The sequence below is a fragment of the Cibotium barometz genome, chromosome 46 (assembly GCF_041138505.1).
Source record: "Cibotium barometz isolate CiBa-2024 chromosome 46, ASM4113850v1, whole genome shotgun sequence".
NCBI classification, from domain to species: Eukaryota; Viridiplantae; Streptophyta; class Polypodiopsida; order Cyatheales; family Cibotiaceae; genus Cibotium; species Cibotium barometz.
The window spans coordinates 10,849,966-10,910,913 of NC_141091.1; the positions used below are offsets into that span (position 1 = coordinate 10,849,966).

Consider the following 60,948-nt stretch of genomic DNA (forward strand, 5'->3'; position numbering starts at 1 on the left):
TATGACAAGAATACAAATAGGGGGACCATCACATCCTTAAAGAGACAAAGGAGCTTGTACAAGAGCTTTCTAGGAATGGTAAGAAGTTAACGAAACCTAAAAAGATGAGGGGTAACCTCCAAACAACAGGTGGAAGTAGAAACAAAGCCCCTAGAGGAAGGGGTCGCTAAGGACATTGCATCATATCACTAGGTTCTGGAGGAACAACAAACAATGGGTGTCGAAAGGAGCAGCTTAACAGAAACCGCAGCTCTAGAGTCGATACTACAAAACAACACCTTCTAGCCCTGCTACCCTTGTATTCAAAAACCTCTCACCACTACATGATTCAGTCATCTCGGATCTTATCTGAGTAGGACCACACGGACTTGTGCTACGGAAGTTGCTCTATGTCCACATCACTCTATGCATGCATTTGGAGATCGCAATCACTTCTCCCAGCGCGTCAAAGTTGGGTCTCGGCGAAGATAGTGCAAAATCGCTATAACAGAGTTTCGGATCCGAAAAGAGTCCGAATCGCATCTGAACACAACAAGAAAGATCCGGGTTGCTTGCCACACATTTGTCCATGCATGATTCGATTTTCATGCCTCTTCGGCGCCGTTTGGGCCCCTGTTGGAAATTTCCGCCATTTGGCACGCTCGTGCATCTTTTTCGAGACTAAAGGATGCTCATGAGAGGAACATAAAGCTCACAAGCACAAGAGGATCGAAGACAGCCCCAATCGTCGGCAAACAAAGAAGAATGGAATCCAAAGGCACTCCAAGCAGAGGTTCCTTCCTAGATCATATGGATGCAGATACCTTTTTGAAAGAAACCATGGAAGGTCTTGAGACAGATTGCTCCAAGTTTAATTTCATGAAGCAGATGGCACAACCCCTTCTAGATCCTCTATGTGGTCACAAGAACAAAGAGTGTGGCATTGTCACCTCCTCGCCACTCATCTACTACATGAACAGACATACAAAATTGTGGAAGCAGCTCAAAGAACAAATAGAACAAGTACAATCTCTTAAAGATCAATTAGCTACTGCTAATGCCACACATAAGGAGGTAATCATTAAAACTTTAAGGGCTATCGAAGAGCAAGAGGCAAGAATAACTATGATGGAAGGGCATAATAGGCTGATAAGCAAGATAATAGTTTGAATCACCAAGGAAAATGAGGAGCTCAAGGCCCAAATAGAATAAGAAAAAGAACAACTTCAGCAAGAAGTGGCGAACACCAAAGCAAAAGAGCTGATCTCTTAAAGATCAATTAGCTACTGCTAACGCCACACATAAGGAGGTAATCATTAAAAGTTTAAGGGGGAGCTCAAGGCCCAAATAGAATAAGCAAAAGAACAACTTCAGCAAGAAGTGGCGAACAAAACAAAAGAGCTGTAGTACACACAACAGCTGAGAGAAGCATACTCCACCTCTTAAGCCAAGGAAGATGGGTTCACACGACACATCAACGAGCTAAAGGAAACAATTATTATCTTAGAACAAAAAGTGGCAACCCTCCAGGGAGAGCAAGAACAACTAAACAAGGCACATGCAAAAAAGATCAGGGACCTCAATGAGGTCATCAATGCTGCCAAATCAATAAAAATGGAGTACATGCTAGTGAGCCACCAACACGTCCTTGAGCATGTCCATAAACAACTTAACACAAGCCAAACATTAGCACAAGAATGACTCATGAAATTAGAAGAGGCTCAAGCCCAAGCCAGTGCCAAACAACATTGCAAAAGAAAAGGCCGAGAGAAGATACACAGAGTTGGCAACTACTTGGGATGCACGAGAAGCAGCAATCTCCCCCCTCCTCAACAAAAAGCATCAAAGAATCTAGAATTTAGAACAAACGCTCGCCCTATAGGAACGTCCTTAGCGACAAGAGCAACTTGATGAGTTATGGCAACTTATTGAGCACGCTTCGGAGAGAGGATCCCTGCCCGCAGCGACCCCTCGGGACCCTGCCGCGGCGACCCCTCGGGACCCTCCTCAAAAACTAACTCTGTTTTTGTCTACACTGACCCTCTCTTTACTTCAATATGAAATTAACTTAGCAAAAGACCTTAGTTTAGGAGACCTTACACTAATACATCAAAACACGGAGAGGGATGCGGACCCCACAATCGTCATGGGAATCCTAAGAGGAGATATAGTTCTTACTAACCCATCTGATATCTTCTTTTTTCAGTTACATCCTATCGTGCTAAACCTATGTAGTTGGTGCTAAACCTATGTAGTTGGTGTCGAGTGTTACAACAACAATCGGCTAAACCTATGTAGTTAGTGTCGAGTGTTACAACAACAATCGGCTATCTTGGATGATAGTGTTGATAAACTTGACCTGTTCATGCTAGATGCAATACCATCCACACCAGCCAACTCTAGAGGTTATAGCCCGTAGCAATCAATGGATAATATGCCAAGGGTGGGTGGAAGTTTATGATACACATCAGCACAAACCTGTTTGAATCCATAATGTATCATCCTTTAGGTATCATAAAACTTTATAGAAACATCCATAGACATCTGGAGGCCATCTTAATGAGTGTTCTTTATGATTTTGATCTCACTCACATTGAATATCCAAATATAGCCACAAATAAAATCAAAGAAATCCATGAATTTATGAATGGAATCAAAGAAATCCATGAATTTATGAAAACAATTAAACTTCCACACCCACCACCCAGTTCAGGGCAACCACCAGAAGAAGCCCCAGGATCATCCCAATCTGTCATTTGTCCTATTTTTCCATCCCTCTCCAGTAAGCTCTTAGATCCTTATCCAAGTGTCACCTCTTCTAAAAAAACTGAGGCTGATTGCATATTTTCACGCTTCTCTTTACCCTTTGTGGATCTTCCCACTAACCCTCTAGAACCTGAGGAGTTTCCAACAACAACCTTATCTCCCCAATAGCCACCTGATGAGGTACGTGCACCCATTCCCATTGATGATGTCTTGGCTTTCACTAATCAGAATGTTTGCATGCAATTCCAATTGTGGAATATGAGAGCATTATCAAAGATGGGAATCCTCTACTAAAGCCCAAGTTGATTTTCCAAGTGCTGATATAGATCACTCCCTTTGATCCGACACACAAAGAATTATGCCCAAGGCTTACTCCAACACATACTTGAGGAGGTAGCACAATGTCCCCAATGCCAGATCTGGAAGGTACATTGTGGGACAATGTGGCAAAGCATACAAAGCTGGAAAACCCGCATCTTGCAGATCTGTTGGAGATCAGGATAGTTACTTTTATGATCACTTACTATTTTTGTAAATGGCGACACTAGCATCTAATGCACACACGTGGTGGTTATTATGCAATCGAAATAGATGGAGACAACCCTCGCCTGGAGGATTTTGGCATCCAATCGGAATGGTGTAAGGAATACCTAATCATTCTAGAGTACCTATTGGGAATATAAAGGCTTAGTCCCCCTAACAAATGAGTCGATAAGGTCTTCCTACCTATCAAATGAAGACTCATGCCACTACAGTTCAAGGCAGAAAAGGAACAGGAATCCCATGTTTTCTATAATTTTTTGAAGTTCTTGCCATCAAAGTTTTTGAATATAGCAAGTCAAAAGAACCAAATGCTAACCTGGATCTACTCGTTGGCAGAGAGAATACCAAATCCAGACATAGTAGCTATGATTAGGTTCTTGAAATTGATTGTCGTACTCATCGAGACCGGCCAACAAAAACACATGATGGATACTTCGACATGAAAAGGGGACCAGATGAGTAAGGAATGATGCTTTATTACCATCACCTTCCAGGATATAAGCACATTACATTCGAAGACATGATCGACACCAGGTTCTGGACATCACACTTTGGATTCCGAAGAACCCTAAAAAATCTTCAATCATGCCGCAATTTCACAGACATGAATGTGACTAGGTCTTTTGGCCTAGGTAAAAGGTTATGAGAGGACAAAACCTACATTAGGTAGGGCGGGATCTTAATCCCATTTTGGATTAACAAAGATGCTCCTCCATTTGAGGACATTAATAAGTGTATTGTAATGGCACTATAAACATTGTACATTATGAGATATTGGCCAAAAACTGGCATTTGAGTGGGTTCAATGAATTGTGATACAGCCTGCATAACACCTTACGTAAATAATCAAAGTGTTCCTTCCATGAGAGGACTTGACACAGAGTTCATCCATAAAGACCTCAAGGAATTTTTGAAGATATTCCTTATAGGTCATGCACATTAGTCGGTGGAAGGTGTTGGGGGCATTAGTCAGCCCACATGGCATGACATATACGTAAGTTTCCCATTCTGTGGCAAAGGCTATTTTGTGCTGATCCTTGGGGTCAATTAACACCTGGTTGTAGTTGGAGAATCCATAAAGGAAGCTATAGGCTTCCTTTCTTACCTCTCATTAAAGCACAAGTTTGGTGAAGGGTAAGGGATAATGATCTCATATGGTGGCGGCATTGACCTTTTTGAGGTCCACACACACTCTTACCTTCCCATTCTTCTTGGGCATTATCACTATGGGTGATACCCACTCTGTATGCTCTATTTCATAGATGAATCCAGCATCAATGAGTCTATCAATTTCTTCTCGGACCATCTTGGAATACTTTGGGTTCATAGGATAAGCCCTTTGTTTGACCAGTCTCGCTAAGCTTTTTGGGTTCAGGTTTGGGATCAATAGGCTCCATTAACTTTGGGGTGGTCGTGTGGACCAGAAGGGATCTATTTATGAACTCCTTTTGCCATACTTGGTCAAAGCGGTCATATTCTTCAACCGCCCCAACATATTTTAGCTAGTGGGTGTTTGAATCATCAGGGAACACATAGTGTTCTAGCCCAGGGAATCCAATAGGCTTGTCAGTTCTGTGTGTTTCCCTTTTGATGGTTTCACTTTATTGGCTTGTTCAAGCTCTTGTGTGGAAACATTAGGCAGGTATGCACAGCTAAGCATGTAGAGAGATGTGATCTCATGCCCGTTTGCCATAGAAAATCTGGTTCTCGTGCATCTAGGAAGTATGTCCAAGGTGGAAAGGATATGCATCCAATTCTCAGAGTCTTCTGGCTCTGGAAGAGGTGCACATTCCTCACTATCCTTTTCATCATCTAGTGTTTTATGGCACGTTTGACACATATGGACTACAGTGGATCTAGTAGTTGTTATTGAGTCCTCTGCAATGGGTCTTCCACTCATGGGATGTCTGATCTTTCCTCCGAATGTAGATGTGGTCGGTATCCCAATCGTGGATCATTTTGGTTTCCCTCATGAAAGGTCGCCCAAGGATGCAGCCATATGAAGCTGGCAGACGCTTGAAGTTCATCACACCACAAAGGTATGGCGGAAGGTAGTTCCAAGGATCTTTATTTTCAAATCCTTCCATAGACCAATGGGTCTAGGGGTGGCTTTGTCACAGCGAGTTTTACCAGTAATGTTGTGTCATCCATGGTGGGTGCTCCCCATTTTTTCCAGCATTTTTTTGTAACAATACTCACTCGTGCTCCCCCATCTAGGATTGATGTGGCCTGGAGGCCATCAAAGGTTGCCGGTAATGTAGCATTGAGTTCATCGTCTTCAAAGTATTGTTCAAGCTTATTTACTCGAACTGCAGGGGTGCCAGTGATCTCATGGGATTCAACAAGCTCATCTTCCTCTGACTCATTAGAGCTGTCTAGCTCTATGGATTCTTGCATACCTTCCCCGAGGTGTCCCTCCATCCAATCTTTTAGATTTTTCCATAAGCGCCAATGGGGATCTAGATCTGAGAAGAGAGGAAGGAAGAGAGACTAGCAATGTCTCTAGGAGCGGATGTTGTTCCATGAGGAAGGTTGTCTTGGCTTGTTCTTAAGCTCTTATGTATATACGGTATTTAGATGAGGGGAGTACACACTTCTCTTCCTTTGGATCTGATTTCCTTATCTTCTCATCATGCACATATACATAAGCCACACAACTAAACACTCTCGAGGGCCCAATGTTAGGTCTATAGTTCGCTATCCTCATCTCTAATATACTCTCATGAATTCCTGATGTAGGTGTCTTGTTCAACAACTATACTGCTGTTGCACATGCTTCTACCTAATAGTAATTTGGCATACTCTTCTCATTAAGCATGGCTTATGCTATCTCACTAATGACTCTTTTATTTCTCTCAGTAACTCCATTTGTTGAGGTGTGTACCTGTATATAAGTTGCCTTTATATCCCATGATCTCTCAAAAAATCATCAAATGCATGTGAGGTGAACTCACCTCCACCATGTGTTCTCAAACAATTGATCCACTATCTATATTGCTTATCAACATATGCTTTGACTTCTCTAAACTTCTCAAATGCTTCACCTTTTTCTTTCAATAAGTAGATCCATGTCATTGTACTATAGTCACTAATGAAAGTGACATAATACTTGAAACCAATGAATGATTTCCAAAGGCCTTCGTCTCATTTGACCATCATTCGGAAATGGAAGTCTTGCTTACTTTCCATATTAACATGCATAACATACATGATTGCTTCCATCATACTTGAACCTTGGCAGGCCACCAACAATCTCTTTGGTTTGCATAGACTTTAGCTTTTGGATATTCACGTGTCCAATTCTCTTATGCCACATATCAATGTCCTATTCTCTTATGCCACATATCAATGTCCTACATAATACCATGGCTATGTGAAAACATGGCTAATTTTAACTCCAAAATACTTGCATCTTTCTTCCTTTTTCTCCTTTGCAATTAGCTTGCATCCATTCTCGAAGTCCTCAATGAAACAACCATACTCATTGAACCTTACTTACAATCCCTGCTGCTTAACCATTTGACCCACAGATGCAAGATTCTTTGTGATTGATGGCACATATAATACATCTGACATTGTCTTCACTCTCCCATCATACATCTTTAATGGCACACTACTAACATGAGTAATGAGATCCTATGTGTATCATCTCTAGTGGCTACATATCCTTGTGTTTGTATGGGCAACTTCCTATCAAACCATTCACCATTACATGTCATATGATTTGATGCACCAAAATCGTATCATCTCCTTCACTACATGAAGTTATAGTGCCCATCGCATGCTTCATTGCAAATAAATGATCTTCATTCCCATGACCTGCATTGCTAGAATATGCATAGTTACCATGCTGAATTTTTCCACCTCCTAAATCATTTTTCTTCTTGTAGCATTCCCTAGCCATATGTCCAATCTTACCACAATAGTGACACTCAATTCCACTCCCATACTAATGTAGAGGTTTCCATCTACATATTCCTCTAGAATTTAATCTCCCTCTGCCTGGTGAGTATGACTATCTACCTCCTCGTGCATCATATAAGGGCTAAAAACTCTATTGTTATTGTGGTAGTCTATCCTACCAATGACATCTCCCCTTGCTTCTTACACCTCTTTGTGTGAAAAATGCTTGGTCCCTTGCATGCCCACTGTTGCTACTTGATGATGTACCTAATCCAAGATTTAACTCTTCAATAATAAGAATTAAAATCAACTCTTCAAAATCTAGGAGATCACTTCTCACAGTGATAGATGCCAATGTATCTGCACATGCTTTGATCTCCTGCACATAATCATGTATACTCCTATTGTTTCGTGTTATGTTGTGTATCTTTTATTTCAATTGGATCTTCTTTGCCTTTGTGTTTGTGTCATACATCTTCACTAATGTATCCCATGCATCTTTGGGATTGTTGGCAACCTAGATATGATGTAACATCCCATCTATCACACAAATTGAGAAGTAATGCAACACCTTAAATGCTCTTTCCAACTAATTCCTATTGTGTTGTAACTTGTGATGGAGTTGCATTAGTCTCTTTACCTGTCACCAAATTCCAAGGCCCTTTTATCATGCGGTACTTCCAAATCTAGAAGTTGTTCTTGTCAAGGATTTCACCAAGAATTTTATCTGGACCATCGCTCATCTTAGCCAAACACAATGCTTCTCAGCAACACACCAACAAATCAATGTGATGCAGTACAATGCACATTGCTCAACACATACACATGTAACTCTTGCTACCCAATGTCAATGCTAGCTCAACTTCACAACCATTCTGGAATACATCTTCACATCAAATACATGTCCATTTTTGGCATGCACAAGCTCATTATCTTTACCACATATATCTACAAGTAACCAAGCCCACATACAAGTCACATACACTTCTTTTGATAATCGATAACCATAGCTAGGCTTCAATTCTTCCAAGTCCAACTTATTGTTTTGTACATTCTTCACAATAGTCCTTGCTTAATGCTTTAATCCCATCAATGATAATGCTTAAATCATCTATACATATCCTCATACATGCTATATTGCTCTCCCATAATAGCAATGCCATTCATACATAAGCTTATCCATGGATGCCATAGCTCAAACAAGCTCAAGATCTATTCTTTGTTTATCATTTTTAGGTCTATAGAGCTAAATTGTGTTTGTTACAGCTTAAGGGCACTTCAAATACTTCAGTTTATTAATTTTTGAGCAATGTAGACATTAATTAGTTGATGTTTAAGCTAGTAATTAGCTTACTTAAGTAGTTGTTTGCACACAGATCCTTCAAAACAAAGTTGCACTAATTTTGAATGTGATGGCTAGCTTGTTTTCTACTACTTCTTGATGCTAAGGCTCACCCCCTCTTATTTGTAGATGTAGACACACACTATGTTGTGTATACCAGCTTATAAACACAGCACATAAGCCGTATTTTCTTTAACTATCCTCTGATGAATTTTGCAATAACTTAGATCCTTCAAAACAGAGTTGCACTAATTTTGAATATAATGTCTAGGAGCTTGTTTTCTAGTACTTCTTGATTCTGGGGCTCACCCCCTCTTATTTGTAGATATAGACATGCTCTACATTGTGTATACTAACTTATAAACATAGCACACAAGTTGTATTTGAATGTGATGTCGAGCTTGTTTTCTACTACTTCTTGATGTTGGGGCTCACCCCCTCTTATTTGTAGATGTAGACACGCTCTTCATTGTGTATACTAGCTTATAAACATAGCACATAAGTTGTATTTGCTTCAACCAAACTACACTATCCCCCCTGATGAATTTTGCACTGACTTAGATCTTTCATAATAGAGTTGCACTAATTTTGAATGTGTTCTACTACTTCTTGATGCTGGGGCTCACCCCTTCTTATTTGTAGATGTAGACACACTCTATGTTGTGTATAGTAGCTTATAAACATAGCACATAAGTTATAGTAGCTTATAAACACAGCACATAAGTTGTATTTGAATGTGATTTTGAGCTTGTTTTCTACTCCTTCTTGATTCTAGGGCTCACCCCCTCTTATTTGTAGATGTAGACACACTCTACATTGTGTATACTACCTCATAAACATAGAACATAAGTTGTATTTGCTTCAACCAAACTACACTATCCTCTGATGAATTTTGTGCTGAATTTCTCTCTTATCGTCTACTACCTATTGTGAGCTCATGGAGCTCAATAGCCTTTAAGTGTAGTGTTAAAAGTACACTCTATTGAGACTGTGTTCTTGCTCTTTGACTCCAAGTTTGACCTATGGTTGGGACTCAGATAGCCCATAGTTTTCTCTGTAGCAATTGCCACCCAACACTTCTTAGCTAATGCTTCTATTTTTTGCCTTCCAATAGCTCTACATAGGTTTAGCCACTCTTTAATTTAAGTGGATGAATCTCCAATGTACCTCTAGTGCCTTCCTCTCACAATGTACCTCCAATGCCTTCCTCTCACACTAATTTTCTTTCCATATAATGCAACCTACAAATTTAGATTTAAAGAAATTTCTCACTCCAAGTGTTTGCTGCTCCTTACCATTTTATGCCCAAGTCAATATACATGAGGTATTCAAGTTAGATGCAATAGTGCATCTACCAACACGCTCCCCAAGCTTCGATGAAAAACTTAAAAAAAACTACTTTTTTGCTTTGCTTTAGGCAACCACCACTTTGCTCAAATCTCCTTCAATCACCTGCAATCCACTAGTTTAGGGCCAGGGCAACTCGGCACTCAGCCTTAGCTTTTAGATCTATAATATATGTGTGCTCCATAGTGTCAGAGTAGGTGCTTCATAACTTCTTCCTTACTCCAAACTGCAGATATTTTTGGATATAAAAATCCTCCTAGTGTCTAAAATGGTTTCCCCTGAAACAATATTCAAAAAGAAATTTTCAATGTGCAATTGGAATAAATTGAAATCAGGTAAAAATGACCTTAGCCTAAGGGTCCAGATTTTTTAAAATTTTTGAATTAAGATTCCTATGGACCAATTAGATTAATCCAAATGTAGGGAGGAGATAAATGGAAGAATAAAAGAAAATCCCCCAAAAATGAGTAAATGCTCACATAAGATGAAGAGTTGACTAAGGACAAGGTTATTAGTTAAAAAAGAAGAGATATTTAGAAGAAATGATGCATTTTTGACACCTCAATGTGGGGAATTCCCCTCATGAAGGAGGCGCCTATTTCATATGTGTGGTTGAGTTTTAAACTCACAAATAATGAGTTGTTTTTATCTCTCCTCTCTCCTGCTTCAACTAGGTCCAAAAAGTAAGCTAAACTGACCTAAAAATGGTCAAAAATTGACCAAACTGATCTGGAAAATTCTAGAATCAGTTTGCTTGGTTAGAGGCCACTTTTTCCTATAAATGAAGCCTCCCCATTTTTAAATGGTTAATAGTGTTTTATGCACTGTTACTCTACTCCTTCCTAGAGCCAAAAACAGTGAATTCATTGATAATTCATTTGTTTTTGACCATTTTCTCTTCAAAAGAATTGGTGACCACTCTTGTTGCAAATAAGAGTAGATCCCTCAAACCATCAAGCCAAAGGAAAGCTCACAAAACTCCTAGTAAGTTAGAAATTCTACTTTTTCTTATTCTATTTTATGGTTTTTTAATTTTTGCTTTCTTTAAAATGAAAATGGATGTTATGCCTTGCTGGAAAGGCTTGCCCCCTTCTCTTCACTATTGAATTCAGCCTTTCTTTATCCTAGATGTGTAATCAAATTGATGGAATTAAACTTTTCATATTGTTTACTCTTAATAAAGTGGAAATTGATTAGATTAGAATGATTTAAATCATCTTGGATAATTTTTAGTAAATTTTAGAGTGAAAATTTTGAAAATGGTCAGCCATACAAAGGAGGTTATGGCAAAATTTTCTTAAATTTGAAGTAAGTTTTATCTTTTTATTATTCAAAAAGAGTAATCCCCACCGCTTGTGTATTCTAAAAGTGTTATTTTTATTCTATGCATAGAAAAATGCATATTAGAAATATTTTTATTATAAAAGTGTTATTTTCATTAAAATTAATTTCTACGCATAGAAAGATGCATATTGGGAATATTTTGATTATAAAAGTATTACTTTCATCAAAATTGATTTTTATGCATAAATAGATGCATAAATTGATTTTTATGCATAAATAGATGCATAAAAGAATTTTTTATTATAAAAGTGTTACTTTCATTAAAATTGAATTTATGCATAAATAGATGCATAAAAGAAATTTTTTAATTATAAAAGCATTAATTTCATCAAATTTTGATTTTATGCATAGAAAGATGCATAAAGAAATTTATTTTTATTTCAAAAGAGTTATTCTCATTAATTTTGATTTTATGCATAGAAGGATGCATAAAGAAATTTATTTTTATTTCAAAAGAGTTACTCTCATCAATTTTGATTTTATGCATAGAAAGATGCATAAAGAAATTTATTTTTATTTCAAAAGAGTTACTCTCATCAATTTTGATTTTATGCATAGAAAGATGCATCAAGAAATTTATTTTTATTTCAAAAGAGTTATTCTCATCAATTTTGATTTTATGCATAGAAAGATGCATAAAGAAATTTATTTTTATTTCAAAAGAGTTATTCTCATCAATTTTGATTTTATGCATAAAAAGATGCATAACGAAATTTATTTTTATTTCAAATGTGTTATTCTCCTTAAAATTGAATTTATGCATAAATAGATGCATAAACGGATTTTTATAAAAGTGTTATTTCCCACTGAAGTTCTTCTTATGCATAAATAGATGCGTAAAGAATCTTTATATCAAAAATAAGAATTCTCTTACATTCTATAAATAGATGTGATAAGATGTGATATGAATCAGATAGATGAGAATGAATAGAGAATGGATGTGATGAGAATAGAAGTGATGAGAATGAGAGGTAAATTGATGTGATGAGATGTGATGTGAATCAGATAAATGTGAATGAATGGATGAGATGTGATGTCATGTGAATCAGGATGTAAATGAATGATATAGGATGTGAATGAATGTGTAAGCATGTGAATCGGGATGTGAATGAATGTCATAGCATGTGAATCGGGATGTGAATGAATGATAAGGGATATGAATGGATGTGATGTCATGTGAATCAGGATGTAAATGAATGATATAGGATGTGAATGAATGTGTTAGCATGTGAATCGGGATGTGAATGAATGATATAGGATGTGAATGAATGTGTTAGCATGTGAATCAGGATATGAATGAATGATATAGGATGTGAATAAATGTGATAGCATGTGAATGAATGTGATAGCATGTGAATCGGGATGTGAATGAATGATAAGGGATGTGAATGGATGATAAGGGATGTGAATGGATGTGATGTGAATCGGGATGTGAATGAACGATAAGGGACGTGAATGAATGTGTTAGCATGTGAATCGGGATGTGAATGAATGAGATGTGATGTGAAATGGATGTGATAAGATGCGATGTAAACTGAATAGATGTTAATGTATGTGAAGTGATGAGATCTATGGGTAGATGTAAGTGGATGAGATCTGATGAGGATAAATAAAGAAATAAGTGATGAGATAGAAAAAGATGTGATTAGATGAGAATAGGAATACTTATGAAATGAATGTGGATTGATGTGGGTTGATGTGTGGATAATGTAGATTGATGTGGATGGATGTATGGATGATGTGGATTGATGTGTGGGTAATGTGGATTGATGTGAATGGATGTATGGATGATGTGGATTGATGTGTGGGTAATGTGGATTGACGTGAATGGATGTATGGGTGATGTGGGTTGATGTGTGGATAATGTGGATTGACGTGAATGGATGTATGGATGATGTGGGTTGATGTGTGGATAATGTGGATTGACGTGAATGGATGTATGGATGATGTGGATTGATGTGTGGATAATGTGGATTGATGTGGATGGATGTATGGATGATGTGGATTGACATGTAGATTGATGTGGATGGATGTATGGAAGATGTGGATGGATGTGTGGATAATGTGGATTGATGTGGATGGATGTATGGATGATGTGGATGATGTGGATGATGTATGGAGGATGATGTGGATGATGTGGGTTGATGTGTGGATAATGTGGATTGACGTGAATGGATGTATGGATGATGTGGATTGATGTGTGGATAATGTGGATTGATGTGGATGAATGTATGGATGATGTGGATTGACGTGTGGATTGATGTGGATGGATGTATGGATGATGTGGATGGATGTATGGATGATGTGGATTGATATGTGGATTGATGTGGATGGATGTATGGAAGATGTGGATAATGCGGATTGATGTGGATGGATATATGGATGATGTGGATTGATGTGGATGGATGTATGGATGATGTGGATTGATGTATGGATGATGCGATTGGATGTGATTAAGATGAGAAAAGATGGAGACTAATGTGAAAGGATGTGGAGTGATGAGAAAAGATAGAAATATTGTTGGAACTGTATTTGTATGTGAAATCTGTTTTTAAATGACTGTTTTATGTCAAGAATGCTGGGGAAGCATTTTGACCGTCTTGTGAATGAGGTCATGGAGACCAATTTATTAAAGTTGCAACTGCTGGGACGGAGAGTCAACGGAGGACGTCTCGCGTAGCAAGGTCTTGGTCGAGGTCTTGACCAGCCTCGGTTTGATTTAAATGGTGAGCTTCCGGTTTAGTGGATGAGGGACCAAGGAAGCGGCCTATGAGTGAAGCGCTAGGTGACCTGCGAAGGATCCTAGAGAGTGCTGACCATACGGTGCTTGGGCTCTGGGTCACCGAAGATACCCACACGTACGTCGGGGAAGATATTGGAACAAGGAGTAAGAGTTGTTTTCTGAATTCGGGCATGGATCTGGTTGATCGACCTTGCTGGTCCTCAAAACGGATGAGTCCATGGCTCTTTTATATGGATTTGTTGGTTGATCTTGCTGATCTTCAACGGAGACTCCATTTTTGTTAAAGTGAATACTTGCCGGTTACTATGAGCTAGGAACTATCGAAAAGGCCCCTGAGTGGACAGGGGGTGAGCGTTCTGGTTGCCAATGATGCCATAGGTACACCGATGAAGGAATGTTTGGAAATAAGGATTCAACTGGATAATTAGAGGATTATGATCAGTGACACTATGGTTTCATTAAATGATTGTTTTAAAGACTATTGAATCTATGAAAAATGCAATTTCATATTGTAAGTGGTGTGACTAGTTTTAAGTTTGCATGAATATCCGGCTAAGGGACCTGGGAACTCTTTTCCCTAGTACCTGGGACAACCTAACCAAATTCTTAATTGGATCCCATCACTACAGTGGTTGGACGGTTGGCTAACCCATGGGACTACTGGATGGGGTTAGGCTGGACTGATGGATCCCTAAATTGAGACTTAATTCTGTTCTGGTTCGATAGATGAAGTAAATCCCGGACAAAAATTGTTCTATGGAAAAGAATCAATGGCTGTGCCTCTCAATGAGGAAAAAAGCATTGGTCTCTATGATCCAAGTACAATCTTTTCCCTGATCTGACTATGGGACTTACGGGTTCGGTCAAATCAGTTCAGTTAGTTAAGGCTTTTGACTACGTTAGAGAAAAGTTATCCTCGAGGAATCGCCCGTGCTTTCCAGACAAGGGAAGTTTTTTCAGGTTCGGTTTTGGAAGAACCGATGGATTAGTCTCTTGTCCAGATATCCGTGAGCGAGGCCCCGAGTGTGGGACCCTGCCCCACGTAAGAAGTGCTACTTCCGCTGCTAGCACCCCTGAATTCATTGCGCGGTGGGGATAGGGACCTCACATTGACTTGAAGGTTTTCTTTGATAAGGCTAGTGCAGTCATCATAGATGCTAGTGGTAATGTTGTTAGGAAAGGAATCCAGTGTAACAACTTATATGAGCTATCAGCTTTTATAGCCCAAGTTGATGTCAAGAAAAGCAAGCTATGGCATGAGATATTTGGGCACCTGAGCTTTGTAGTCTTAAAAGAGATGAAAAAGTATGGGATTATACTTACCAACATTTTCAAAGATATCATGTGTGTGATGCTTGTATGATGGACAAGCAGCATCGGTATCCATTTCTATAAGAAAGAATTATGCAAAGGCTCCTCTAGGAGTCCTCTAGAGATCGTACATGTAGATCTTTGTGGTAAAAGGCTAACCACTATATTGGGTGGTTCTTCCTACTTCTTATTCCTAATCGATAACTTTAGTAGGAAGATATGGGTGTGTTTTCTTTGGGATAAGGCTGAAGCTTTTGGAAAATTCAAAATATGGCATAGCTTGGTAGACAATGAGATAGGAAAGAGGTTAAGAGAGTTTCAAACAGATTGTCCACTGCTGTGCAAGGAGCATGAGATCAAGAGAGATTTGATAGTTGGTCATACTGCACAATAATCACACATTTATGGAGATGTACAGAGTATGCTCAAAGGTAAAGGATTACAGATTCTTTTTGGGCCAAGGCAGTTAACACTACAGTGCATATCCTTATCAAGAGTTACACAAAGGCAATGAAGGGCATGACATCTCAAAAAGCTTATTCATGTAAGAAATCCTCAGTTGCATATTTCATGACATTTGGTTGTGATTATTTTATACATGTTCTAGAATCATCCAGAATCAAGTGGGATTTCAAGAGTAGAAAGTGTATTTTCTTGGGGTACAATATGGATTCAAAGTGTTACTAACTATACAATCGAGAGGTAAACACAGTCATTAATGACCCAGAGGCAAAGAAGATAACTATTAGTCATGTGATGTACTGTTCAAGGAACAAAATCATCAGGGTAGAGGAGAAGGCTCCATCCACATTATCGTTCATCAATGAAGAAGTAGCCGAGCAGACACAACCACCAGTGAGAAGAACAACAAGCTTTGTGATGATTTCTGATTAGCTAAAACTACCCAAGGCTTGCAAAGCCATAACTTTCCATTGACTGCCTACTGCTGTGCTAGAGTAGGTTAGCACTGAATGCCACCAAGTATGGAAGCCCCCCAGCTGTGGAAAGACCTACAAGCTTCATAATTTGGAAAGGCGATGAAGCCCACTATTGTTCTGTGGCACAAAAAAATGCCTTGTGTGCCCTACACGGGCTATGAAAGTTTAGCAAGCGACTGAAAGCTTAGCAAAAGTGACTCTTGTGTGTGCATCAAAAGCTTTCCGCCATGGTTGAGATCGATACTTCTCTGCATGAGTGCTTTGAGATGATGAAAGCTCTATTTGATGGACACGGAATCACATAAAGATTCTAGGGTTTCTGCAAGGCGCTCCAGTCTAGTGCAAAACACGATCCATCCCTTCTATGCTCTTAACAATATCACTAAAGGCACCGTGCTCCTAAGCAAGAAGACAATAGATGATAGGAAGAATGCAAAACCTCCCCTTCAAGCCAAGGGTGTTGTTCCTATTGTCTGGAAGAAGAAGGGTGTTGTTCCTATTGTCTGTCGAAGGGAGATCTACCTTTTGGTCTAATTCCAAATGCACCAAGGTGCTCACAATCTTGGGGATTTCCTTGATCATGAGAAACTTGCCAAGAGGGAAGTCCCTTGATCATCAGAAGCTTGCCAAGAGAGACAGGGAATCTAACCCTCTAGGGCTACTCAATGCTTCCAACAATGTCTCTTTGGCGGCCTTCAGTGCACCTTCTTCTTCTTCCCATGCTATTTCCTCTACTCTATGGCCCAAGGGCTTTTGTTTTTATTCAAAGAGAAGTTACATGTGATTGAGGGGATTGTGCTGCACTTCCTGCTAAAGCTGTCTTCAGCAGTAAATTGTTTGTTTGTCTTTTGCACGTTGATGCTCTGCATAACTGAGAGCTTAAAGCTCTATGATGCCACACCTTCTTTGTTGAGCTATAGCTCTATGAGCTAGATGCATAAGCTTCAATAGTAGCCAACACTTGGTCTACTTGAGCAGCTAGACTAATTGGTCCGACAAATTCAATACCCCATTTCTCAAACTACAAGGTGCAGGGCTATATTGTCGGTGTTATGAACCCCAACAAATCACTAACATCATCGCATCCTTTTACAAATTCTATTGTATCTCCAAACAAGGTAGGCCACCACAAGCCTGCTAATAGGACCTTTTTTACGGTGGTATCTATACACATGCTAATAGCCCTTCTCTAGCAAAGCTAATAGGTAAATCCATGTTATTCTCTCCTAGTTGTGCCAATACATAGCCAATTATAAATGTTGAAGTGTTAATGAAATCATTCAATTGGTGGTTGGCAAAGCCAATAGATAAATCCATGTTATTCTCTCGTTGTTTTGCCAATACACAACCAATTACAAACGCAAAGGCATCAAGGTGCACATGTGGAAGATAATATCCTAGTTGAGAGATCTTTAGATTGGTGTCTCCATTAAATCTTCCTCATTCATATGCTCATGACTCTAATCGCTTTGCATAAGTAGGCCACTTCTATCTCGTTACGCACCTAGTAAAGTGGAGCAAGCTTATCCCAAGCATGCTTAGCAGTTTTTCACTAGTGCCGCTAATACATGTGCCTATGCATCCTTACCATCCTACCTAGCTTGTTCTGTTGTGGGAAGTATGAAGTAGAGATGCCACAGTAACATCAAAACTTGTATTACCATCCTTACCATCCTACCTAGCTTGTTCTGTTGTGGGAAGTATGCAGTAGATGCCACAGTTACATCAAAACTTGTATTACCATCCAAAGCACTTGTACTACACTATTGTGCTGGCAAGACACGGCATGCCTCAATGCCAATAACAACATTTCAAAGCCCTTTGGCAACTAATACATGGTGCATCATATAGGACCACCACAACAGCGGGTCAACAGCGCAGCGGGTAGATGGTCTTGTCAAGCTTATCCTCAACAGAAAGCATCCCAAATACATCAATGCATGTGCCACTCTGCCTATAACTAATCTCTAACACAGAATGCAAATATCCCAACTACTTTCAGGTATTGTCAGTGCCCACTAAGTGTACCGGTAGATCATTAATAATGATGGAAACATGCACAAAGTTCATTAAGGCTCGTCAGTGTGCTTGTGGCTTACCTTATTTGTCATTCGAGGACTTGCCACCAGCCAAAATCATAGGTCGCTACTTTTGTTGAAGGGAAGCTTGGCTCCTTCTCCTCTCCTCATCGTCAGCGCAGCAATAGGCAAGGGTAGTCTTGCGGTAATCATTCTCCGTCACCTCTCACGCTCACTAAATAGATAGTCACAAGCTTACTAATTAGCTAATCACAAGAGGCTCTTCAACACAAGTAATACAATAAAATGGTGAGAGTCCTCAATTATGATAGAAATTTGATATATATACAAGGCAATAGTGTTCACACTCACTTAAAGTGTGTCCACTCAAGATGCCCAATGCAATACGCAATGTAATTTGGCCTTATACAATATGCAAATACACTTCTCATAATACATTCTTTATTCTTTATCCTTGGGAAGCTCTTACCTCTTGCAAACATGTCACTTATTACGGCCATAGATAGACATCGGTGCCATCGGATTGGGCGATCAAACTTCATGTAGATGAGCATAATGCATGTTTGTCATTATCGAGTGGTGCCCGAAACCATGTTAAAACCAAGGTGGTTAACATACCTCCCTTCTTGTTTGTAAATTCTGTCCTCAAAATATGTTGTGGTGAAGATAAGTTGATGTCATATGGAGGAAGTTGTGTGTTGACCAGCCTTCATCATTAGATCTGCAAGACGAGAAGACCAACAGTGAAATGTTATTGAAGTAGACACATAAACATGAACATTATCATAGCAATTATAAATACACATGCACATATCGCAAATACAACTGGTCTTCGTCTCTTAAGTTTGCTACTAAAATGAATCATTGTTGCTCGGGCTAGGTTATGGAATAGGGCTAATCTATCAAAACTTAAACAAGATTTGTGCACCTATGGTTATGACCTTAGTCTATATTATTTTCTAGTTAAACCAACCCAATCATATTTAGCCTATATGTGAAGTTGTTATGTGGTAGGGAAATGTTTTAATGTCAATGCTCTTTTGCTTCTTATTTCTTTTCTCTTTTTTTTTTTTTTTGTTTTTTTTGGCTTTTCTAGCCCTTTTAGCATTGTTTAGACAAAGGTCCCACCCCATGAAGACCTAGGCTTCGGTTCCCAAGGCATCGTTATGGATATCCAAAGGGCCTATACTAAGCATCTGTATGGCAATGGTTATCTTCTTGGTCTTTTGGTTTTTGCTTTTGTAGTAATAGAGTAAAATGGGGAGAGTCCTCAATTATGATAGAAATTTGATATATATACAAGGCAATAGTGTTCACACTCACTCAAGTATGTCCACTCAAGATGCCCAATTGCAATATGTAATGCTTGGCTCATAATTTTTCCTTATACAATATGAAAGTACACTTCTCATAATACATTCTTCATTCTTTATCCTCGAGAAGCTCTTGCCTCTTGTGAACACATCACTTACAGCCATAGATATAAATCAAGTTCCATTGGCAGATTGGGGGTCAAACTTCATGTAGATGACCATAATGCTGGTGTCTAAAACCATGTTAACCAAGGTGGCTAACATGCCCCCTTCCTATTGTAGATGACCATAATGCTGGTGTTCGAAACCATGTTAACCAAGGTGGCTAACATGCCCCCCTTCCTATTGTAGATTCCATCCTCGGAATCTATTGGTGAAGATAAGTTGATTCTGTATGGAGGAAGTTGTGTGTTGACCAGCCTTCATTAGATCTACAAGACAAGAAGACCAACAGTGAAATGTTATTGAAATTGACAAATAAACATGAACATTAACATAGCAATTATAATTGCACATGCACATATTGCAAATATAACTAGTCTTCATCTCTTAAGTTTGCTACTAAAATGAATCATTGTTGCTTGGGCTAGGTTATGGAATAGAACTAATCTATATAAACTTAAACAAGATTTAAGAGCACACCTACCGTTATGACCTTAGTCTCTATATTATTTTCTAATTAAACCAACCCAATCATACCACCTAGCCTATATGTGAAGCTGTTATGTGGTAGGGAAATGTTTTACTATTACCCACTTTTTTTCACTTTTTTATTTTTCCTTTTTTTCTTTTTGTTTGTGTTTCTTTGGCTTTTCTAGCCCTTTAGCATTGTTTAGACACAAGGTCCCACACCATGAAGACCTAGGCTTTGGTCCCAAGGCACCGTCGTGGGTGTCCAAAGGGCCTACCAAGTATCTACATTGCAATGGTTATTTTCTTGGTCTTTTGTTTTTTGTTTTTGTTTTTTTTTACATTTGTAATATCATAAGAATGTTTAAGTAAACTACTACCCTCCCACTTTACAACCCACCTATAAAGCTAGAATATAAATTAGAGTGGTTGTACTAGAAGTAAGTCAAAGAGCTCGACATCTCTTAATTGTGTCAAGGATTGATAGAAAAGTACTATTCAAGTGAAGCATCCTAGAAAATAATCATAAAGTAGCAAAAATTTAGACCAATTTATTATTGCTAACTAATTTACACACTCCTCAAGAAATAATTGTGAAAGAAATAGCACAAAGTGAGTGAGTACAAATACACCTCTTTAACTAATTTATTATTGCTAACTAATTTACACACTCCTCAAGAGATAATTGTGAAAGAAATAGCACAAAGTGAGTGAGTACAAATACACCTATTTAAGTAGCAGAAGATTCTGTTTTTGTTTGCAGTCATTTGTTTTCTAAAGCTTAAAGTGATAAAACCTAGTAAATTCTACATATAAAACCAAAATGTTAGATAATTTATGGGAATGAAAACTGCTTAAAGTTTCCTAGACAGGTGTTTAGCATAAGAGCTCATCATAAAATAGCCATACCTAGTAAGCATGTGGTTAATCATCTTGCTTCAATTTTATCCATTTTGTGGATATTGTGGAGGACCATTAAGGTAGTGAGAGATGTCTTCGCTCCATTTAGGGACAAGGTCCAATTTGAACAAAGGAGCATCTAGAAGATCATCATCTATGCCGAGCAAGGGTTCTTCATTAGGTATTCTAGGAAAATGATCGGCATGTAGATGCTTGGATCCTTTTCTTAACGATGATAAAGAAATCAAATTCCAAGAGAATAAGCAACCAACATGTGATGTGTCTTGTCATACATGGTTTGTTGACAAGGTAAAGCAAGTCTTGACGGTCAAGAAAGAAGACAAAGGTGTTTTCTAGGAGGTAGTGTCTATACTTTTTTATAGCATAGATCATGGCAAGACCTTCTCTTTCTGTTGTGCTATAATTGCACTGAACTTTGTTAAGTTTCCAACAAGTACAGGAAAATCCATGTTGTGTTCCCCTCATTGCGCTAGCACGCATCCAATTGCAAATGCTGAGGCATCAATGTGGACATGAAACACAATGTCCCATTGTAGTGCTCATAGAATTGGAGCACTAGCTAAAGCCTTCTTTAGCTTTTTGTATACCCATTGGCATTCCTCTATCCACACAAAAATAATCAATAATCTACATACATGAACACGAATCTTTTGTAGTAACCAACATCTCCCATGAAACATTATACTTCCTTGAAGTTGTTTGGTGGTGGAAATTCCAAAATGAGCTTTATTTTTCCTTCATATCTGGATATTCCATTTTTTGAGACGATGTGTCCCAAGATCAATTGGCATTTGAATGGGTTTAAGGATATGCGATATAACTTGCATATTTCAAATGCTTTTCCTTAGACAAGCCATATGCTCATGCCACATGGAGTTGACACACAAATCATCAAGGAATACCTTTAGAAATTTTCAAAGGTACTTTTTGAATGCGATGCACATCAATCTTTGAAATGTGGCTAGGGCATTTGTCAGCCCGAATGGCATAACTCTTTAAGCATAGATTCCTTGCTCAGTAGGCAAAGGATGTCTTATGTTGATCTTTGATAAGTTTTACAAATTTTTCCTTGACCAATTGAGCATATTTTAGATTCATCGAGTAGGGACGTTTGTTGACGAATTGATCTTATGTTCTGAACAATAGGAATTGTATGTTTAACAACTTCCATGGGAATATCTTTCATGTCAATGTATTTCCATGCAAATATACCCTCAAACTCTCGTATAAGAGTAAGTAATTCCTTTTCTTCTTGAGGGGTGAGATCTTTGGTTATGAATATTGGTCTTGGTTCTTCACTTAGCCAGCCATGTTTATTTCCTTAACCTCGATAGGGCCATCATATGATGCATTTAGTCTTTAAGAGTATGTTGGGCTTTCTCAGAATGGATCGTGCGATCTCCTATGTTGTAGAATTTGAAGTATTCAAGAATAGGTTGAAGATATTCGTCTTCTTTGGTGTTTTTAAGCTCTTTTATTTTAGCACGTATTTCAGCATCAGCTTCCGCTTTTGCTTTGTTTTTACGTCGCCTTGCATATCTTAAGAGCTTTGTTTTGGTGGAGTTATTTGATACGTTATCTTTTTTGCAGTGCCACTAAATTGGTTGGAATGGATACTTGGCTTAGGTCAGTTTCCCATTGTTTAGCAAATGAGTTATGGTTTTCAATTGGCGTGAAGGTAACTCAACCAATGAGAATATGTTTCCATTGGAATTACTTTGGGAACTTTATTTCTTTTTTGTTTATCTTACGTCGGCATCTTTGGTATGTAGTTGATGATCTCGCAGAATAATCACTATCTAATGATGATTCCAAGGAGACATATTCACTTAATGAAGCTATTCCTCCTAAGCCATATAATGAGGCAATCCAATTTTCTATGTCATCGGGAATTGAAGCAAATTCTGACTTCTCTGGTTTGTTATCCTTGATCATTTGATTACAATCTTGGCATGCATTGATTGTTGTAGTCCTAGCTATTGTGTCAGATTCATCGGAAGGATATTTTTGGCCATTGGTTGGGTTTTCCAAGTTTGGAGATTAACTTTGATTATTTGATCGCCCTTCCGAAAATAGATTTGATTGATGTCCCAATCATGCACTAAATGTGTTTGATGCATGTAGGGTTGACCAAGGATCATTTCATAGGAACAGGGCCTCTCAAAATTCATAGCCATAAAGGTGTGCATAAAGCTCACGCCTATGGTTTTGATTTTTACATCTCGAAGGGTGCCAACTGGTTTAGCTCTGTTTCCATCTGCTAACTTCATAATCACTTCTATAGTATCAAGAGGTGGTTTTCCCCAGGATTCCTAGCATTGTTTAGTGATGATGCTAACACCACCTCCACCATCCAAGATTGCGATATGTATATATATATATATACATATATATATATATATACATATATATATACATATATATATATATATACATATACATATACATACATACATACATATATATATATATATATATATATATATATATATATATATATATATATATATATACATATATATACATATATACATACATACATACACACATATATATATATATATATATATATATATATATATATATATATATATATATGTATGTATGTATGTATGTATATGTATATATACATACATATATATATATATATATACATATATACATACATATATACATACATATATATACATACATACATACATATATATATATATATATATATATATATATATATATATATATACATACATATATATACATACATACATACATACATATATATATATATATGTATATATATACATACATACATACATATATATATATATATATATATATATATATATATACACATATACATACATATATATACATACATACATACATACATACATATATATATATATATACATACATATATATACATACATACATACATACATATATATATATATATATGTATATATATATGGATTGTCCTAAAAGATCATGAGTAGAATGGCATTAGATTCATCTCCCTCGAAGTAATGCCCAACCTTATTCATTGGCACCTTAGCAATCTCAGGCTTTGCTTTAGGTGATGTAGATGCTTGTGAACTTGAGTCATCATCCAAATCCTCCTTCTTGGCTACACGGGTTCCAATCTTCCTTCCATCCAGTCTCTAAGATCCTCCCACAAGTGGGTGTTTCCTTGTAATAAGGTTCCAATCGGGACCTAGATATGGTTGGGTAGGCATGTTATGTCCCTGGTTCTACAATTATGCTCACTCGACAGGGGACTAGGGCTAGCAATGGTGTATGGAATCTAAATAGGCTCTTTCCTTAGGGAAAATTTTGCAATTTCTTGCTACAGATAGCATGCAAAGTTTACAAGCATGGCATGGTGCAATGCGATGGAATTGCAAACAAAACACGTTAACAAATGCACTCTCGCAGCATCTCTCCTAATGTCGCATAGAAATAATGTGAGTGGTTCTAGAAAGGTGGAATACTTAACTCCCCTTGATAGTACCATTCCATGTAGTTTGCATCTACCAAGGGTACACTTGTGTCAATCCAAGTGAAGTTCATGACCTACATTCAAGTTTCTCTTTGAAGGTAATTGACTATTCTTTTGGCAGTTATATTGATGCGCACGCATTGTATATTTATATTTTTTTAATGATTTTTTAAATTATTATATTTTTCCCCCCTTTTTTGTAATCTTTTTTTTATTTTTAATAAATTAATGTATATGTACAATTTAAGTTGATGGTATGTACAAGGGAAAAAGTTTGGAAAAACAAAATTTTGCTACCAAACCAGTGCGTGGTAGTGTTGAGTTAACCATTGAGAAAATTGTGAGGAGAGGGTCAGTGATGCACGTGTATTAGGTGAACAAGATTTTGTCCACCTCCAATCATGTGCAACTTTTGTAGCACATGCAACAGACTGTTGAACTTACCAATTTGTATCTTGTTTGCCTGGAATGATGATTGGCTTCATATTTGTAACATAATGTCAGTACTCTTTTTTGGAGTTTTCCTCTCTTGATACAATGGAATTAGTACATTATCCAGTTTGGGAGGAAAAGAGGGTGGAATCTCCTCACAAATTTCATTTATTAGGGGCTTGTTTGATGCTTGTTCATGATAATCAATGTTTTGTGTGATTACTTGAAGCACTTAATTATCTTGGTTACTTTTTGATCTCCAAACCCATTGCTTGGTTTCCCTTGAAATATGGGGTTTAGATCGTGTAGTTGTTTTTGCCTTGAGTCTGTGCTTTGGAATCCATATGCGTTCGTTTCCCTCATAATATCTCTGGGATTCAAAGAGTTTCTTTGGAACCCATATTTTGCAAATTGTACTTGAAGTTGGTGCCTTGTATTGATAGGTTTCCTTTTGGCTTGTCTTTTGCTTTTCTACCCCAAGAATATGTTGAGAAATGTGGTGCCAAAGAGCACAAGGAAGAGGTTGGAAGTGAGTAAGATACAAGATCATTTGGCACAAAGCTAATTTATCCCACATGAGCTGACAAGCAACTTAGTAGACACCTCATATAAAAGGGGCACCTTCAAGCCTTGTAAACATAATCAACTCATCTCAAGCAATATCAAGTAAGTCCATTTGGTTGCATACTTTGTTCATCTCCTAATACACGTGCATCATAGTCTTGGTAGCAATTTGTGAGGAGAGGGTCAGTGATGCACGTGCATCATAGTCTTCGGCGAGACTGAGCCTCCTAACTCCAACAAGTTTGTTACGTCGCCCTCCATGATGACTCCAACTCTAGCTATAGAGCATTTGGGTCTGGCACGGCCATACCATCATGTACAACGACGAGGAGGGCAACGTGGCGAGTGCACGCAGAGTGGCATCAGTAGAGCAGGCCACCACTGTGTGTGCAAAGAGAACCCCAAAGCCATCGTCTCCAGTTCATAGATAAGGTTAGATAACATTTTTGTGGTTCACATACAATCGCAAAGGCTTGAAATCCGTATTGTGAAACAAAATAAAAAAATTTAATTCATTTTTTCCTCTAGAGGCTGTTCCTATGGAGGAAATTAGAAACTCGTGGGTGTTGATAAATCATGAGGCTTGCACATCAATGCATTTTACAACATGTGCTATAATAATTTTGTCATATTGGATGCTTCAAGCCAAGGTTGCATGGAAAAGAGGAAGGAAAGAGGATGGCTCACTTTGGTGCCTATACACTTAATTTGTAATCACACATTTTTTGCATTAAAAATAAGTGTGATACGCATACATATTTCATGTCCTAGTGATGCATATTTTATTTATATGTTTTGCATTGGGATGATTAGACATTGGCCATATAGGCTATTCCCGTAAAAATATTGCATTTGTGTTCGCATTTTTGGGGTCTTAGACACCACCATAGAGACTCAAGAAGCTCATGGTAAGACCACCCGCTGCATGACATAATGTCGCATCAGTGTGTAAGAAAAAGAACCAAAGGAATAATGAAGAGGGGAATGTCAAAATGAAAAAGAACAAAAGAATTCAAGGAGAAAAAGCAAAGAGATGTAGAAAAGCATGAAGTCCTAACAAAGAGGAAAACTCTATCAACTCACTACCCAAGCTAACATTTTAAAGGCCACCAAATGAGTAGGCCAAAAATCATTTGTTATGTGTATCTACCCGACCACCTGAGAGTAGCCAATTGAGCACCCAAGGGGGGAATGATTGTTGTAACCCTACTCTTAGAAGAGACCTCTAGACCTCAAAGATAGGCCAAGTCTTTATCAAGGGGGGGACCTCATTCTTAGAGATGACCTCTAGGCCTCAAAGATAGGTCAAGTCACCATCAAGGGGGGGGGGGTGAAAACATGTTGTAAGCCTTGCATCCAACCACCTTGAATAGCCCAAAGATTTGGCACCAAGGGGGGATGTTGAGAAATGTGGTGCCAAAGAGCACAAGGAAGAGGTTAGGAGTGAGTAAGGTACAAGGTCATTTAGCAAGTTGCCACATCATCAAAGCTAATTTATCCCACATGAGCTCTCAAGCAACTTAGTAGCCACCTCATATAAAAGGGGCACCTTCAAGCAACGTAAACACAATCAACTCATCTCAAGCAATATCGAGTCCATTTGTTTGCATACTTTGTTCATCTCCTTTTAGTTATTCTTACTCTTGCTCATGTTCTTTTAATCATGTTTAGCATTTGCTTTAATCCACCTTAGCATAAGCCTAGCCTTGATCCATGTTTCTCAATAGAATATCCCCTTTCTTAGTGGTAATTGTATAGCTTTGTTGGTTGTTTAATAACTCCTCGTTTGGGAACCCACCACATTGTTCCTTGTGTAGGAATTTTGTCTGTTGTTCGGGACCCTACATTGATATTAGGGGAGATATTTGCAGTAATCTCATTGATCTTCACTGTTGGCATTTCACTAGAGTTAAAACTGAGTGATGGAGGCTTGATTTTTTATGAGGAGGGCAAATTAGGATCTGTTAGCTGTGATGGGGTGTTTCCACCAAAAGAGGTAGGGTGACTTTTCCCATGGGTAACTCTAAGGTCTTTTGGTTCAGACACTAGTTGATTTGGCATTCATGATGAGTAGCCATCCATCCCCTTTCGAGGATCAGAGACTCTTGCATAGTGCTTGTTCATAGTGTGATGAAAAATTTAGATACCGAAGGTTTAGAACCAGAAATTATGTTTTCTTTTAGACTCCCAATGGTTATCATTTTCTTGTTATTCACTCCTTTAATGTAGGCATTTTCTTGTGTCAATTGTGGATGACCAAGGGATACCCATGTTTCCCATGACATCAAGTTGTGACTAGCCCTTGTATCAATAAGAGCGGTCCACATAGCAAGGTGATCCTTCTGTGGAAATTCCAACTCAATTCAATCTAGTTTGATAACAAGTTCGGTTTCCATCTCACTTGTAAGATTGACCATGTGAACAGAGGGGTTTGGATTTTTTATGTTTCTTTTGTCATGCTAAGGTTGGATTTTTGTTTCTCAAGTTCTTCTTTTTTTAGCTTTTTGTTGTTTGTGCAATTGCATTAATGCATTGTGCGTTAGGGGTCCATATAGCAGCATTTGACTTTGTTACCATTCACATGCTCTTGCATTTTAACTCTGTCAAGGGTGGCAAGCCTTACCAATCCTTGTGTTATGATATCAATAACTCTAAATGGTCCCATTCCTTTGTATTTCAATTTTCTTTCACTATTTTTTACACTATAAAAGATTACCAACAAACATCCTACGGATATGTCTTTATCTCGAAGATTATTATCAAACCACTGCTTAAGCTCTTTCAATTTAACACGTATTTTAGTATCATCTTCTGCTTTTGCTTTGTTTTTATGCTGCCTTATGAATCTCAAGAGATTTGTTTTAGTGGATTTATTTGATACGTTATCTTCTTTACGATGCCACTAAATTGGCTAGAACAACGGATACCTGGCTTAGGTCAATTGCCCACTATTTAGCAAATGAGGTATGGGTTTCAATTACGTGAAGGTAACTCAACCAATGAGAATTTTTTGCATTGGAATTACTTGGGGAACTTTATTTCTTTTATGGTTTATCTTCTTACGTCGACGTCTTTGGTATATAGTTGATGATCTCGCAAAATAATCACTATCTATACCGATGATTCCAAGGAGACATGTTCAAATAATGTTGAGAATCCTGGGAAAACCACCTCTTGATACTACAGAAAAGATTGTGAAGTTAGTAGATGGAAACACAACTAAACCAATTGGCACTCTCCGAGATGTAAAATTCAAAACCTTAGGCATGAGCTTTATGCACACCTTTGTGGTTATGAATTTTGAGAGGCCAGGTTTCTATGAAATGATCCTCATCGGTTGACCCTACATGCGTCAAGTGCTTTTAGTTCTTGATTGGGACACTAATTAAATCTATTTGTAGAAGGGCGATTGAACAATCAAAGTTGATCTTCAAACTTGGAAAACCCACTCAATGGCCCAAAACATTCTTTCTGATGAATCTGATACTATGGCCATGATTACAACACTCAATGTGTGCCAAGCTTATAATCGAATGGTGAAGGATAACAAGCCAGAGAAGTCAGAATTTGCTTCAATTCTTGATGACATAGAAAATTAGATTCATATTCTTGCTATAATGGATACCTCACCTCAAAAATAAGGCACACAATTTAATCAACTTGATGGGATAGAAATCACCTCATTATATGTGACTAACACCAGCTCCACCATCCAAGATTACGGTGACTTGATTGTCCTTAAATATAACGGGTAGAATGGCATTATTTAGTGATGTGACTGACACCAACTCCACCATCCAAGATTACGGTGACTTGATTGTCCTTAAATATAACGGGTAGAATGGCATTAGATTCATCTCCCTCAAAGTAATGCCCAATCTTATTCATTGGTACCCTAGCAATCTCAGGCTTTGCTTTAGGGCTTGTGAACTTGAGTCATCATCAAACTCCTCCTGCTCAGTTACACAGGCTCGCAATCTTCCTTCCATCTAGTCTCTAAGATCCTCCCACAAGTGGGTGTTTCCTTGTAGTAAGGTTCCGGTCGGGACCTAGTATAAAGTTAGATAGAAAAGTTGTTATGCATGTTATGTCCTTGGTTCTATGATTGTGTTCACTCGATGGGGGACTAGAGCCAGCAATAGTGTACAGAATCTAAATAGGCTCTTTCCTTGGGGGAAATTTTTTGATTTCTTACATTTTTATATCGTCTAGAAACTCATCCCCGATTACTTGTAAAAATAGGGTGTGTTGGTCCATTGATAACTCATCATTCTCTTTTTCCTTTTCCTCAGCTTCTACGCTGGCAACATTTGGTGGTGGTTCTAATGGTTCTTGAAATAAATCTAGGAGAAGAGCTTCCTCTCACTAGAAGACTCTAGAGGAGTGGTAATGTTTGGCTCGTGAGTCGGGGTTTGATTTTAGGTGGGGTTGGTGAGGGTATGAAAGTAGGGTAATCTTGAACTTGCTCAAGCACTAGTTCCATCTCTTATTGGAGTTGATGGTAGATAAGTTCTTGGTCAATATGCTGTTTTTCCACAATGGGACTAGGATAATCAAGTTTTCCTTTGAGCATGTTCAGGGCTATTCTCTGATTAGGCAAGGCTTTGGCTTTTTCTTAAGAAGCTAGAGATGTAGCACATCAAAGTCTTCTCAGCCACTTTGAATTGAGACATCTTCTTGGCCTCTCACCTAAGGTTATACCCATTATACGCTTTTGAGCATACGTGTTTCTTGTGGTGGGTAGAGGTTTCTTTGTGTTAACCAAATCAACATGCTACCTTGCATAAGAGAGAGAGAGAAGAAGAAGAGAAAGAAGACCATGCAAGGGTCAATTCGGAGACTAGCACTTAGCCAACCCTAATGAGAGTTAACTTCATGATATGAGGCCACTAGGGGCTCACTCCACCTCCACTTTTGTCACTCAAATGAAGCTTCCACAAGCTAGGTAGAGAACAAAGAGGAAGGGAGCTATGAAAGCTCAACCTCTACTCAATGTCTATGTGTATGCAAGAGTGATCTCAAGAGGAAGACAAGAAGAGGGAGAAGAGAAGGCAAGACAAGAATCATCACCCACATGAACACACCACAATCAAGCAAGCATGCATCAACCAATACAAGCCTACCACCATAGCACAAGAGAGAGTGTGAGAGAGAGAGGGAGAAGGCAAAACTCAACTGTGATAATGGGATTGCTCCTTTTCATATTTCATAAATCACTTATATACATAAGCTCACTTTTTACAATGGTCGACCGCCCATTTACAATTGGGGGCCCAAAACTGACTTCCTAGCTCTATGTACACCTAGGCTCATTTGACTAACTTACACAAGTCATAAGCTCGGTCATTCCATATATCTTTTTCATGAAGCGCTTAGCATGGTTACATAATAATGAGTTACAAAAAGCATAACCAAGCTTGAAAATTATGTTAATTAGTGTGGTTAACATAGACCCTCCCTAATTTAGATCCGTCCTCGGAGCTGGCAAGGGTACTTATTAGGGGTAATAGATGGATCAGGTGCGGATGAAGTCAAACCATGACTTGGGATTTGGGGGGATCGATGGAAGACCTTGTAGCTCATCCAAAAAGTGGTCTCCATTATATCTTCAAACATCTGCAGGCACCAAGCGGGCATCCATTGGATGCGCTCATAGAAGTGGAAGAAACGGATGGTGGCCATAATTGTTGGATCAGGCACCTACTCATATCTATCAATGAACGCATGGATCTTGGTGAGAATAGTGGCCTCCATGAGCAAGGGCTTCAGGACATGGGTGGGGAAAACATGGAAAGTTGTATTGGAGCTTGGGATTCACTGTCTGCTCCATCTTAAAGAGGTCCCAAGCCCAGCGTTGGTGGATGGGCAAGCATGTGAGGTCGATCCTTAGATGACGTGATGCCTTGAAAGATTGTTCCCTGATTTATGGTTTGAGAAGAAAGGGCCGACGCCAGGTAGGTTGATCACTCATAAGTTTGAAGGCGATGGGGCAAGCAGTGGAGGGGGGTTGCTCTGGTAGCACTTCCATGCATTGTATTTGGCTTCCAAGTAGGGCCGAAGGACATGGATGTCCATGCGGTCTATCACCCTACAATCGAGACCGAGTAGGATGTTAATGGCTTGCTCAAACTCCATGCGATCCAGGGGGTCACGCAGTTGAGGGGGTTGAGGGGGTTGAGGGATGGGTCAATTTCTTTGTTCTTCTACGGGGGATCTTGCCTTCCTCCAAAGGTGGGGGGGAGGGATGTCGAGGAGTAATTGTGATGGGGGTGGAGGGGCTGTCGAGACAAAGAGGGAACTGTGGTGAGGGTTGTGGTAAGACGAGGTGGGGGCCTTGCTAATGTCGAGGGAATATCCTTTAGGCTGAGGGGGAGGCCCAAATGAAGAGTGAGGGTGGGGGGTGAAATAGGGATTGGTGATGGAGGAGGGAGGGTGTAAAGGATGGTGAGGGGAAAAGGAAAAGGATGGAGGAGTGAGGGTGTAAAGGATGGTGAGGGATTGGTGATGGAGGAGTGAGGGTGTAAAGGATGGTGAGGGATTGGTGATGGAGGAGTGAGGGTGTAAAGGATGGTGATGGAGGAGGGAGGGTGTAAAGGATGGTGAGGGAATATCCTTTAGGCTGAGGGGGAGGCCCAAATGAAGAGTGAGGGTGGGGGGTGAAATAGGGATTGGTGATGGAGGAGGGAGGGTGTAAAGGATGGTGAGGGGAAAAGGAAAAGTATGGTGGTCCCTGCTGCTGGTGGTGGGGGTGGTGTGGTTGTGAGCTAGTGCTAGGTTGGGATGGGTTGGGGGGGATGTTGATGATGAGGAGGAGACGAGGGTGGGGTGGCTCATTGGGGGGGCTTGTCGGGAGCAGCTAATTGTCATCGTCGTCGTCATCGGAGGAGGAATTGTTGTTCGAGCACTTGGAGTAGAAGAAGAGGCAGGCGCCATCGGCCTCTTGGGGGGAGAAATCGAGGGGAAAGGCCACATGGGAATCATCAAATTGGATGATCCCAGTGGCGTGGATTATCTGGAGCTAGAAGTAGCACTTGTGCTATGGATAGAGGATAAGAAGGCCTTGGTGGGTGTAAGGGGGGAGCTCATAGCAGGGGAGGGATTTGAGGTCAATGGTTTCATTGGTGGTGGTAGGGTGCTCGCACCATAGAAGGTGGGCCCAGTTAAGGAGGTTGGCTTGAGGGTGCTAGATGGGGAAGTCGAAGAGGGTGGCTAGTTTGGAGAAGGAGATTTGGCCCTGGAAGAAAAGGGTGACAAGAAAGGAGATGGAAGCGGAGGGGAGCTTGGTGAGGATGTAGTAAATGTTGCAGGGGAAATGGGTTTGTCAAGGAAGATGTTGTGCTGGAGAAGGTGTAGGTGAATGGCTCGATAGTTGAGGTCAAGGATTTGGGCTGGGTTTTGGGGAGGGGTGTCAAGGTTGGGGAGCTTGGTGGCTATGTCCATCAGCATGACGACTTTCCTTTCGACATGGCTTGGAGTTGGGAATCTTTCTGTGCAGGGGCACCCTCCGCAACTTCCCTATGATGTGGAAGGAGAGGCTAATATTACGGCTATCCTCCTCTGCACACACCACTCTTTGTTGGAGTTGATGGGCTTCTATTTGGGCGAGGGAGAGGGAGTGAAGGGCTTGCAAGTTCGCTTCTTGTTGGGTAGTCTGAAGTTGGTGCTAGAGCTCAGTGAGGGAGGCAAGGGTGTTGGCGAGGGTAGCTTCGCGGTCCTCCAGGGCCACTTGGAGGTGGTGATTTGCTAACATGGCCTCTTGGGTCTGTTGGTGGTAGCTTTCGAGATCAGCATCTATTGCTGCATAGTGGTGACCTGCTCCTTCTGCCTGTGCATGTAATATGTCATCTAGTTCATTAGCTCTCAGCTAGGCTAGAGAATCCTTGGTGGGCAAAATCATGCACCATGTTGTGGGTGGAGCGGATACCCTCTAAATAGGCTTCCTGGGAGTGAAAGTTGCCAACGTGGGCCCATTGCAATGTGTCCATGGTGTTTTGTTGGGAGGAGGCGGGAGAGGAAGTGCGTGCTTTCGGAGAAGGGAGGAGGGGGCGGAGAAGACACATGCAGGGAGTGGGTGTCTCATAGAGGTTCTGGTGGTTGAAGAATTGTGCTGTGCGGGCGCAGATCCTCCTCTTCAGAAGCTCTTTGGTGGGCTTCAGCATCCTGGGCCTCCGTGTCAGTGCCAGCACTAGTTTGGTGATGGGAAAGCTCTTGGTGTTAGGGTGATGGGGTGGAGAGGTTGGAGAGGGGCGAGGTGGATGCAGAGGGGTGGGAATGGAGGTGGCACCCTCAAGTTGGATGGGGCAGGGGAGGTTGGACCAACCTGTAGCATGATATAAAACCTTGGTGTGAGGAGTGAGGCTGTCTGCGAGCTTGCCCTATGGGCTTACGCAGACCGCGTGGAGCTCTTTGTGTAAGTACTCCACCTAGTTAACATGTACTCCTTGGTGGACACGAGAGAGGGTAGAGAAATGGCACTGATTAAACCATCAGTCCAGCAGTGGGTGGTGAGGAGGAAGGATAGGGCGCGGGTAGGCATGATAAGCTCTTGCTATGTAAGATTCCTCCCCCATCCCTTCAAGATGTCTAGTTTCTCCCCTTGTAATCAACCCCCCTTTTCAGAATAATAACAGATCTTGTTTCTACCTATTTTGACTTAGAGAGAGAAAATGCTCTAGAGAGAGATTATTCAATTTTTAGATATTGTGGATGGAAAAATATCTCTTCTTATTAAAATAAATTTCCCCAAAACAGAAGTTCAAAAAGAATTTCAGAAGGTGCATTAGAAATAAATTATGATGTGTTCACAAAAGGTCTTAGCCTAAGGGTCTAAATTTTCTGAAAATTATAGATTAAGGTTCTGAGGGACCAATTAGATTAATCCAAATGTAGGGAGGAGATAAATTGAAGAAATAAAGAAAATCCTCCCAAAAATGAGTAAATACTCACATAAGATGAAGAGTTGACTAAGGACAAGGTTATTAGTTAAAAAAGAAGAGATATTTAGAGGAAATGATGCATTTTTGACACCTCAGTGTGGGAGAATTCTCCTCATGAAGGAGGCGCCTATTTTCACGTGTGGTGGAGTTTTAAACTCTCAAATAATGAGTTAACCATTAGGTATCTGATACAGATCCCTATAACTTCAAATTGCAATTCGGAGATGGTTTGATACTCCAACCATTCTGTACAGATTTGTTAGAGTTGCATTTGGGAATGTGCGTAAGAATGAATGCTATATGCATTATGTATTGGGCACATTACATCATTGTAAAAATGGGATCAGACACACTACCCTTGTCCAGAATAAGGCAAGAGGCAAGACCTCCCGCATAGATTTGGGTTTGCATTGCATACTGACACAAGATAAACATCAAAAGCCCAAAAGAACTGTCAACAATACATTAAAACATGTTGCTCACATGGAGCAAGAACTGACAGTCAAGCTCATGGCCCCAGCCATCATGAAAGAAGAAGAACATCTCTTTCCAAGAGGAAGATCAACACCGAGAAGAAGAGCTAGACAAAGCATTGAAGGAAGACATGGACGCATAAAGAGAAGCTGCCCCACGACAAGAAGACTAAAGACAAGAGAAGATGTGAGGCTCCAAGAAGTGAGGAGCCATGTGAAAATCTCAGAGAGAGAGAGAGAGAGAGAGAGAGAGAGGGAGAGAGAGAGAGAGAGAGAGAACCCACAACCCAATGTAACCTGCCCCAACAGAGTAAAACCACCTCTGAGCCACAGATGATGTAAGCCATGTGGTAGATGTATGTGTGAGCACTTTAGTCAAAGTCGTGGCACTTGTAGTAGCCTTGGACACATAGAGAGAGAGTGTGTGTCAAGGACTATGAGTTTAGGGACTTGAGGCACTGGTCGCGGCGAACTATCAAGTAAGAGGGAAACTTGGTATAGGGTCCAGGTGTGGTAGGAGTATTCACTTGAGGGGAGGTGTTGAAATATACAAGTGAATAGGGTGTGTGCGGGAACAAGCCCTTGGCAAGAGGCTATAAAAGAGAATCTGTAAATGTGAGAGAAGCTGTGAGAGAGAGAACCTGTGAAAAGGTGAGAAGTATCTACTGGGAGAGAATAAAGGGTAGCATGAGGAGATTTAGGAGGTGTGGAGATATTTTGGGAAGAGGTGAAGTGAATCAAGGAGGAGAAATCAGTGGGATTAGATGCTTGGATGTAAACCCTATAAATTGAGGCATTGGCCTAATGAGAATTTGTTGGTTTTTGATTATCCATGCCTACATTAAGCTATGAGTTAATTGCACATCTTAATTATCATCTAATCTCTTTTCTAATGATGTTGATTCTAGCATTTGATCCACCATAGCTCATCACATTGCTGCAAATTTAACATGTTTTTTCTTCATAAATTATGCTCATCATAGCTTATTTACAATTATGCTTTCTCAATTAATTATTTGTCACCTCATTGACTTTCAAATGTTTGTTCGCGACTTAATATGTGAATGCTATCAAATGTTTGTTCGTGACTTAATATGTGAATGCTATCAATGTTATTTGTGAGGCACTCATAAAGGGTGACTTTTAGAAACCTCTTCTTTTGTAGGCCAAAAGCTACTAGCTGACCTTGGTATCAAATAAGAAAATCACCTTTATGAATATTTACATTATAAAAGGATAGCCCCTTTATAAGATGATAATTTTATTTTTAATGTCAATTTCTAATGTTGAAGTTGTGCATTAACACTTTTAAAACCATCTCACTCACTGCTACCTATGTTAAAAAGGGGGAATTATCTATCTTCTTCTATTGTGAAGTAGCTTCGTAAAATCACAATATAATAACAATAGACATGCATAAGGTTTGATGCTGACTAAAAACCACAAAGTAGCTTGGGTATCATTCTCAAAATGAAAATTATGGAGCAACTTGCATTGCAAGGCCTTTTCACCTTTTCAAAACAAAAATATATCCCCACTAATATTTTTTTAGATGATGTATAGTGCTTATAATTACTATTTACCAAGAGAAGGAATCTCCATTCAAAGAAGATTGTTTTTAGGCCATGGCTACCTTTAAAATAAGAAGCTAGACAACATCTAAAGTCGATAGAGGTTCACAAGTAGATGGCCTTTGAAACAAGGCAAACATGGAGGCAAATATCTTTCCATATGTGATTATCAAGGATCCTCAAACAATTGCATGACAAATTTTAATTCCATAACCCTAGCAATGGCTTGCGTAAATTACCACAAAACTCACAACTATTGTAGTGATTGAGGTACTCACATCAAATGACCTAATCCATCTAAGATATTAACGTGGCCAAATAAAATACATGGGCAAGTGTATCACTCTTCATTCAACCCCATAGACACACAATTGTATCAATACACTTTTGCTCATTTCATTGGTGAATTATCACTTCAATCTTTCATTCTACCCATAAAAATGCAAGTGCATCAATAAAACTTTTGCCCATGCCATTGATTGGTGAATGGGCTTTACCCATTAACATTGGACATACCCTACTTGAGAAGGCAATTGCCTTTGAAATGACCTTATGAAGAAGAAGCATGTGCCTCATGTATTTGGGAATTTGTGGCTAGCAATATTGTGCCAAGTATGCATGGTAATGGTGGAATATTATGAAGAGGAGAAAAGGGGGATGTTTGTTGGGCAAGGCCTACAAGGATTGGGTTGCTTTGTTTGGAAGGTGAAGGGTGAAAGGGGGTTGTCAGTGCGGTATGGTGGAGCGATAACTTGTCTTTGATAGTGACTTTTAAGAGGTGACTTGTCATCACCTACAACCAAGGAGTGTGTATTTTTATAGTAATAGTTAAGAATAAAAGAATAATAAGGACCTCTAGGGGAGGGCACCTCACATGCGTCAAGGGGGTGTACATGTGGAAAGAGGGCTTCTAGAGATCAAGAATGAGATGTATGCCCTCCTACTCATGTTTTTCAAATGTGGGTGACCACTAACATTAAAGAAAAATGTCTCACATAATGCATACATAGAGTCTTTCACTGTTCTACAAAGTTGGTAAATCAAAGGTAGAAGACTTCATAGGGTTCTTAGATTTCATTTTTATTTATGGCTTCTTGTAATAAAGAGTTGAATATGGCACCAAAATTCTGTTTTGTAAAGAGTTGAATATAGAAATTGAAAATTCCAACTAGGTGAGTGAGAAGTTGTAGCATCCATTTTTCTAACACTTTGAAAGCACCAAGGGAGGGGAATACCTAGTGATCTTTTCCCAATGTGGCCTAAGGAGGGGATCATACACAGTAGACAACATCATCTTTTTTTGCTGTATTAGGGCTATAAAGGATGTTCAGTTGAGCAAAGTGGCTTCACAAAGCAAGTGCTTGCATAAGCACATGAATTGAGGCCACCCTCAACAAGACAAAAATTCAAACTTAGATTGGGTAGGTGTGTTGAGAAGTGAGCCTAGGGAAAGGGTATGCTAGAAGTTAAATTAGAGCCCTCCCCCTCCCCTCCCCTCGTGGTTTCACACTGCAAGTCCTAGCATATTCACATTGGGCAGCTGATTCAGGCCATCTGGTCCTCGGGCAAGTGTGCCTAGGGGAAAGGGGTAATTGCCAATGACTCAAAAAAGATCTATCATTTTGCCTCATTAGGTTGCTCATCCTCCGGTCACTTTCAGAGAATGTGAAAAGAAACCTACCCAGAGCCTTAGGCTTGGAAGTCGCCATAGGAGGTACCTCTTGAGTGTTTAGCAGTACTTAGGCTTGGAAGCAGCTACAGGTACCTGTGTATCATATTTTGCGAGTTCGGTCTGCAATCTTTTCGGCTCAGAGTGTGTCTGAGAGAGAGAGAGAGAGATCTCCTTTACTGGCTCCCTGTGTGCTGAAGCTACGGTCCAGGTTGTAGTGGTGTCATAAGAAAGGGAAAGGTTAGCACACAGAAGTAAGAGATGAAAATATCTGTTGATCCTGCTGCCGAATCAGGCCTTTTCTTGCTACAATATACACGCCAAGCCTTTTAGCAAGGGTTGCGGTTGTGGGGTTTTTGAGCCACTGAACGTGCAGATGTCTGTGAAGATCGGGCTATGCAGGTGGGTGGGCAAAGTGGGGGTCACTGAGCAGTTAAACTAATGGATCGCCTGCCCTGGCGCTTTTATCAGATGTGGGCATTCTCTGGGAATGGCAAAATTGGACTTCAACAAGCAAAGGAGACCATTACCGGACCTTGACGAAGCAAAGGAGGCTATTTGGGTCGGAGCAGAGCAGAGATCCTAGAAGTGGTTGCCCTAATTCTCGTGCAGTTCTTGATTCTTTTTTCAGGCATTTGAATAGTGACGAGAGCGCTATCAGTTTATTGCTTTTGCTGTCGCCACGTTTATGTGATCTTATCCTGTGAGCTTCTCCCTTCACTGTGGTTGTAGCAATTCCCTCTGCTGTATGGGCGCAGAGATTCTTATCAGGAAAAGGTAGTCGTGAATAGTTGGGTGTTTTCCCCGACCTCAGGATCTCAGGTGAAAGCTGTGTATGGGGGTGGGGGCCTAGTTGTTCATGGCTTTGACAGGCTTGGATTTCCCATCACCCACCATACAACAACACAACCTCGACACTGCCTTCATCAACATGGAAAGGCACTCCATCGACCTCAACAAGCACGCCTTTGATCTGAATGAGGTACCTTTAAATGATATTAATCTGAGTTTTCAAGATGCATCATCATCTCACGAGCTAGCGAACTCATGGCTGCCCAAAAAGGGGGGCTGGCTTGAGCTCTTTCGCAACATGTTTGGGCAGGAGAACATGGTGATGGGCAATTTTCACTGCACCACTCCTCATGCCACTGCACTGAGCTCCAGTAGCAGCAACACCATAATACAGACTGATCAAAAAGTACACAGTGATTACAAGATACCTAGTAACCAAACTCTACTCAGTGACCGAGGCTTTCATCAAAATCAGGAGAAAGAAAAGCGGAGTGGAGCCGATGGCAAAAGCCTTACTAGCCTACCTCAGCAGCAAAAACTCAACAGAACCCAAAAGCAACCTTCCTATGATGTTTTAGGACAGCCTAACCACGGAAACATCTTCCATACCCCCTTTCTGCCTACCCCTGAGCAGGTTAGTATCAGTTCACATGTTGGGCAGCCTTGTTATGATGCTTTACGGCAGCCTGGATGTAGAGACAACTTCCTTACCTCATCTCGACTTGCTCCTGAGCAGGTTAAGATCGGTTCAAGTGTTGGGCAACCTGGCTATGACGTGTTAGGGCTGCCCAAATATAGAGACAGCTTCAATACCCCATCTCATCTCATTCCGGAGCAGGGCAACTTTGGTTCAAGCACCACGGAAGCTCTCTTTCATGGTTTTAATCAGTACAAAGCACCCATCCCCTTATGGGATCTGAATTCTCACCCTGCAGATTTTCACCCCATTTCACAGTCCAAGGCTCCTTGCAGTGGAAGCTCTGCGTATGATCCAGGAAAAATTGTCAAGGAAGCACAGACTCAGATTATGACGAAGGATGAAGAGCGGGGTTCATGTGTGCAAGCGTTCTATAATTCATCCCAAACAAACTTGAGACAATTGAATGGCCTTTCAAAGCAGAACACAAGTTGTGCAACTGTGTCAACGTGTTTGAGGAAGAAAAATGGGCTTAGTTTTTCTCATAAAAAGCTTAGTAGTGCAACCCAAAGAGGCAAATCTTTAGAGCCAACTAGCTGTGAGAATCCACAATCATCTTCTGCAGACACAGGGAAAGCTCAAGAACCCAGAGTCAAAATTATCGCATCCCCAGATTGGTTACCAGCTGGATGGATAACAGAAGTTAAGACTCGCAAGGCTGGGAGCACAGCCGGTACCACAGACAAGGTACCCTCACAAGCTTGGCCCTTCATCAATAATGTATCTTAAACATTGACAGTGTGCATTTTCAAATTTTAGTAGTTTTTATACTCATTAACTCTTGGAGTTTTGATCTGATTTTAAGACATTTTATAAACAGTATTATAGGGACCCAGTGACAGGCCATCGGTTCAGGTCCAAGAATGAAGTCATGAGCTTTCTACAGACAGGGCATATGTGCAGGTACAAACCCTCAATTAAACCCTTGGAAGGCACAGCTCCTGTCACTACTATGTCTTCATCGCTGCCATGGCAAGAGCAAAGGGCAGGTCTTCTTGATGGTTTCCAAACAGCAGCAGTCAAGCGCAGCTTTTGCCCCCATGCAAATGATTTCACCCCCGAAGCTTCCAAGTGTCAGAGTACAGGTTCCCACAGTCTCATTTTAGAGAGAATCTCAGTCAAACAGGAGCTGGAGGATGTGTTGCAGGGTGGTTTAGTGGCGTATTGTGATGGTAGTAAAACCCAAGGTGTTGCCACTGCAGTAGAAGGATCATGCAAGCTGAAAATACAAGGGAAATGTAATCACTTAAGCGGACATGGATCTACAGCCATGCAAACATATCAGGAACCAGGTTCGTTATGACAGACTGTCTAGATCACCAAAATTCTCTTTTTTCTGCCTGTGAAATTATAAATTTTTTTAATTTATAAATTTTTTAAAAGTAGAATTTGCAATGTTGCATCTCTTAGTTGTCAGTTTTTGCCTCACTTTGGGAATGAATTGACAGCATTTGTGGTATGTTTTGGTCTCCTGTTTTACAGTGCAATTAAGTAAAAGAAAAATGGCAAATGACAGTTCACAAGTGTCGCCGTCCAAACGTCCATGTTCTAAAGTCAAAGAAATGCAAGATCAAAATAAATGGATCACTTGCATGAGTCCATTTTCACAGAAAGATGAAGCACGAGGAGTTTCTGCCGGAATGGAACCCATTGATGCAAGGGTAGCATACACTAGCTATCCGGATTTACTATACAAGCAAGAGCAAAATGTAGTCCAGGACAAAGCAGTCGTTCAACCCCTCCCTGCCAGATACAAGACTAATGAAAGGGTACTTGCTCCTTATGAGATGAAGCTGATTTGTAATACTGCGCAAGTCGAGAATGGGTGTGTTAGGGAGTTGCACCCCAAAAAAGGGCCTGTGAACAAAGTTTGTGAAAAGAAAATTCCAAAATTAACAGTAAAGCAAGAGAGAGAATTGTTTATTTCATTAGGGAGAAAGCTGTGCCAGCAATTTTTGGCTTCGGCCAATGAGACTGTCTTGCCTTAGCAAGAACCAGGGTCGGAAACTTGGGCAAAAAGTGAACCCATGGTAACACTTTGTGCTATGCTGATATCTTTTGGTTGTGGGCTGTGGCTCCAAGAAAATCATTCATCCAATTCCAGAGGTGTTGGGCATGTAGGTCTTATGCTGCCTAAATTTTTCTGCAGGGCAGCAGATAAGGAAACATATTTGATTTAGAGCATTGGCTAGGCTTCAATATACATGATAGTTTCCAATTGAGCACAGGTGAAGATGTGTTTGTAGAACAGCGGCAAGAATGTCTCAATATACAGAAAGAGGAAGAAAAGCAGAGGGCTTTGGAGGAGTATTTCAGTATTAATTTGTTTTTTCCCCCCAATTTCTCAAATCTATGATTGCTCTGAGCTGTGTAAATAACTTCTAAATCTCAGCTGGGTATATAATTTGTTGTTGGTGATAAGAGAATTGGATAGCTTACTGCACACTTTTGTGCCACATTTACTGTCAACAACTGATTGCATATAAATACCAACCTCACTTGGTGCATGTATATGGGACTGGCAGGTTCTATTTTTCAACATGTGAATTTGGTCACTTGCATGCGTGCACATCAGGCAAATGATAGCCACTCTTTGGACATTAGATGGCTTAATGATTTCTTTTAATGTTTGCTATGTACTTGTTGTACAATCCTCATCTCCTAATAGACTCATACTCCTGGGAGAGAGAGTCCTTTGAATTCGGCAAGGCAATCTTCCAGTTTACTCCCATGTGTAAGGCAGTTCCACTTTTCTGGATGAAGAAATTCCATCTTTGTAAATGCTGGAGTATTATTTTGACCTATTCTCAATCTCTTACAAGACTGCCTGTTACAAAAAGGAGCAGCTAAGCTGTTACATGCGTGCAGAAGTAAGAGAAGAAAAGGAGACACCTGACTTTGGCTGTGTTGGGGCAGGCTGCCCATTGAGCTTGGAAGACTTTGGATGTGTGTTCTTGTTGGTGCTAATCCCTGGCTGGTTGATCTTTTCTGTAGGAGACGCTCCTCGCTTTAGCTTCACAATCTGAGAGAGGAGGACCAGAGGCCCTTCATGCAAGTTAGCCGGCCCCACCGATCCAGATTGGGGAAAATATTCAAAATTTGGAATAGCTGCCTATCTGGCTAGTTGTCCCAACTGTTTGGCTTGTCCTGGATGTACAGGAACAGCCTGAAACTTCACCGTTCAGCCTGCAAAATATCCTCTCGTCCTATACTTGCTCACACCTATGTCCGGTGCCTGGCTCTTGGCCTAGTAGGCTCTTTGGATATTTGTTGTTTTTATTCTGCCGTACAATGCATGGACATAGTGCTAACCTAATGGAAACTGGCGACGTGTGTGGACTGGGGCTCACAACATCATCAGTTCTCATCCATAATACCATAATGTGACTAGACTGTGCACTACTGCATGAGTATTTCCGTCTGCATGGTACTGTAGTGCAGCCGGGGCAGGTGACGTCCTTCCTGTGTAACTTGTTGAGGATAATTACATTGCTTCTAAAAATTTGTCAACAATGCAGTCTTCCTTGAGCCATGCTGCTTCATGTGGCCTTGAACTTGGTTATGAACTGTTTTTTCTCGTCACTAGAACCATGTTTGAAATGATGGAAGACTCTGTGCTGGGATCAAACCTCAGCTTTATTAATGACTTCCGGCTGAGCTCATTTGGGACATCCAATAGAAGAGATCCGACATAAGGCTTCAACTAGTTGACATGGAATACATTGTGCATAGTTGAACTCAGTGGAAGTTGGAAACATCATTTATCTTCTTAATAATAGTAAAAGGTAAGCTGTGGAATGATAGCTTTGGGCATCCTCCCCCCTCCATGCAGCCATGGTGTTTCTGCAAATCCTGTCAACATCGCAAAGGTCTTGAGCTTTTGCTTCATAATTTTCAGATAAACCCAATTGCTTTCAAAAAATGTGACATCTTGTTGAATCTTGTCTTGAGCAGCTCCAAAGCCTCTTGTGATTTGGACACACTGTTTACAAGACTACTAGTGTAAGGCATGTGAACAATAGAAGACTCCAATACACAAGCATTGACAAGTATTTTTACTCTACTTGTATTTATGGTGTATATTTACAATGAACAATGTACATCTAGTGTAACCTATTTATAAAAGATGTGGGATAACAATGCTTTAGTATTGTGCTGGTCGTTTTTGTCAGTGTGGAAGACTCTATGATTGTGCATACACAAGATGTTCTCATATGATTGTCTAGGCATCAGCTAGCTTATGTTTGGACAGCTCTCATAATGAGAAGTAGCCATGGTTGAGCAGCACGAGCACCTTGCGTCCTCATATTCACATGAGATGGTGAAACGTTACAGATATCTAGACTAAACTAGCCACAATCTTACTATCCCCAAATGCAATTTGTGCACTCTTGGGTGACAAACGATCAACACACACACGGGGTGCCAAGAAAGGATAAATTTGATAGACAAAAGGCTCTAGCCTATGCCAATTCTAGACCAACCATGGAAAAGCATTCCATGGATTTGTCTCATACATAGTATGGCGATAATGCAATATGGACAATTATAGACAAGTTTAGCAAGCAAGCAAGCTCACTTCTTGCTTGTTAGGAAGACCATAAAGGTTGAGCATATGGTCAAAATCTTTATGTTTAAGCATCATGGAATGCCAAAGTCAATTGTGGGAGTAGAGACCCTAGGACAATGAGTTTCTTTTGGGGAGCCTTGTTTGACAATTTGAGCATGAAGCTGAATTTTTGTCAGCTTATCAACCTCAAACAGATGGACAAAGTGAAGTTGCAATTTCAATCGTGTTAGATTTGCTTAAATGCTATGTGGCATATCAAAAGACTTTTAGGAGATGCGATACTCCGGCATTGGAAAGCGAAGAAAAATGCTCAAAGTTTCTACGACAATGAGATACAACATGGGCGCTAAGGCTCAACCCTATCGTACAAGGCGAGAGATATGGAAACTCTTGACCCCACAAGCAAGCACAGTGTTGTTAGCCTCCCAATAAAGACAAGAGATACATCTAATCCAATCTTGAGAAAATCTCATGCGTACAAGAGCACTTTTCTAAGAATCCCCAATATCATATGCATTCTCAAAATCAAGTAGCATCTCATAATCAAGTAGCAAGATTGCCAAAGGCTGATTACTTGACTTGGCCCACTCTACTGCCTCCCAAATTGAAAAGATGGAGGAATTTGTTCATGTGTCATGAATGACTATCCGTAAGAATAGCTACAATCTCACGCTCACTGCCTTGACAAGAATTTTGTATGCAATCCCAAGCAATGTGATAGGCCTCCACTAGGCAATGTTAGTCTTATCACCACCCTTAGGGACAAGGTGGATAAGACCCTCAATAAGAAAAGGAGGCATAAGGCCTGTGTTCCACATATCATGTAATGCCACAATGACCTCATCCCCAATGTCATCCCAAAAACTCATGAAAAACATAGGAGAGAGGCCATCATCCCCAAGACATTTACCATGTGATAATCTTTGAATTCCATGTCTAAGCTCATTTGCCAAAAATGGGGCATCAAGTATGATAACAAAACTCTACACACGGTGCTCAAAAGAGTCCTGCAACTCTGCCCTAATGGTGCATAATGCATCTAAGATCCACTAGGCATCAGAGTGTTTCTCAAGTTCTCTTTGCAAAGCACACAATCTTTGCCTACTGATGGCTCTCTCTCTATCCAAGTTCTCTTGCCGCCTGGCTAGGGCCACACTGTGATAAAGATCACTGACACTCTTTAAGGCAAGAGAAACTCTTTACCTAGAGTCAAGAGCATCATAAGCTCTCCAAACATCCATCACCTGCCAAGATAACTCTACATCTGATGGGTAAAGAGACACTGGTATGTGTACCTAGGGAGGAGAGTTCTAGCTCCCCCAGAACTCTGATGCAAAAAACTATAGGACAATGGTTTGACTTTGAAGTGCCTGGGAAATGAAGATAGTGCCACCTCTATATCAAGTGCCCAATCATAAATATCATAGCAATTTAGTGGGCATAAATGTTAGCCTTGGAAGCTATGGTGTGAACAACCCTACACACCGGCACTTTTGACCCTATGTTGGCAAGGAGTTTTTCCCCATGTGAACACACTCTTGTGTGTTAGCCACATCAGCCCTAGGGCTGGGCTATTAGTAATTTGTACTTCACTCATTAGTTATCATTATCATTGAGTACTTCCCGCTATCGCAGCTTCGTCTCTCTCGCTCTCTGAGCTCGTGTGTGATTGTGTGTGCATGTGTGTATGTGTGTGTGTAGTGCAGCTACTCCCTCATCCAACATTGGTATTAGAGCCTTATTTCGGAGACTTGGTTCTAGAGCCTGTGTTCACATTTAGTTGTCAGCACTCCCCACCAGTGTTCACATCTACTCTCACCTTGACAACCTGTTGTTGGCCTTGATGCCTTTCCTTCGTTGTTGTTGGTGTTGGTTCTTGTTGTTTCTGATGTTGGCCTTGATGCCCTCCTCATTGGTGTCGCCTCCTGTCAGAGCAGAGAATCAGTAAGCTCTTGCACTTTCCATTTCTCGTGTGTGATTGTGTGTGCATGTGTGTATGTGTGTGTGTAGTGCAGCTACTCCCTCATCCAACATTGGTATTAGAGCCTTATTTCGGAGACTTGGTTCTAGAGCCTGTGTTCACATTTAGTTGTCAGCACTCCCCACCGGTGTTCACATCTACTCTCACCTTGACAACCTGTTGTTGGCCTTGATGCCTTTCCTTCGTTGTTGTTGGTGTTGGCTCTTGTTGTTTCTGATGTTGGCCTTGATGCCCTCCTCATTGGTGTCGCCTCCTGTCAGAGCAGAGAATCAGTAAGCTCTTGCACTTTCCATTTCTCACAAGTCTAGGGTTTTTGCACCTTCTATACATCAATAAGCTTTCCCTTATGCTGTCGTACATTCTAGGCAACCCCGCACACTAGCACTCCACTCAACTTTTAGAAGCTTTTGACATCGGATTTCAGTATCTGCCAATTTCTATTGTATCTACTAGCTTTCAACTTTCGGCATTGGACTTCTACGTCCGTTAATTTTGCCCAGTCAGCCATTTAGCGTTCCTTTTGGTATTGGACTTCTGCGTTCGTTCGATTCTGATCAATCAGCCATTCAGCTGCATCCACATCGTGCCAGCTTCTAACCTGCTAATTCCACATTAGCGTTTGACCTGTTGTGTTGATGCCACATCGTCTTTCGACTTGCTGATTTCGTTGTAGCTTCCGACCTGCAGATTGTTGATTTGGTAAGTTTGCACATTCATTGAGCAGACATTTGAGGTACTTTGAGTCACTTGAAGCTACTTCTTGTGTCAGATATACTTCAGCTCGCTCACCTTAGTAACGCCTTAACAGTCAGATGTAGTGATTTATCTGCTTCTTGTTTATCATTTTCACATGCAGATTGGTTATTTGATTCAGATGCTACAAAGCACATTACTTCCTACAAGAAGTTGTTTGCCATCTTGAGAGATGCTCCGTCAGGTGGTGCAATTTACATCCTATGCCATTATTAGAGGAATTCGCAATGTGGAACTACCATCATGTCATTTGGGGACACATGTACTCTTGCTAACACTTTGTGTACCTGGCATCTGCAAGAATCTATTTTCTATCTCGGCACTTGCAAAAGCTGGCCTCAAAATCATGTTTTCTGATCATTGTTGCTCCATTTACGAGATAGAATTGGTTCTGATGCGCTTCTTCTTTCTGGTACATTGCGCAAGGGACTTTACAGGCTTCACATGTATGACAGGAGTAGTGATTCTCATGATGATGCAATTATTGTTTCCACATCATGGTTATACGTGATACTAAGTTATGGCACGCTTATTTTGGTCACCTTAACTTCACTTCTCTTATGTGGTTACAACGTCAGTTTATGGTTCAAGAGTTGCCACCTATATCAGTTTATGGTCCAAGAGTTGCCACCTATGCAAGGCAAGTTGGATGCATTTTCCACTTTCCATCAGTTTGTACCTTTGCTTAGCTTATTGCCATAAGCTCCTGACATTGTGGACCGATCAAGGGGGGAATACTTGTCACACGCAGGATTGTGAGTTGGTGTTGTTTCACCTGATGCAGAAGAAGAGACTAAATTGGCTCACAATGATTATGCCTTAGTCACTATATCTTCATTGCATGATGTTACTATGCCTGACATTGGTCCTGGTGACGATCAATCCTTAGTTGATTATGCTTTATAGCAACTGTCACTTGATTTGTCTCTATGGCAGTTGCATTTGAGGGGGGACACATGTTGTGTATTGCTAATTGTGATGTTTGTGGTCACTTATGCATTTGACCTCTCAATTGTGCTATGTCTTGGAGACATACCTGTATGCAGTGATGTTTACTAGCTGACATGTATTACTTTCTTTCCCAACTCCTTGTTTGAGTTGCTTCACCTTTGCAGCTCATTTATATGCTGGAGTCAAATTGTTACATTGTCTTCAGCTTGGTTGCCTTGTCACTATGCATAATTCAGGGTTCCTTTAAATGAATCTGTGTGGGATTACACATCTCTTTTATTTTGCCATACTGAGAGGTTGCCTTATCTGCTCATGGTGTGGCTAGATGTATGCCTTGCTGCCCCCACTTGACAGATTGTTCTATCATCCCATTTTCATTTGCTGATTCCACCTTGTCAGCTTGACCATTGACTAAGGTTCCTTTGATAATGTATTGGCATTCAATAGACCTTGACAGCTTCTGCATTGTTGTTTTCCATAATGTGTACATCTTTTGCTTATTGGCTGACTCAGCTAAGCCCTCTTTGGCTTTGAATCAGCCTTCTAGTGCTACTATTGACAATTAGTTAATTCAGTAGCCTAACTTTCCCATATTACTCTTAGGCCATGGGTGGTGATGTATTAATTGAAGAGATTGCAGCAATTCGTAATCCCCCTGCTAGCAGCAGTTGGCCACGCACTGCCTCTGGACATGCATCTCATTTGGTTAATAAAGCCCTTGTTGCTTCCGCATTACATGAGGAGCCACTTTTTCCTTTTGCTCCTTTAGAAAAATATAATTGGGTTACAACCATGCATCAGCCTTTTGCTGCTGACAATCAGCAGATTCAACAAAAATTGGCCCTAATGATTTGCTCATGACATGCCGCATGCATTTGATGTTAAAGACATTGGTCGTTTGCATTACTATTTGGGTATCTAGTTTATACCGATTGAGGGGGGCATCTTGCTATCTAATAGAAGCTTTTGATGCTGCCCCTTAGCAATGAACTGTTGGATGCCTTATTATATATCCACTACCCATCTTCATTTCAGTATGCAGTGTCACAGTTGAGTAGATTTATACATTGACCCGGCACTTGACATTAGCAAGCAATGAAAGCAGCAATGTGTTTTCTTTATGCTTGATGGCCTCTACTAATATTCATTGGGCAACATGTTATGACACTAGCGTGTCTTGGCAGTTCATGTATCTCATGGCTCAGCACCAATAGTGGCCACTTCAAGTTGTGAATCTAAGTGCATGGCAGCATTCATAGCTACTGTCGAGTATGTATGGCTCTTCCATCTATTGGTAGATCTTGGTGTTAGACAGTCGTCTTCTATACCACCATTTTCACTGCCATCTATTGGAAGATCTTAGCCGTCTTCTATACCACCATTTTCACTGACAATCAAAGTGCATTAGTAGTCGCGTAGAATTTGGTATTTCATGCGTGGTGGACAAAGCACATTGAGATGCATTATCATTATGTCAAGGAAAGGCCCCATGCAGGAGAGACTACCTTGACTTATATGCCTACACAGGCCAATGTGGCAAATGGGTTTACTAAGTCCCTTTCTAGGGAAAAGTTTGAGGTTGTCCGCAAAGCTTTGAACTTATTACCTCTACCAAGGTAGTCTGGTACACCCTGTACATGTTCACACCATTCACCTTATACACGTACATCATTCGCAGCTTTGTCTCTCTCTCTCTAAGCTCGTGTGTGGCTATGTGTGCATGTGTGTCTGTGTGAGTGTGTAAGGCATCTACTCCCTCATCCAATAATAAATGCAATGTGGAGCGATTACTCCAAGAAAAGAGGAGCGAATCTAGATTCATGTGGAAGTCAACAATCCCTACCTTCAAAGGAAAAGATAAATCTTTCCCTAGATGCCCTCTCAAGTCGGTGAATTGTGTTCATGTCCCGCTTTCTTATATGGGGGTTTTTCAACCATGTTGAAGCCACTCTAACGATCCAATGATCTACCTAAGGGAGAGGGCCTATGCTGGCATTCTAAAAAAAGAAAACTTTCTCCTCTCATGTTAGGAGCATATACATGAAAAGATGCAGGGGAGAAGAGAGCTTGAGCTCTTGCAACAAGCGCACACACACTCACAGAACCCTAAAAGAGAACACACAAAGTGAGAGGCTAAAAATCTTCTTCTTCTTCACACAACACTCAACACACCATATACAAAGATAAGAGTACACTCTATATGAAAAGGTACTCAACCAAATACATACTAGGGTTCTCTATAGTGTGAACCCAACTAAATGAGCTGGCGCTATAACTATGCCAGTCTCTAGAATGGCTGTCACACAGCCTGTCATCCCACTGGCCGCATATCACCCATGATCTCACCAACCATGCCAGTGGTGTAAGTGTGGGGCCTATCCCCCAGGCGGGTCATCAGTGTCCACTGCCTCACTAGATGAGCTCGATATCTCAACACTCCCCCTCGAGCTCAACTCCATCTCATGTACACCAAGCGAAGCCCTAAATCTGTGGAGCTTCTTTGTACCCGGCTTTGGTGATGAAGATGTCAGCGACCTGATCCTGTGTGTGCTGACATAAACAAGGTCAACGTCTCCTGCCAAAACCTTCTCTCTGACAAAATGGTAGTGGATCTCTATATGCTTCGTGCGAGCATGAAAAATTGGGTTCCTGTCCAACTGTATACTGCTAATGTTGTCACAAAAAATGACAACTTGTCTATCCACCCACTGATAGACCCAAATCTACAAGTAGCTTTCTCAACCAAGCTACCTCACATGCTCTATAGCAGCACCTCTGTACTCGGCCTCTGTACTGGGATAGAGCAACCGTAGGCTGCTTCTTGCTGCTCCAAGTCACAGCAGCACTCCCCAAAGAAAACATGAAGCCACTAGTAGATCTTCTATCTGAGATACTACCAACCCAATCAGCATCTGTGTACCCATGTACACATATCTCTGTCCCAGTTTCATAAAATAGTCCACAATGCAAAGTAGACCTCACATACCTCAGTATGCGTCTCAATGCATCCAAATGCGGCTTCCGAGGAACCTGCATAAACTGACTCACCAACCCAACAGCATAGCTCAAATCTAGCCTGGTGATCGTCATGTAGATCAAGCTTCCTACTATGCGCCTATACATAGTAGGATCCTCCAAAATCTCTCCTGAATCTACACTCAACTTGCCATTCTGATCCAATGGCACTGAGATAGGCTTACAGTCTGTCATACCATACTTGGACAACATGTCCAAGCCATACTGTCTCTACAGTACTCCAATACCATGTGGTGACCTAATCACCTCAATGCCCAAGAAATATCTGAGCTCCCCCAAATCCTTCATCTCAAACTTTCGTCTAAGCAAGATCTTTACATCAAAGATCTCTGCATCATGGTCCCCCGTAATGATCAGGTCATCTACATAGATGACAACAAGCGCAATCCCTCTATCAATGTGTCTCACATACAGCGAGAAATCTGCATTGGCTACATGAAAGCTAATAGTGACAAGATATTCAGAAATCTTGTCAGACCATGCTCTTGGTGCTTGTTTTAAGCCATACAAGGCTTTCTTCAACCTGCGAACATGCTCGAGGTGACTCACATCCTCATAACCAGGTGGCTGCAACATATACACCTCTTCCTGCAAATCCCCATGCAAGAATGCATTCTTTACATCCATCTGATGCAACCACTGCTATCACAACTCTCATTGTTGCCATCTTGGCAACTGGGCTGAAAGTTTTCTCATAATCAATGCCATATGTCTGCGCATATCCTTTGGCTACCAATCTAGCCTTGTACCTGCTTATGCTTCCATCACTGTTATCTTTTACTTTGTACACCCACTTGCATCCAATGGCTTTCTTGACTTCAGGCAATTGCACTAAATCCCAAGTCTCATTTCCATATAGTGCATCCATCTCCTCATCCATAGCTTTCTCCCAACACGCATTTCCAACAGCCTCATCAATGCATGTGGGCTCTACAACCTGTACAATTTTTGCCATGTATGCATAGTGATGTGGGCTCTACAACCTGTACAATTTTTGCCATGTATGCATAGTGATGTGTCATAGGTAAACCTTTGCACAAAATTCTTCACTCTCGCATCGCAGCTTTTCATTCATGGCTTCCATAGCCTTCTGTGTTCTCATCGCTTGGATCCCAAGATCCTCATCAAGGCTCATCTCTGAGCCACTAGACTCTCCATCAACATGAGAATGCCATGTATGCATAGTGATGTGCCACATAACCATCATAGGTAAACCTTTGCACAAGATTCTTCACTCTCGCATCGCAGCTTTTCATTCATGGCTTCCATAGCCTTCTGTGTTCTCATCGCTTGGATCCCAAGATCCTCATCAAGGCTCATCTCTGAGCCACTAGACTCTCCATCAACATGAGAATGCCCTGCAGAAATGTCAGGCATACTAAGGGGCTCAACCACTTTCTCTTTGCCTTTATGTGATGTACTAATCACATTTGCAAGACTAGTATTATGATGCAGCCTGCCACTCCATGGTTTATAAAAAACAAAACCACTAGATGAGGACTCTCCTGGTCCACTCAAAGACTGTGATTGCTAACTTGCATTCTGTGCAACCACATTTCCACTCACATCAGCCCCAACAGCTTCCTTTTCAGCAGCATACCAGCTGATCATCTCATAAAAAACAACATCCTTGCTCACCCTCAACTCACGTGTAGCAAGGTTATAACACTTGTATCCCTTTTGCTCAAGGGAATATCCAATAAACACACATTTTTCAGCTTTTGGATCCAGCTTAGTTCTCAGCTCATCTGGCACATGTACATATGCAATGCATCCAAAGACTTTTAGATGAGACAAATCAAGTTTTCTGCCAGTAAACCTCTCCTCTGGAGTTACATCATGTATGGCTGCAGTTGGAGTCCTGTTCATGATGTAAACTGCTGTAAAAACAGCCTCCGCCCAATTGCTATGGGGCATATTCTTCTCTCCCATCACTCGCGCAATCTCAGCAATGTGCCTGTTTTTCTGCTTAGCAACTCCATTTTGCTACGGAGTGTATCTGCATGTAAACTGTCTCTGAATACCATTCTTCTTCAAAAATTCAGAGAACTCATTATTGGAGAAGTACTCTCCCCCTCCATCTGACCTTAGGCACTTTACATGTTTCCCTATTTGCTTTTCAACCATAACTGTGAAATTCTGAAAATGAGTGAACACCTCACCCTTCTCCTTCATGAAGTATACCCACACTTTCCTTATGTGGTCATCAATAAATGTCACATAATACATGCAGCCTCCCATAGACATGGTCTTCGTAGGACCCCATACATCTGAATGCACAACATCTAGTGCATTTCTGCTCACATTTCTGTCACATGGAAATACATGCTTTGTTTGCTTTCCAAATTGGCATGCTTCACATATTTTCTGCATACCTTCAACTTTAAACTTTTGTAAGATTCCTCCCTAGCCTCTCAGGAAGTCCAGTATCTTCCCCTGTAAATCAAATCCCTCTTCAGAAATATAAAAGATCTTGTTTCTACCTGTTTTGGCTTAGAGAGAGAAAATCTTCTAGAGAGAGGTGATTCAGTTTTTAAATATTTTTGGATGGAAAAATATCTCATCTTATTAAAATAAATTTCCCCAAAATAGAAGTTCAAAAAGAATTTCAGAAGGTGCATTAGAAATAAATTATAATATGTTCAAAAGGCCTTATCCTAAGGGTCCAAATTTTCTAAAAATTTTAGATTAAGGTTCTGAGGGGCCAATCAGATTAATCCAAATGTAGGGAGGAGATAAATTGAAGAAATAAAGAAAATCCCCCCAAAAATGAGTAAATACTCACATAAGATGAAGAGTGGACTAAGGACCAAGGGAAATGCTAAAAAAATGAATTTTTGACACCTCAGAGGGGATTCCCCCTCATGAAGGAGCCACCTATTTCACATGTGTGGTGGAGTTTTAAATTCTCAAATAATGAGATATTCCATCTCTCGTCTCTCCTAATTCAAGTCTAGTTCCAAAAAGTAAGCGAAACTGACCCAAAAATGGTCAAATATTAATCAAACTGATCTAGGAAATTCTAGAATCAGATTGCTTGGTTAGAGGCTCACTTTTTCCTATAAATAGAAGCCTCCCCCTTTGTAGAAGCTTAATAGTGTTTTATGCACTGTTACTCTACTCCTCCCCAGAGCCAAAAACAGTGAATTAATTGATAATTCATTAGTTTTTGACCATTTCCTCTTCAAAAGATTTGGTGGCCACTCTTGTTGCAAACAAGAGTAGATCCCTCAAACCATCAAGCCAAAGGAAAGCTCACAAAATTCATGTAAGCTAGAAATCCTACTTTTTCTTTATTCCATTTAATGGTTTTCTAATTTTTGTTTTCTTTAAAATGAAAAATGATGTTATGCCTTGTTGGAAAGGCTTTCCCCCTCTCTTCATTCTTAAATTCAGCATTTCTTTATCCTAGATATATAATCAAATTCTTAGAATTAAACTTTTCATATTGTTTCTCTTTTTAAAAAGTGGAAATTGATTAGTTTAGACTGCTTTAAACCATTTGGGATAATTTCTAAGTAACTTGAGAATGAAAAAAAATTAAAAAAATGGTCAACCATACAAAGGAGGTTATGGTAAAATTTTCTTAAGTTTTGTGAAATAAGTTTTATCTTTTATTATTCAAAAAGAGTAATCCCCACCGTTTGTGTATTCTAAAAGTGTTATTTTCATTCTATGCATAGAAAAATGCATATTAGAAATATTTTTATTATAAAAGTGTTATTTCCATTAGAATTAATTTCTATACATAGAAAGATGCATATTAGAGAATTTTTTTTTATTCTAAAAGTGTTACTTTAATCAAAATTGATTTTCATGCATAAATAGATGCATAAAAGAATTTTTTTAATTATAAAAGTGTTACTTTCATCAAAATTGATTTTTATGCATAAATAGATGCATAAAAGAATTTTTTTTATTATAAAAGTGTTACTTTCATCAAAATTGATTTTTATGCATAAATAGATGCATAAAAGAATTTTTTGTTACTTTCATCAAAATTGATTTATGAATAAATAGATGCATAAAAGAATTTTTTTATTTTAAAAGTGTTACTTTCATCAAAATTGATTTTTATGCATAAATAGATGCATAAAAGAATTTTTTTTATTATAAAAGTGTTACTTTCATCAAAATTGATTTTTATGCATAAATAGATGCACAAAATAATGTTTTTATTATGAAAGTGTTACTTTCATCAAAATTGATTTTTAAGCATAAATAGATGCATAAAAGATTATTATTTTTATTATAAAAGTGTTACTTTCATCAAATTTGATTTTTATACATAAATAGATGCATAAAAGAATTTTTTTAATTATAAAAGTGTTACTTTCATCAAAATTGATTTTATGCATAAATAGATGCATATAGAATTTTTATATCAAAATAAGAGTTCTCTTTAATCCTATGTTTAAATCCCATGAATATTGGTAAATGAATAAGTAAATACTCTGTGTGAGACAAAATTCTATCGTTTCATATTCTCTAGGATGGTAATGATGAGAAAACTCAGAAAAACTATCGAAGTCGGAATTTTAGATAAATGATTAATTTATTCCTCATAGGAATTCGTGATTAGTTTTGAATTCAGTTAAGCAAATACTCAATGAATGAAATTCAGTAAAGTAGTAATTGAAATATTACCCTTCGAGAAAGATAGTTCAAGGAGAACCTTTCCAGACTCAAACCCTGAATCAGACTATGACCAAGACATAACTCCTTCGTCAGTTTCAAGAAAAGACGATGTGACCAGTTCGAGAAAATTCACTCAAATCACCCACCGAATCTGAAATCAAGTTAAGACCCTTTGATTCGGATCTGAGGATCAAGGTTACAGAATTCATGAAATTCTGTTGGAATTCAGACCTGCGATCTAGAAGTATTGGGATACGGATTTAAGATATACTCATTATATTTAAAAGAAAATCAAAAATGAAAACTTGCATAGAAACCCTGTTTTCTTAAAGGACTGTCTTACGCCGGAATGCTGGAGGGAGCATTTGGTATATGTGTTTTTCTAAGGGAAGTTCGGTTGCAATAGCTAGCGGGGAGTGTTCAAAGGACGGCTCACGCGGCAAAAACCTGCCCAGGTCTTGACCAGCCTTGGTATGGTGAAAAATGATGTGCTTCCGGTACGATGGGCGAGGGCCGACGAAGCGGTCCCTCAGTGAAGTGCCAGGACACCTAAGGAGGATCCTGGAGGGTTCTGACCAGGCGATGCACGGGCTCGCGGTGCTTAGGACACCCATGCGTATGTCATGGAATATATATATTATATGATGGACCAATGTTTATTGTAATCTGTTTACTGGATCTCGTTGCTGACTAGCTGGTCTCAACGGAGAGTCCAGAGTGATACTGTTTTTTTGTGAGAAACAAGGATTGAATGGAAATTTTGAGTTATGACATCTGTAACCAATAATTGTTTGTTAATGGATTGTTTTATAAGTTAAAGTTTAAAGAGGAGTGTGTGCGTATCTGTATTCTAAAGCAAAAGTTAAGAAAGGCATTCAATTATGGGTGGTGAGTACTTGTCTGGTTCTACCAGTTTCAATGGTTGGGCGGTGGCTAACCCATGGCCCATAGGCTGGAATCAGTAGAGTTTTAATAATAAAGTTGATTAATACGTTTAGAACTCGAGTAGTTAAATAAAAGCCTGAAGACTTCTCTAATGAATAGATCAACGGTTGTGCCTGATTCAATTAGGAAAAAAGTGTTGATCCCTTCAAGTTAAGTCTGTAATAGTTTCCCTTCTATCTGGTTTATTCAGATGAAGGTTAGTTCATTATCTTGACTTCGTTAGAAAAATTCGTTAAGAAAATAAAAAATGGTGGAATCGTCCCCGTTTTCCAAGCATGGGAAATTTTCCCGGTTTCGATTTTCGGAATGACCACACTAGCTTAGTCTCGTGCCTAGACATTCGAGGGCAAGGCCCCGAGTGGGAAGCCCTGCCCCGCGCATGAGGGAGCTGCTTCCGCTGCCAGGTACCGGGAATCCGCCGGTGTGCGGAGGGGACAGTGGGATCTCACAACTTTGGCAACCCTGTCACAATTCCTTTAGTCTACATAGACTTCATTCTCTGCACATTCACATGTCCATTTCTTTTATGCCAAATGTCTGTGTCTGCAACAATTCCTGAACCATTTGCAAACATCGCAGCACTCACTTCATGATGCATGTTTACATTCAATGTAAACATTCTGCCCACTTTGTTGCCTTTTGCAACCAACCTGCACTTGTCTTTAAAGTCTTCAACATAACAACCATCAGGGAACCTGCAAACCCTGCTCAATCATCTGGCCAACTGAAACCAGATTCTTTGTTATGTTCGGAACATGAAGTACATCTGCAAGGTACTTCACTTTGCCATCCTGCATAGACAATGGCACATCTCCAACATGGGCAATTGGATGAGCACTGTTCCCCTGTTTCCATAAAACCTGGTCTTTCAAGGTTTTTCATCTCCTTGAACCACTCCCCATGACTTGTCATGTGGTTCAAAGCACCTAAATCAACGTACCATACATCATCTTTATAAGCTGCTTTAACATTTTCAGACATGGCATTAACGACATGCTGCATAACAAACAACCTTTCATTATCCTCATTGTTTCTGCTCGAGGATGCATAGTTGTTTTGCTGCAATTTTCCATTTTGCATGTCAGCCTGCTTCTTATAACAATCTGCCTGCACATGTCCAAGCTTACCACAATAAAAGCATCCACGTGTATCATTATACTGCCTTTGCCAATTTCCACGACCTCTTTGACTCCCCCTGCCTCTGAATTGGCCTCTTCCACCTGCGTGTTGTTGTTGTGAATTCTAGGACTGTTGTTGTTGCTGCTGCTGGCCATAATTTTGATTACCTGTTTGGCCACCTCCTTGGCCGCATCCACGGCCTCCTCTACCTCGTCCTCTTCCTGAACTTGTGTAGAAGGCATGTTGCTCTCTGAACTGTTTTTGTTTTGTGAAGACTATTGGTCTTCACCCAAGCTCTTCTCTTCTATAATCAACATAGACACCAAATCTGTGAAATTGGGAATGTTTTCCCGAGTCTGAATAGACGTCTTGAATGCCTTGTATTGTGGCCCGAGACCACGTAGACAGACTTCCACCTTATCATCATCATCTACTGAAACGCCAATAGATGCAAGGGATTCCACGATACCCTTGATCTTCAATGCATAGTCATTCACAGACATACTCTTTTTCTCCACAGTATGAAGTTCATTCTTCAACTGTATCTTTCGTGCCTTGGTATTCGTTTCATAGAGTTTTACCAAGGTCTCCCACGCCTCCTTGGGGGACTTGGCATCTTGTATGTGCCCAATCATGGTGTCCTGTATACTGATAGATAGCCAATACATAACTTTTTTGGCTCCTTGGTTCCAATCCTTGAACTCTTTCACATCTGTAGCAGCAGTCCGGTATCTCCGGTGCCTCTTCATGCTCACATTCTGTGTAGTCCCAGTAACCCTTTCCCATCAGGAAATTTGTCAACCTGAACCTCCAAGCATGGAAGTTGTTCTTGTCAAGCAGCAATCTGGTTTATGCCATCATTTGACATCTTGCCAGACACACAAATTTACCAGAAACAGTACTCTGGTTTGTCCTTCACAAACTGCTGTATTTTCTGCAGGCGGTACTGTACTACACTCAAATGTCACAACCAGTGACCTCAATGTGCATACATACACCCAATGGCAACTGTTGACCTCCTTGTAGCACACACAATGTCTGCACAACCAATCTGTCTTCCTGCAGTTCTTAAAATAGAGTTCTGCATAGAATCGATGACGTATCCGCAGTGCTCAAAATCGCCTGCTTTCTGAAAAACGGAGGCCCTAAACGTGCCCTAAACACTTTTCGGTCTAAAAAATACTGTCCGTCCAATAGGACAATATAGTTGCCCTATAGCTTTACTCCTGCGAAGAAAGCTCCTCAATCAGATATCGTTTGCTAGTGCCTCCCATAGAGCTCCCGACAAGGGTGTAGTCGCCAACACAAATAGGGAAGAGTAGTTGAAGCTCTTACCCTCGTGCCACTTCCTGTGCTTCTCTTGCTTGCAACTCAGCCCTTAGCATGAACCAAGCTCTGATACCATGAAAAGATGCAGGGGAGAAGAGAGCTTGAGCTCTTGCAAGCACACACACACTCACAGAATCCTAAAAGAGAACACACAAGGTGAGAGGCTGAAAATCTTCTTCTTCTTCACACAACACTCAACACACCATATACAAAGATAAGAGTACACTCTATATGAAAAGGTACTCAACCAAATACATACTGGGTTCTCTATAGTGTGAACCCAACTAAATGAGCTGGCGCTATAACTATGTCAGTCTCTCTAGAATGGCTCACACAGCCTGTCATCCCACTGGCCGCATATCACCCATGATCTCACCAACCATGCCAGTGGTGTAAGGGTGGGGCCTATCCCCCAGGCGGGTCATCAGTGTCCACTGCCTCACTAGATGAGCTTGATATCTCAACAATACATTCACCGCACAAATTTTCTACCCACCCTACATAAGCATAATCCACTGTGCTTTGGAAGGGATAATAACTCCATGATCAATCATTAAAAAAGGAATAATTATAGTTTCCACTAAAATACATACTCCATCCTGCATAAGCATAATCCACTATGCTATGATCAATCATATAAGGAATAATTGTACCATGAAAAGATGCAGGGGAGAAGAGAGCTTGAGCTCTTGCAAGCACACACACACTCACAGAACCCTAAAAGAGAATACACAAGGTGAGAGGCTGAAAATCTTCTTCTTCTTCACACAACACTCAACACACCATATACAAAGATAAGAGTACACTCTATATGAAAAGGTACTCAACCAAATACATACTAGGGTTCTCTATAGTGTGAACCCAACTAAATGAGCTGGCGCTATAACTATGCCAGTCTCTAGAATGGCTGTCACACAGCCTGTCATCCCACTGGCCGCATATCACCCATGATCTCACCAACCATGCCAGTGGTGTAAGTGTGGGGCCTATCCCCCAGGCGGGTCATCAGTGTCCACTGCCTCACTAGATGAGCTTGATATCTCAACAATACATTCACCGCACAAATTTTCTACCCACCCTACATAAGCATAATCCACTATGCTTTGGAAGGGATAATAACTCCATGATCAATCATTAAAAAAGGAATAATTATAGTTTCCACTAAAGTACATACTCCATCCTGCATAAGCATAATCCACTATGCTATGATCAATCATATAAGGAATAATTGTATATGTCACTAAAGTACATACTCCACCTTCAGTTCACAAACCAAAAAGTGTGCCCAGATAAAAGCTTTCCAAATTTAGTGCATTGGCTTATACTCCTACACATGCAGAATATCCATGGGACCATTCGAAACTCCAGGGTGAAGCTAATTCTTACTAACCTTTTTAAGATCCCTCCCCAAGCCTAAATGTAAAAAAAATTACATTTTGTCCAGTGAAAAACTAGAGAGTGAAACTTATTCTAGGAAGATAATGTTGAATTTTTAAAATATTTTTAAATGTAATTATTCCTTTTGATCTTGAGAACTCATTTGTTTATGGCTGATGCTCCCACCACTTGTTGCCCACCACTAGGGTTATTATCACTTTGTAGGTCAATCGCTGAAAGTATTTTCGAATCCACACTTGTAACATATCCCTTTGTACGGAATAACATTGGGATTTGGCACTAGATTTGCGGAGGGATTTGGGATAGCTAGTGCGACGGCTCTATGAAGATACTCAGCAACACAATGTAGGCCCTTGCAATGGAAACATTAGAGAGGTGACATGTGCGACATGGAAACGTTAGAGAGGTGACATAGCTTCAAACAAGAAGGCATAGTCAATGGTTAGGGGTTGCTCTAGATATCCATATGAATTGTT

At 40.2% G+C, this 60,948-nt stretch overlaps 1 protein-coding gene across 1 annotated transcript; it reads left to right on the top strand.

Moving 5' to 3' along the window:
- The first annotated feature begins 38,203 nt into the window (after positions 1–38,203).
- LOC147611872 (uncharacterized) lies at positions 38,204–42,307 on the top strand. Its single transcript, XM_086783749.1, has 3 exons — positions 38,204–40,439; positions 40,573–41,044; positions 41,235–42,307. The coding sequence occupies exons 1-3, from the start codon at positions 39,123–39,125 to the stop codon at positions 41,738–41,740; spliced, it is 2,295 nt and encodes a 764-aa protein (XP_086639875.1). The 5' UTR covers positions 38,204–39,122; the 3' UTR covers positions 41,741–42,307.
- The last annotated feature ends 18,641 nt before the right edge of the window (positions 42,308–60,948 follow it).

Bases quoted from the DNA above. Each gene is read 5' to 3' on its own strand.
- LOC147611872 (XM_086783749.1), top strand. From the start codon at position 39,123: ATGGCTTTGACAGGCTTGGATTTCCCATCACCCACCATACAACAACAC. The intron at 40,440-40,572 runs GTACCCTCACAA...TTTTATAAACAG, and splicing joins CAGCCGGTACCACAGACAAG to TATTATAGGGACCCAGTGAC. The intron at 41,045-41,234 runs GTTCGTTATGAC...CCTGTTTTACAG, and splicing joins GCAAACATATCAGGAACCAG to TGCAATTAAGTAAAAGAAAA.